Below are 72089 nucleotides of genomic sequence, written 5' to 3'. Positions count from 1 at the left end.
CAGCCTCCGCGTTTAAAACATCTCAATCTCAAGGCCAAGGAGCAACATGAAACCTATGATAGAGCCAATCGGATGGTTGAGAACACTACAATTCGTAGCTACAGATGCGTGTGTGAGAGAGGACGAGTGCGTGCGTGCACCTCTTCTCAGAGTACAACTGTATGTGGGTGGCATCGGCCTAGGGAGCAGTGATGGTGCATGCGAGAAGTCCCGAGAGATAGGTGTAATGCGTCTGGAAAAAAGACTAGTCTATAGCTCGCCACGAGGCTATTCCTGTCGAACGCCAAGCGTAAGATATGTATCCGACGGTGCCAGTTTTTGCACGTACACAGCAGTAGAAAAAGAACTAGTAGTACCATGGCATATGCTACACCACGGCCGAGAAAACGTGCCGACGTTACGCCATCCGGGAATAGTGCCGCACTTCGAAACTAGAACCGTCAATAAATCTTGAGCGCGTCTCGTCACATTCCAAATTACTACTACTACCACGCTATATTTAATTGCAAACCTGTTCACACCGATCACAACCTAAATGGTTTCCCACTTAGGAGTGTATTAGTAGTACTCGGTTATAAATACTACTATGCTAAGATGACTGCACATTCCTCCTCAACTCCTCATCCACAAGAAACAATCAAGCCAGAACCAGCATGAGTTCTGGGTCGAGAGATTTCCACTAGGGAGAGGTGAGCATGGAAGAGGAAGCACGAGAGATGTCCCGCCTCGCCGCGAAAGCAGCCGACATGTCCAGCCGTGCAGCAGTAGCAGCACAGAGGTCCCGCCGTGCCGCCGAAGCAGCACAGATGTCCCGCCGTGCCGCCGAAGCAGCACAGAGGTCCCGCCGCACCGTCGATGTAGCAGACTGGTCCGGCCACGCCGCGGAAGCAGCAGAGATGTCCCGCCGCGCCGCCGAAGCAGCAGGGAGGTCCCGCCACGCCGTGGCGGCCTGGGAAAATTTCTCGCGGGCAGGCGAGGACTCTTACAGGCGCATGCATGCGATAGTCCATAGCCAGATGGATCAGATCTCTGGCTGGGCGAGGATGCAGGACGAGGCTACCGGCGTCATGCGGCAACTCGGGGAGGGCAATGCGAAGCTCCGGGGCGAGCGCGGCCTGCTAAGGGCGAAGATCGCCGGAAGGGCGAAGCAGGAGGAGGAGACCGCTGCCGTGTTGCAGAGGACGGGCGTCATCATCAAGAAACTTATGGACGAGAATGCCATGCTCCGCATCGAGCGCAACAGGCTGGTGGAGGAATCCATGGATGCTGCCAAGCAGCGTATTAAGGACATGAAACTGATGAAAGAGATCATCGCCCGCCGCGAGAACTAGTCTCCGCGACCTGCAGCGCATAATGAAAGTAGAGATCAGCGAGCCAGATCGTTGTATGCGTCTTCCTTCTTCTTTTGCCCTTGTGTATTTCGGGCGTAGCCGCATGTGGCTTTTTTAATTATCTTCCTAATTATGTAAGACAATTATTATCCACTCTCGTCGTCCTTATATATATTCATCAGTCTTGCTATAAGTCGCAGTAGATGCTATATAGGTCCGTCGGATCTTACATCAAGATCCGTGCAAAATTTTCTTTTCAGATTTTCTTTTTCTCTCTTAAATCTCAGTCGAGTGAGACATTGCCACGCCATTAAACAGAGGCTCGGGCGCCATTAATGGTACCTTGGGACAGAGGTGGACGGCAGATGGAGGTCAAAGGGCTCTCCTCCCGATAAGCACGCGCAGGGGTCTGATCGCACGCCTCCCGTACTCAAATAGCTACCCTGCACGGCGCCTCCTAGCTAATAAAAAAGGGGACGCGTGGCGGCACGTAAATGGTAAATAGAACGCCCACGGTTTCAATAATACTTGTGTTTCCGATTGTAACGTGACAGCACTTGTTCCAAAATGACTTTGTTGATTGTTAATGTGTGCGCCTTCGCAAATCGGACAGCAAAATTACCACAGCATGTTGGTGCCATGTCATGGCACCAAGCCAAGTTTCATGATTTTCATGCGTGTTTCGGATTTACAGGAATTAAAAAACCAAGTTTCTCAATGTTTCCAGCCGAGCCATGACGCCCAGATGTTTGAATTTCATTCCCATTTCTGGCATGGGACCTAGAAATTTACCCGAGGACACACATGTGATTTTTCAACCAGCTTTGGTGCACTGGAGCATGTGCTTGTATTTAAAATTTGAATTATGCACACAAAGGTGACACGTTCCCTCTCAGAACCACGAGCCTTCTTGAGAGAAGCTCCGGTTTGCAAGAAACTTATACCAAAACTTGTTCCTATTCTGCATTTTTTTACCACAGCATGGTAGTACCATGACATGACACCATGCCAAGTTTCATGATTTTCAGGCGTGTTTTGGATTTACAAGAATTTTAAAACCAAGCTTCTCAATGTTCTCGGCCGAACCACGATGCCCAGATGTTTGAATTTCATTCCCATTTCTTGCATGGGACCTAGAAATTCACCCGAGGACACACATGTGATTTTTCAGTCAACTTTGGTGCACGGGAGCATGTGCTTGTAGTTCAAATTTGAATTATGCACATTAAATGACCAGAAACTCAATTAATGTATAAAAAAGGCCAAACGAACCCAGAATAATTCCAAAATTTAACAGGGCACTCATATAGTTCTATGTTGCCTCTGTAAAGAAAATCTGGCGGTAGGCAGCGTATATTGTTTCGCACACAAAGGTATAAAGAAATAAAGAAATTAGCCCTATTTAATTCTTGGGTTCTTATTATTTATGCCACTAGTTGTGTATCACTACTCAGTTTTGCCATTAGAAGTTACAACTACTCAAAAAATGCCATCGATCCGTGAGATGCCTGCTCAAAAATGCAATTAGATATCTAAAAAATGCCATCGTTAAGTTAGATGTTTGCTCAGAAATGCCATTAAACATTGTTATTTTCACGTCAAACCCCGTTGACCATGTTACATGACAAAAATAAGCCGATTCTCACAATGATAAGTTAATGGTGTCCAGCACAACACACCCCTCAAATAAAACTAAGCACCCTGGAATTCTTTGACAAAACTAAGCACCCTGAAATTCTTTGACAACTAAACTGCTGGCTATATGATGTTGGCCATATATATTGTACGTATATAATGTCAAGAAACGAGTGGTAGTACTATACCAACTAAAAGATGAAATGTACGAAATATAACGAGAAGAAACATAACATAGTTCTGCTGGGGGCTCAGCACAACACACCCCTCAAATAAAACTAAGCACACCAGAAATTAAACTAAGCAACTAATCCGGTAGACACTGCATTAGAACCACCATGAGCAACGACACTGCCACCTTACTCGGAGTCCTCGTCCACGTCCTCGACTTCGTCCTTGTCCCTCCTCCTCTTGGGCGATACTTCTTTGCTTGAACCGCACACTTGGCTCTTGCTCTTCATCCAACCCTTGTAGATATTGAAACAAAGGTAGCCATCCATTGCAGCGTAGTGGATGTGGTCCATATCTAGTACATTCCACTGCCATGCATGACGATGAAACGTGTACGGAGGTTTCTCTAGTTTACCGTACGAAGGATGAACCATGGCTCCTGCCAGGGTCAGCATTGAAGGCTGATCAAGGGAGGGCACCAGCCCTTCCTTCTGGAGGTCGAAGGGGTCGCCTACAACGAGGCCTATCCGACCCAGGATTTCCTTGTCGTTCCTAAAGTCTACAGTAACGAATTTGACTCGGCCGCCCTTGAGGAACTTCTTAAATTCCTCGCACTCAACGTCGGCATGGCATATGTGGTAGACCAAGCATAAGTCATGCACGCAAACCTGGATCACGGCGGGCTTCTTCTTCTCTGCCTCCTTTAGTTTCTTCTCGCTTCCCAGGACTGTGGTGTACTCAACATCTAGCCCAGCGACCCACTCATCATTTGAGTTTTCGAACATGCGTTTGAAGCGAGCAAGGCATTCTTTCACCGTTGCGGAAGAACGGGTGTAGATGACGTCGAACTCATCGCCGGTGATGGTTCTAACCTTGTACTCACCGCCGATCATGGAGATTTGGGACGCCATGGATTTGGGAGGAGGGTTAGTATTAGTGGAACTGCCGTAATGTGAAAGGACGGGACGACTAGGAGCGGTTTATCGATTGTAAAAATGTCGAGTGGGGGGCGCGTGCGAATGGCAGGGTAGTGGCTTGCCTGGTGGATAAATGGATTCATGCACAGTACTATGGGGGCCCAATTAGATGTCATGTCTACTCGACGCCCAATTAAATGGCTTTCGATGTCATGTCAAGCGTCGGGAAAATTACAGGTGATACGAAGCTTTCCATTCTCCCATGATACGGGCTTCTGAGAGCCCTTGGATCTGAGATCGAACGGTTGCATGGCGTGATTCTAGACCTATGGGTGAATATCCTATCCTGGAGGGTTATTCTGCAAATTTTCAGCAACTTAGCATGCGACCGTTCGATCTCAGATCCAAGGGCTGCCAGCAGCCCGTATCATGGTCGCGCCTACCACCAAACTAGTCTATCATCTAGGTACACGCGCTTAGCACCGTTTCTTCCTGGGGTCACCAAACTAGTCTCTCTCTTCTTAATTAACTTGCCACATCAGACTTTATGCCTATGTGGCAGGCTTAGCACCTGTAGGATCAAGTACAATAGTGGGCTATAAGCCCGCTTTACATGGCATTTTTGCATATGTGGGGGAAAGAGGCAAGGAAAAAGTGGAGGAGTGGGCTCTCAAGCAAGAGCCAGCCTCTACATGGTGGAGCATCGGGAGAGGCACCTGTATGGAGGTGGTCAGGAATCGGGAGACTCAAGCCGGTCGTAGCGCCGCAGTTAAAATGATAATGGCAAGTCAAATCACCGGGCCCCACCTGTCCAGCAGTAACTCACTGTCAAATCACACAGCCCTACGTTTGCAGCAGCCTACTCCCTCATCTTCTCGCGTCTCTGTCGAACCGACTAGGCGGAACTGCCCCGCCTACCGCGCGGGAAAAGCCCCGCCCTCGACTTTTAAATAGTACAGTATACTAATTTTGTATCCATGGATTGCGCCATGGAGCAAAGCCTCAAGAAAACGGCGGTACACATGTACGGAGTATACAGCACGCCCGTCGCGTTCGCGTCGCACCACAGACGGTCGGTCGGTCTGGCACGCCGCTCTCCGAATGGAACGCGCGTCATATTGCGTTTGCACACACATGTGGGACCGCAATTGAGAACCGACCATAGGCACACTCCCCGGCCCCGCAAGTCGGCTGAGTTAATAGAAGCACATACTCCACCTTGGTACCTGGACGATCCCTGCAAGACACGGAAGATCAGTTCGTCCATGCATGTGACCAGACTCCAGCAGACACGCCTGGATTGGCTATCGTCTACATATCGTGCAGGCTGTGTTGTACAGGGCTGTAGTTCTGGTGAGAAATCTAAAAAAAGGTTTCTTGTCATCTCGCAAAATTAGGTGTCATGTGCTTCGGATCACTGCGAGGGTTAAACAGCGACAACTGAGTTGGGCTAGTCATTGGGGGCACATGCACGAAGACTACTATCGACGGACCCCTTTTCTACGAGTTTATCTTTAATTTGAGCTTTGATCCTCGTCTAGTTTGTCCGTCGGGATTCATCTTGTCTCCTTTGGGCAGTGAGGTTATGATTTCTTGTCATGTGGCATTTTTTCGTGTTATATGTTATAATCCGGTGCTTCAGATCAAAATGACGACAACTGCGCCTCCGGGGCACGTGCATGAAGACTTCTCGACAGTCATTGCCGAGGTCAAGCCGGCTCCGGCCGGTAGACAAAAGAAAACTAGTACTCCACTATATAGGCAGGAGCCTCCGCGCTTGCTTGCTAGTGTTGCTCTCTTCACACTGTCTCGTCCTCTCCAGATCTAAACACGACAGCGGTGGCCACACTCTCTCTCTCTACTCACCGCTGGTCACAGATCCAGCCGGATCCTCTCCGCCGGGGAAGGTGAGAAGGTGCAACGTTCACGCGGTCGTCCTCGGCGACGGCTCTTACCCACTGCCGGCGCGTCCCGATCAGCGTGCCTTGCCGTTCTCTCCCAAGCATCGCTGGCGAGGGAGGGCCTCCCACCCCTTCTTCCTCGCTGCCGTAGTGTGGGCAGATCCGGCCTCCCGCCGCCCACCTAGCGACATCCCGGCGACCCTCAGGTATAACTTCCTTCGAAACCGGCCTTGCTCTACTTCCCGAGCTCCTGACGTCGCTGCATTTGTATCTTTTACTATTTCTCAGGCCCCCTCGTGTAGATAGGATCGATCGGCTGTTCGAAAACCACCTAATTTTTTACTGTTAAGAGGTAAAACTAGTTCATGCACTCGAATCTAGTAGTACTTGGTTCAAACAAGGAAGAAAGGGGGTGGGGGTGGGGGAAGATTTGTTACCTGAATCTAGGACTTGGTCGAAAGAGGAAATAATGGGGGCGAAAAGTAGCAGAGACTGGCTATCCAACTGGTCTCTAGGTCTAATAGGGAAATAAAGGGAACGCAGTACAAACTCAATATAAACCCGATCTATTGGTTGAAAAAGGAAAGAAAGTGGGGACTGGGGGACAAGTCAACAGAGTAAGTCCAGCACTAGATTTGCTAGCCTCACACAGTATAAGGTGGCTATATACCGAACAAAAATGGGACCAACCCAGATATCCTCTTCTGATGTTTGTTGCCCCGAGCCGCTCTTATGTAATGCCACTGGTAAAATGTAGCAGTCGCACTGTTAAAAGTAAGGACACGTTAAACCAATGTTGTTTTCAATGTAATGCCTCCAGTAATATGAATCAATGGCACTTTTTTCATGTCCTGCTAAATTTCCCATTAAGATAAGTTGCTTCTTTTCGTTAGAGATGCAACTGTCCTGGTCCGCCTACTCTCCAGGAGCTTCACGACCAACCTTGATGTTGCTCAATTTTATTGCAACTAATGAAGAAGCTCTGTGGGTTTCGTTTTCTGATGGAAATGGAACCGGGGCTGGAGCCCTTTTCTTAAAAAAAGAAGAAGAAGCTGCTAGCTCATGGGACATTGCTTCATTTTAGGTGAACTGCACCAAAAGGTCCCATGAATTGAATCATCCATGTTGGTGACTGGTGTCATCCCTTCTACGATGGCGTTGACTGCAGATATGGTTCCCATCACGAGGTATGTTCCTTTTTGGTCTGACCGTTTGCCAAAGATCCTGCATGTTGATCCTGCTCTTGTGCTACTGTTTTGGCACTGCCATGATAAAGCAGTAATGTTATTATTTTGCACCTTAATCTAGTGGCACTATTAATTTGAGGCAATGTTTTGGCACCGCTAGTGCCACTGTTTTTTTATATATCGAAAGAGGGGGTTCCCTCCGATTTCATTAAAGAAACCCAACCATAGAGAACCATTATCCGACAACATCTCAGTGTAAACGGGCAGTTATGCAACTACTACTAGAACGGACTGAGTACTAGCAGGAGACAAGTTCGCCACATAAGCTAGGCAGGTAGGGGGACGCAGCACCAGCTCGACCAAGTTTGGATTACAACCCAAATGCTACCACAGAAACATCAGGGGGAAGATAGGGACTGAAAGAGCCAGCTTCAGCATCCCAGTCTAAGCACCCCCGGCCTTCATCCTTGCGACGCACGGTACACCTCGTTTGCCACCTGCTCGACCCTAGTGTCACTGATAAAATGAAGTAATAATACAGTTAAAATAGAGCGAGTGTCCTCTCTATCATTTCATTTCCAATGTAGATAAAGAAAGTGCTTCTCTTTGTTAATGTATGTTTCATCAACTAGTCCCATTGTTAATGTTTAAGCGTTTCTGCAAACTGGGGTGCTTAATTTTAGTTGATCTGCACAAAAATAGAGATTTGAATGTCTCAAGGCCCCTCCTTGTACTACCGCTGTACACTGATGTTCATCACTGGCAGAAGGTGTATCGGGGAGACTTGGGTCGATTTCCAGTATGATGTAATATTTTCTTCTGTTTATTAGTGTATGTTTCATCAACTAGTGCCACTATAATGTAATCACGCCTTTTCATTATCTGTGCAAACAGGGTTATTCAGCTGCATTTTGGTGGAACTGCACAAATGTACGGATGGAACCGGCATATATGCAGAGTGCTAGGTGCCAAGTAAAAATTACCGACACCAACCCTGCTCCATCTAAGCATTGGCATCCACCACCATCAGTGGGATGTGTGGCGCTCACTGTGGACGGATCTTTCTCGGCAGCAAATCCTCTAACCAAATACTAGTAGCTTAGACTTAAAAAAATACTAGTAGCTTATATTGGCAGTTTTCTAGGGGTGTACTCTTTTCTGAAAGAAGCACCAATCTATTTTTCTTTATTTGTACACAGTGTCACAACTTTGACCCAAAGGTCCAGAGCTATTTTAGGGTGATTGGCGTAGTACTCGGAGACTGATTGTAAGCATGATTTTTATTAGTTGTCACACTGATTGTAAGCATGAGCAGATGGAAGATTAGGTTAGTGCGAAGCTTACCTTAAACCCTACCGACGCCGTTGAAACGAGGCGAGCGTCGAGGGAACCGTGGAGAACGGCGGGGAAGCGACGTCGCGCCATCCGGCCTCCTCTTGCGGTGGGAGAACGAATACTCCTGTGGCTCCGGCTGGCTCTGCACCCTCACGAACGGCACACCGTACTCGATCGATTCGTTATCCTCTGGGTGCTCGACCTTCGACCTGTACGCCCACCACCTCCGCCTGACTTTCGCCTCGGGCGAATCTGTCTGCTCCATCGCCCAGAGGAGATACTCGATGAACTCGAAGGACTGCGGCGTGACTGCCGCCGAGGAGTACATCGCCGCCCTCATCGCCGTCGTCTCGCTCTTTCGCATACATTGCCACATGGCCCTCACCGTCCTCGAAATCTCCCACTCATTGTCAAACCAAGTAAGGATCTCCTTCAACCTGGCTAACTTTGCCTGGTCGCCGCCGGCGATCTGCCAGATTCGCTGCTGCATCCCCTCCATAGATGTCCTTCTGAGTGGTCCGGTGCTAGCTTTGGAAGATGGGAGGAGAGACGGTGGTCTTGCAATAGAGAAGAGGGAGAGGCGAGACGGTGGTTTTGGAATGGAGATGATGGAGAGGAGAGGTTCCCCTGCCTTTCGGTCGCTGACAGGTGGGCCCCGCGCTTGGTGGGACCCATGTGTCAGTGTCTCAATGGCAGGATGGGCTACGTCAGGGGATCCTCGTCCGAGGAGAGAGGAGGTGGTTTTGCAATGGAGAAGAGGGAGAGGCGAGACGGTGGTTTTGGAATGGAGATGATGGAGAGGAGAGGAGGTGGTTTTGCAATGGAGAAGAGGGAGAGGAGCGTGCGGCAGCGATTTAGGATTGGACGAGAGGGCCGGCGCGCTGTGACTGGATCAAAATCAAAATCAATTTACCCTTCAATTAAGAAAGCGACCCCACATTAACTAGTCTCCCTTTTATTCTGGGTCATAATTGACCATGATTTTCGCAAATAAAATATATGTTATACGTTGCAAAAATAATATAATTTGAAAGTACATTCAGATACGAACCAAACGATACAATTTTTGGTGACATGCATTCACATTTTGCTTGTCAAATACAGTACGTGGTCAAACTTTGACCCAAAATACGCAAAACAAAAAAATACTTCCAAGACCAGCGCCGCTCTTCCGCTCTTCTCCTCTTAAACCACCGCCGCTCCTCTCCTGTTCCAATCTAAATCCAGCGCCGCTCCTCTCCTCTTCCATTTCAAAACCACCGCCCCTCCTCTCCTGTTCCAATCCAAAACCAGCGTCGCTCCTCTCCCGTTCTAAACCAAAACCAGCGCTGCTCCTCTCCTCTTCCATTCAAAAACCACCGCCGGCGAGTGAAGGTGCTGTGGAGAAGTAGATCGATGGAGGAGTACAACCGATACGTGAGGATCGCAGACGGCGACCCTGTGAAGCTAGCTAGGATGTTGGAGATACAGTCTTGGTTTGACAACAAGGACCAACTAGCGGCGACGGCGACATCCATGGCCAAATATCTGCAACAGAGCGAAAAGGCGGCGATACTCCCGGAGGGAGTCGCGCGGGAGTACATAGAGCTGCTCCTCTGGGCCATGGAGCAAACAGATTCACCGAATCCGATCGTGAGGGAGCGGTGGTGGGAGTATCGATCCCAGATGGAGCATCCACCAGAGATTGAAGGATCGAGCATCTACAGGGTGCCGTTTGTGAGGGTGACGTGCCAGAGCGAGCCGGTGGAGTCTTCGTCGACCGAACCCAACTGCAAGAGGAGAAAAACAGTTGGCCCGACGACGCTTCCCCGCCATCCTCTCCCTCGCCGTTCACATCGTCTCACGGGGCGGCTGTCTGCCGCCGAGGAATAGGAGGGATTTGCCCCCCCCAGACCAATAGTCGGGCAGGTTGTGAATTGTCAGGAGGAGCTTAGGGTTGTTAGTATTTGCAGGTTGTGAATTGTGTTTTGTGTTGTGTATTTTGAGAGTACTTTCAGATATGAATGTCTTTTGAATTTCAGATTTGCAGTATTGAGCATATGAAGTATTTTATGAATTCTAGAGATCTATTTTTAGCACTTAAAAAATGTAGTTTCATAGGAGTATAAAAGTGCAGACAATGTGATTCTCAGAGAAGAAACTGCAAGTTTCAGTTTCAGATAAGAAACTCCAAGTTCAGTTTCAGATAAGAAACTGCAACTTTCAGAGGCAGAGCATTTATATTAACACGGCCTTTTCAAACAGTGTTAACATCATGCTGGAAGTTTTATTCATGGTCGAAACTGGAACTACCAGCCAGTTAACATCATGCTGATCAACATTCATGCATAGCACATCTTCATATGATGCACAGTCAAAAAGATATGCTATTTTCAAAATGCCCACACAATGTCGAGTGTGCGAAAAACAGAGAAAACGAGGGACGAAGTTTTGACAAGTGTAGGACGTGGTGTGCGTAGATGACAATTGGGACCCACATGTCAATAAAGGCAGAGGCAAAAAATTTGGAGATATTTTCTCTGCACAGGTGGAATCGAACCCGGGCGGAACAGCTGCCCCGTCTAGGCTTTCTTTTTTAACATGCGCAGCCCACGACCTCGGATGGGAGGTCCATAAGGCTGTTTGTATTTTCTTGAGGGCCGTCATGTATCGACCGGCCTATGGACCTCCCATCCGAGGTTTTATTTTTCCTGAAACATCGGCAGCCCAATTTATGTATTTTTTTGAAGAAAACGCAGAGGTCTGTTCTATTTTTCTATATAAGAATAGGAACGCCTGGTCCAACTTATGTTTCCCTTCTAACTATATTCTATATATTTAATTTATTTTATATGTTATTATATATTATTGTTATTGTCATCATATATTTAACAGATACTTACATATGTAAGAAAACAATATCCCACATCTTGTTAACTTATAAAAATAATTTCTTAACAATAAAATCCTGGAATTTTTTTGGCAACGAAAATCCTGGTGATTGTGTACAAAAGCTTGGTAAGATTTAAGGACCAATGTAATAATAAATCACTTATTATTTAAATATATATATATAACAAAATGCTCAGCCCCTGTTTATTTTTTGATAACATTGCTGCGCCCACCCCAACATTATAATTAGAATCAGCCCAGCAAAATCGTGTATTTCGAGAAAGTGCAAATGGCCTGTAATTTTTTAGGAAAAACATAAATGGGCCGCATGGACGCTACATTATTTGTTCACCCAGCCCAGCTAATGGACTGTAATTCAAAAAAAAGAGATCAAATGGACTGTAAATTCTACCCCGCAAAAAAAGACTGTAAATTCTGAAAAAATGGGTTGAATACGTGCCACATTTTTGGAGGCTGAAATGTGGGCCAATAGGCCGAAGCCAATGCAAGTCGTTGTCAACTTAGTCAACAAATGATTCTGACATCGTTAGCCGTTGGATTTACATCCAACGACCGGCATCCATCTTCAATCTCTCGTCTTCTTCCTCCAGCGCCGCCGGGACCACCTGCTCCCGCCTCCTGCTGCTAGCAGCTCTGCTTAGCACGCTTCGCTGTGAAGCGCTACTCCACCGTTGGCCAGGCCATCCCTCCACCCCTCCACACCTCCTGTTCTTCTCCACCGACTGCCGAACCACACCGCACCAGAACCAGTTAACCCTCGTACACCTCTCCGTCTGCGACTCTACTCCCGCGTCTTCCCATCTCCGGCTCGTTGCTGTCCGGGGCCTCGCCGTCGTCCACCACCTTGGATGCGCTCGGCGCGGAGTGCTCAATGTGGTCAACGAACGACACCATCGGAAGTAGACTGTGCGTGGAGAGGCTGACAGCTGGGTCCACGGCCGCACGCAAGGAAATGCCTCCTTATTACGCGCAAAATAATGATTCCTCCACCTGACAGCTGGGACCTACCGGAAGGGCCTCTGTATTTCGCGAAAAAAACGTTCCCACCGCTGACAGGTCGGACCACCAGCTATATCTTCGCACGCAAGGAAGTGCCTCCTTATTACGCACAAAAAAATGAATACTCCCCCTGCTAGTTGGGACCCACCTTGGTGGGAGGCTGACTTGTGGGCCTACTAAGTTGACGGGGACGGAGTGCTTTGTCAACTTAGTCAATATGAACGATTCTAGCTCCAGTGACCGTACGATGTCCATCCAACGGCCGTAGTGTTTCTTCAACCTCTGGTCTTGTTGCTCCAGCCGCCCAAAGCAGCGCCGGTCGTGCCGCATGCTCCTACCTCCCGTGCCCGGCTGTGCTGCCGCGGAGGCCTCACCGCCCCCTACTATTCCCACCGCTGGCCAGGCCATCCCTCTACTCACCCACACCCCCTGTTATTCTGCGGCGACGGCAGCCTCATACTGCAGCGAACCAGTGAACCATCGTACTCCTCTATGCGTGGGCATCCACTGCCGCGTCTTCCCCGGCTCTGCGTCGTCCCCTTCCTAGGCCTCACCGTCGTCCACCGCCCTGGTGCTCTCGACGCGGCGTTGTCAACGTGGTCAAGGAACGGCTTCCATCGGACGTGGACTGTACGTGGAGAGGCTGACAGCTGGGTCCACGGCCGCAGCAAGGAAGTGCCTCCTTATTACGGGCAAAATAATTATTCCTCCACCTGACAGCGGGGCCCCATCGTACGGGCCACCGTATTTCATGAAAAAAATGTTTCCCCTTGATTGCTGGGACTCACCAGCTACATGTTCGCACGCAAGGAAGTGCGTCCGGGCAAAAAAAACGATTCGCCCCCTGACTGCTGGGACCCACAAGCTACATCTTCGCAGGCAAGGAAGTGCCTGACAGTCGGGACCCATCTGATCGAAGTGTACGTAGCGTTGTCATTCTGGTCGCGAACATGTATGTACATACTGGTCGATGTAGACGCGTGCACATGTCGTAGTAGAGGCGCGCACGTAGCATGTACACGTACATACAACGGCCAGGGTGCAAGAAAGTAAATACGGCCATGTACGTACATACGGGTGGGGTCTCGAACGCCTACTCGCGCGTACGTACAGCCAGGGCTCGTGTACATGGCTGGGTCGGAACGGAGAAACAACATCGTCGTCGTGTTCATGGGGAGCCAACCGGCTGGGTCGGAACGGAATGCGTCTTTGTGTTCATCGGGAGGGCTTGGACGGAACCACCGATGGAAATGAGGCCTGGCGTACCGCAGAACAGAGGAAACGGCCTTGTGTTCGACCGGCCACGTTTGAAACGGGTTCCTGTTCATCGGGAGGGGTCCGGCGTACCGCAAAACGGAGAAAACGGACCTCCTACGGTCGAAACGGGGGTCCTGTTGATCGGGAGTGGTGTGGCGTACCGCAAAACGGAGGAAACAAACTTGTGTTGGAGCGCTACGGTCGAAACAGGGGTCCTGTTCATCGGGAGGGGTGTGGCGTACCGCAAAACGGGACTCCACGGGATACTGTTCATCTCCACCGTCGACCCCCTCCAGCCTCCATGGGCTACTGTTCATCCACCGTCGACCTCCTCCAGCCTCCACCTGCGATTGTTCATCCACGGGCTCCTGTTCATCCAGCCTCCACCGCGCGCTACTCCACCGGCTACTGTTCAACCAGCCCTCTCCACCGGGTCCTATTCAACCACCCCTCCACGGGCTACTGTTCATTCAGCCCTCCACCATCTACTATTCATCCTGCCCTCCACGGGGTGGTCCTGTTCATCCTGCCCTCCACGGGGTCCTGTTCATCCAGCCCCAACCGGCTCGAATGATCGGGGTCCTGTTCATCCACCCCCACCGGGAACTGTTCATCCAAACCCCCCAGCAACGCTCACTGTTCATCCAGAGGCAACTCCACGGGGTCCTGTTCATCCACCCCCACCGGGAATTGTTCATCCAAACCCCCCAGCAATGCTCACTGTTCATCCAGAGGCAGCATCGATCGGCTTCAGTTAGCAGCAGTAGCGAAGGAATCGCTCAATCGGGTTCAGTTAACAGCCATCGATCGATCGCTCGGGTTCAGTAATGCGTAGCCTGTAGTGCAATCGCTCGGATTCAGTTAGAGCCCAACGCCTCGATCGGGTTCAGTTAGAGCCCAACGCCTCACACACACACACGTACGTACGAGAGAAACGCGCATCGCTCGGCCCCCGACCACCCACCGTAACCGGGGACTCCCCGATATTTTCCGCGCCCTCGCTTCTACCACGGTTTTTTCCGTCATGGACGGCCCAAAGAATGTCATGCAGCTGCGTCTCCGGCCCGCCCAAGACGAAAAGCCCATTTTCTGTCATGATTTTTTGTCATAGAAGTAGGACCCCACCACATCTATGATGATACCGGGTTTTGCCACAATTATCATCATAGAAGTGTCATAAGTATGACAGAAAAGATTTTCGTTCGGCCCAAAATGTCACGGATGTGTCTTTTTTTGTAGTGATGCCTCCTATCTATGATGAGAACAAAGTTGCTACTTATGATGATTATTGCGATGATACTTATGTTATAAAAAGTAGTGATAATTATTGTCATAATTTTGATATCCTTTCACTGAACATTACTCTTTTAATATGGGAACAATTTATAGTATTCGCGTTTCCTATGATACTCCCACTATTATGAATGAGAATAAAATTGCTTATGAGGAGAGTAATAAATTTTCTATGCTTGTGGATCATGAAAAGAATGCTTTATGTAATGGTTATATTGATGAATCTATTCATGATGCTACTGAAAATTATTATGAGAGAGGAACTTATGACTCATGATGCTCTCTTTATGATTCAATTCTTATCTTTTATGTGAGCATCATTGAAATCATCATGCCTAGCTTAAAAGGCATGAAAGAAAAGCGCTAGTTGGGAGACAACCCAACACTTTTACCTACTGTTTTTATGTGTTAACATGATTAAGCTACTGTAGTAATCATGTTTTATTGCTTTTGTTTCAATAAAGTGCGAAGTAAAGCCTTTGGGATCATGCTGGGTGATAGTTGATTTGAGCCTGCTGAAAAACAGAAACTTTTGCGCTCACAAAAATAAGTCTCATTTTTAAAATAAGAGTGATTTTGAATTTATTATTTTTTCAGAAGTTTAATATACAAATTTCTCACGTGGTCCTATTTTTTTCATAATTTTTGGAGTAGCAGAAGTATGGTTTGGGTACAGATTACTACAGACTATTCTGTTTTTGACAGATTCTGTTTTCAATGCATAGTTTGCTTGTTTTCTAGTTTCTATGGCTTATATTGCTCAATATAAATTGTGGAAATGATATGCTACAGTAGGCATTGTGTGAGAAAAATTATGAATCTTGTCTTTGACAGTACCAAAAGTGAAATTGTTTGCTCTTTATCATACTAACCTATCTCACAAAGTTCCGTTAAGTTTTGTGTGATTGAAGTTTTCAAGTTTTGGGTGAGATGTCGATATGAGGAGAATAAGGAGTGACAAGACCCTAAGCTTGGGGATTCCCAAGGCACTCCAAGGTGATATTCAAGGAAGATCCAAGCAACTAAGCTTGGGGATGCCCCGGAAGGCATCCCCTCTTTCGTCTCCAACATCATCGGTAACCTCACTTGGAGTTATGTTTTCATTCATCACATGATATGTGTTTTTCTTGGAGCATAATTTTATTTTATTTCTATTTGACTACTGTTATTTAGAATAATGTTTTGCATCTTTTATTTCAATAAAAGTGGCATTGATAGCCTTTGCCATGCTTATCTTGCAAGTATACATGTTGCTGTTTGAAAACGGAAAGTTTATCGATGTTGCAAAAATTCCCGAGGAAAGTCAGAATGTGATAAAATGTTGAAACTTTTTGCAAAATAAGATCTGATAAATTTTCTACAGTGTGGTAAAATTTTCATAAATTTTGGAGTTTAAGAAGTATTGATACTCTTGCATTCTTTACAGACTGTACTGTTTTGGCAGATTGCTGTTATGTTTGCTTGTTTAATGATCCTATTTGAGGATAGGATTATTAAATATGCAGAGGCATTTAGTATGCAATGTGGAATAATAATTTTAGTGATTTTCTATAGTAGAGAATGATAAGGTTTTTGCATTGGTCTATACTAACTTATCTCACGAGTTCTTGTTGAGTTTTGTGTGGATGAAGCTTTTGAGATTTAGGAAAACCGTGATATGAGAGGAATTAAGAAGACAAAAAAGCTCAAGCTTGGGGATTCCCAAGGCACCCCAAGATAATATTCAAGAAGTCTCAAGCATCTAAGCTTGGGGATGCCCCGGTAGGCATCCCACCTTTCTTCTTCAACAATTATCGGTTAGTATCGGTTGAGCCTAAGTTTTTGCTTCTTCACATGATGTGTGATACCCTTGGAATGTCATTTTATTTTGTTTTGCTTGCTGTTTTAATAAAGTACTTAGATATGAAAGTTCTTAAATAAAATAGAATCCTCAAATAGTTGCCAGGGAGGCTAGGTAAGCGGCACGCACACCCCGTCAACGAAGCTATTTTCTATGGAATTGCTCTAGTGCTTCACTTATATCTTTTTGAGCACGGTGTGCTTTATTATTTTTGAAGAAATTCTCTCTTGCTTCACTTAAATTAATTTGAGAGAAATAAATATTATGCTCATGATCTTCACTTATATTTGTTTGAGCTTATCAAAAGCAACACATGAAAATTAGTTCCAAAGTGATAGATATCCAAGAAGGATATAATAAAAACTTTCATGAAGATCATTGGACAAAATAAACTTGATTCCTTGTAATAGTTTTGAGATATGATGATGTGATATGTGAGTCATGTTGATGAGTAATTATGCTTTAGTAAGAATATTGGTGTTAAGGTTTGTGATTCCCTATGCAAGCACGAAAGTCAATAGTTATGCAATGAAATTACATCCTACTTGTGGTGCATTATTCTATGTTAATTATGCTCAATGCTCGCTTATGAGCTAGCCTTCATTTTGCACTAAGTATGATCAGTACTTGTGCATCCAAAATCCTTTAAACCAGTTTTGCCACATGAGTCCACTATACCTACCTATATGCGGTATTCTTTTGCCGTTCTAAGCAAATTTGTATGTGTCACCTCTAATTTTCAAAATAAATTTCTCTTTTGTGTGCTCGTACCGCTCGCGAGGCGGTGAGGGGTGGCAAATATTTTCCATGCTAGATGTGTTATTCTCACGATGAGTGTTTATTCACTTGTCATTGCACGAGAGTAAGGCAAAGGTATTAGGGATGCCCAGTCCCAAAATGAAAAATGAATTTTACTTTATGTTGTCAAGTAATAAATTCCTTGGAAAGTGTTGGTATGGAGGGCACCCGTGGATACGGTTAGCCATGGAAAGTGAAAGTATGGTTGAAAAAGGAATAAACTTTATTTTCTGTTTGGGAACCGCCTATGATATATCTAGCATGGAAAGTGTTGGGATCTCTAAGTCGTTTTCGTTGGTGGGAAAAGTATGCCTCTCAAAATGTTTTTTTCTCTCAATTTTTGCTTTGAGCACTGGCACCTCTACAAATCCCTACTTCCCTCCGCGAAGGGCCTTTCTTTTACTTTATGCAATTTTTATTTTTAATTTGAGTCTCTATCTTCTCTTATAAAGCACCAACTAGGAGGCATTATGATCGTACTTGAGCATTGGGTGTAGCTAATAGGCGAGTGTGTTTCATGAATGGATCAATGATTGAGCATGATGGGCCAGGGATAACTTATTTTAGCGTTGATATTTTGAAATACATGGTTGCTTGTTGGTTTGCTTGAGTATTAAAGTCCTCATGTCAAAACTAGACTATTGCTTTGAACCATATAAAAGTCCAAATGCCCATGCTACAAAAGAATAGAGTTTATGATGAATATGATAGGTAGCATTCCACGACAAAAATTCCATTTTTAATTGCTACTTTATCATGATAAGTTTTATGAGAAAGAGTTGCTGTTATGATGCTAGGAAAAGTGATTGAAATCATCATCGATCAAACTTATGCACTTTACTAGCATTCACACTTCATAAATTATTTATTTTATCATTTACCTACTCGAGGACAAGTAAGAATTAAGCTTGGGGATGCTGATACGTCTCCAACGTATCTATAATTTATGAAGTATTCATGCTGTTATTTTATCATTCTTGGATGTTTTACAATCATTTTATAGCAACTTTATATCCTTTTTTGGGACTAACCTATTGACCTAGTGCCCAGTGGCAGTTGCTGTTTTTTGCTTGTTTTTTACATCGCAGGAAATCAATACCAAACGGAGTCCAAATGCAACGAAACTTCACGAAGATTTTTTATGGACCAGAAGACCAACAGTGGGCCAAAGAAGCACCTGGGGGGGTGCCCCGAGGGGGGCACAACCCACCAGGGTGCGCTGGGGCCCCCTGGCGTGCCCAGGTGGGTTGTGCCCACCTAGGTGGCCTCCCGCACCCCCTCTTTGCACTATAAATTCCCAAAAATTCCGAAACCCTTCCGAGTTAACCTAGATCAGAATTTCCACCGCCGCAAGGCTCTGTAGCCACCGAAAACCAATCTAGACCCTTTCCGGCACCCTGCCGGAGGGGGGAATCATCACCGGTGGCCATCTTCATCATCCCGGCGACCACCACGATGAGGAAGGAGTAGTCCACCCTTGGGGCTGCGGGTTTGTACCAGTTACTATGTGTTTAATCTCTCTCTCTCTCTCTTGTGATCTATATCGTGGGCTTTGTTAATATAGATGGATCATATGATGTTTCTCCCCTCTATACTCTTGTTGTGATGAATTGAATCTTTACCCTTTGAAGTTTTGTCTTGTCGGATTGAATATTCAGATATGAGAACACATGATGTATGTCTTGTGGTATGAATACCTGAGGTGACAATGGGGTATCGTATTGATTCACTTGATATATGTTTTGGAACTCAACTCGCGGATTCCTGAGGTGACATTGGGGTAATCTATGCATAGGGGTTGATGCACGTTTTTATTATCTTTTCTCCGATAGAAACTTTGGTGTCTCTCTGTAGTTCTTTGTGTGGAATGAGTATTATGAATATGAATTTGCTTTCGTGTTATTTTAGTACGAAATCTTGATTAGATCGATCGGAAAGAATAGCTTGCGTTATTTTAGTACGAACTCTAGGATAGATCGATTGGAGAGAATAGCTTTGAGGTGGTTTCGTACCCTACAAACAATTCCTATCTTTTGTTCTCCGCTAATAGGAACTCGGGAGTGATTATTTATTGCACTTTGAGGGATAATCATATGATCCAACTATGTTAGCATTGTTGAGAGATTGCAGTAGCGAAAGTACAGACCCTAGGCCTTGTGTTCAAGCATTGCAATACCATTTTTGTGCCCGTTTACTATTTGCTACCTTGCTGTTTTTATTTATGCAGATTACAAAAATATATTTCTACCATCAATATTACACTTTTATCACCATCTCTTCGCTGAACTAGTGCACCTATACAATTTGCCATTGTATTGGGTGTGTTGGGGACACAAGAGATTTCTTGTATTTGGTTGCAGGGTCGTTTGAGAGAGACTATCTTCATCCTACGCCTCCCACGGATTGATAAACCTTAGGTCATCCACTTGAGGGAAAATTGCTACTATCCTACAAAACTCTGCGCTTGGAGGCCCAACACGTGTCTACAAGAATAAAGTTGCATAGTAGACATCAGTTCTACCTAGGTTCCGCCTCGAGACGGCGGCGCTTCGTCCCGAAAGCTTCCTTCTGATTTTTTCCGGGTCAAAAACACCATATAGCCAAAGATGGGCACTGGAGGCCTGCTAAGGGCCCACAAGGTCGGGGGGCACACCCAGGGGGGTAGGGCGCACCCTCCACCCTTGTGGCTGTCTGGTGGCCCCCCTCTAGTTCTTTTTTCGCCCAATAATTTTTATATATTCCAAAAACATGCTCCGTGAAGTTTCAGGACTTTTCGAGTTGTGCAGAATAGGTCTCTAATATTTGCTCCTTTTTCAGTCCAGAATCCCAGCTGCCGGCCTTCTCCCTTTTCATGTAAACCTTATAAAATAAGAGAGAATAGGCACAAGTATTGTGATATAATGTGTAATAACAGCCCATAATGCAATAAATATCAATATAAAAGCATGATGCAAAATGGACGTATCACTTAGCTTCTTCATAGTTCATAGGTTCGTAATGGTCTAGTAACATGACTCCAGGACAGGATTACCGTACCACTCTGGTGTGGAACGTGCTCTGTTCGACCTACGAGGTCTAGTAGTACACTAGTACAACGATGTTCTATACAAACGGTTTTTAACCCCTTTCCGCGATGGCATTTGGAACCGTCGGCAAGTGAGTGTGGGCGATAGGGGGATCCTTCCCACACGACCCAGAAACCATCGGGGATAGGGAGCCTTGATGCATACAGTTGTCCCTATATAACCATTTCCGATATCTAAAATATCCCAAACGCTTCATCCTTGCTACTCATTTGTGCTCGCATTGTCATCGCAGTCGGAGTTTTGTGGTTTTACCTAAAACCCGGCAGATTTCAGGTACGGGAGTTTTCCAGGCACGTGCCAAATTGGCTCTACGTTTACGATGCCTGGCACATCACAAACAGTTCATGATTATAAACCGTGTACGATAGGTAGATAATCACACACATTTAGTTTTCCCACACCGTATGCGATAGTGTCTGACATTACACACGCTTTGCAAACGGCAACTGTGTGCATTGTTACACACGTTTCCTCTCCATGAACAGTGTCGGATTATGATGTATATCGCACACGCTGTGCTTTATTGACCGTGTGCACCGTAATGACTTGCACACCGTAATTTCGCCCTAATTTAATTGCTGCTATTTAAAATTGTACCTAATTTGAACTTGAAAGTAGGCTATAGCTTTATTCATATCCATTAGGTTCAAACAACCAATGCATTATTCGATTCACAGGTACATATGTTTAAGAATTACATAATAACCATATAAAGAATGATGAACCAGGGTTCTATACTTGTACTATTATAGATGGTAAAGAAAGAGGCGACAGACATTCTGGTTGCTGAACAAGGTGAAGCGGAATGGCCCTATTGTGCTCTCCTAGATGCAGAAGGCACGCACGACTCTAGTCCAACCCCTTGTGATGGCCGGCCACCAATAATGTAGTTTGGGAGGTAATCTTGAGTAAACTGCTTCAGGATCCACTGCAAAGGAAAAAAGATTTAGACATTGTCATCTAACACAACTCATTACGGGCAGTAAAAAGAAGGCTACATGGTTCTTACTTACCATCCTGCAGCTCACTGTTGTCTTCCATAAAGTGTAAACAAATAGTTTGATTGACATCTTTTTGACACATTTTAATAACAATCTTTATCAGTTTCCTCACTTGATGCTGGTTCATGAATATCTCATTGCCCCATACGCAGAAAGGGTCGAAGTGTGGATCTTTGACAATGACATATGTACCTAAAAGCACCAAGTTAATATTAGAAGCTAAACAACAATTGCAAAATGATGTAGTACAACACTCCCTCCATCCCATTATATAAGATTTTATTACATGTATATCTAGACATCATCAGAACATTAAGGTAACACTCTTCCTTGTTTCTATGTAGCCTGGGATTGCATATTTAGTCATTCAGTAGAATGCATGTTGCTATGTAGCCTCAGATATATTAAATATGGCCCTAGTTAACCTACTGATAAATGGGTTACAGATATATTCAGTGAAATGTCCGATTCGACGATTAATCCCTTATCAGCCCCCAGGCTATATGGTACCAGCTACCGATATCCTGAACAGTGAGTACATATAGGCAATGCGATGAAACTAATCTCGATGGAAAACAACATTGTTCTCAATATTGTCCTGTATGAGTACATATAAAGGCATGTTAAGCACAACAAGCTAAACATCAACCAAATATATCCATGGTAGACAACATAATCTAAAAATGATAGCTTCAGTGTGCAGGCTTAAGCACGCTAGTTAAGCAAAACAAGAAGTGGAAAGGTGTGTTAACTGCATCAGGCATAACATTTAAAAACAAGCAAATAGTCATTTCAAACTGGTATTGTGCAGGTCTAAAGTACACTAGTTATTGTTAAAAAAATGAAAAGGCATGTTAACTGCAATATCCTTAAAAGCAACCAAATATCGTAATTCATAGTGGTATTGTTGAAACTGTTATTGATGAAATTGAATTGCACGGCAAATAGTTACACATATAGTGCATCACATTGTGAAGAACTGAAATAAACAAGGCATATGTCCATCTCTAGCCGATCCTTTAAAAGTTAAAGGACTAAAACCCTTAGTGGATATATATATACTCCAGCAATTTTTGGCCGTTTCTAGTCGATCCCCTAAACTTACCGTTGTAAACTTCAATTTGATCAAGTTCAAAGAAGGTTCAATCAAAAGTAGCATGCATTCAAACATAAACATAGATAGTTTGCATAACCGAACATAAAACATAAATTTAAACTACGCTAAACTACTTTCGGTCAAAGTGGAGGTCGAGGCAATCCTTCCTCGTGAGGTACAGTGTGCCGCGAGCCGGGTCCGGGCTCGTGCCATCATCGGGTTCGTTGGCGAAGACACTCCTCCACTCGTCGACGTCGATCACCTCGTCCTCGCCGCCCACCTCGACGCCCTCCGTGGCGTCGTCCTCACCGCCTTCGACCTCGTCATTGGAGGAGAACGCGATAACCTCGCCGCCCTCCGTGCCGGCAAAGATCGCCCGCTCCGCATCCACGAGCTCTGGAGCTGCCGGCGGAGCTCTTGCATGTAGGCCTCATCGGCGGCCTCGACCTCGAGGCGCTCCCACGCCTCGTGATCCTCCCGCACCATAGCCGAGCTCACCACCCCTGGCTCCGCGGAATGAGGTCGATCGGACGTGTGCCGAAGGGGAAATTGAGCCTAGCCACCGCGTCATGGTAGCGGAGCTGCCAGCGGTCGCACTCCATGGACGCGTGCTCGGCCGTGTGGAAGCTACCAAGCCACCGGCGGGTGTGGGTCCCCCGATCTATAATCTCAATGACCCACGTCCCCCACCGCCGTTGCCGGACCCCGAGGTAGGACCTCGTCGGCTGCTGGGTCCGAGGGAGGACGGGGAAGTCCTCGAACCGGCGTAGGGGCGCGGCGGCGGGTGGATCGGGCGACCGGCGACGGCGAAGCGATAAAGAGCTCGCGGAGGATGACGGGGAAACCTCGGCGGCCACCTCGCCGGCGTCGGGCGAAGAGGCCGCGATAAACCTCTTTTTGGCCATTGGCTCCTCGAGCTCCCCGGCACACAGGCAGAGGTTGAGGATGGAGGCGGTGGCGATGGCGGCGACCTACCAATGGTTTCGAGCAAGGGAGGGGTGGTGTGTGTCTGTGTGAGCGGAGGTTTTGGGGAGCGTGTGGTGTGTGTGGTGGGGGGCGGCAAGGTGGTGTTTGAGGAAATACCGCGGCAACTGAAAATTTTACTAGGTGGGAGTAACAAGGCGGGGCTACTGAAAATTTGGATCAAGGGTGAGCAGATATTTTTGAGATTGCGAGGGATGCAGTGGCGGGAGTAAAATGTCGGGGCTACTGAAAATTTGAATCTAGGGACTGAAGCAGAGTGGGAGTAACAGACATCGCAAACGGTCCGCACATACTAATCATGTGCTATCAAACATTAAAACCTTCCAGGCGGTAGATATTTTCGAGACCGTGAGGCAAGCCTCATGGAGCCCAATCTGCTGTGCTGATGTGAGAGACTGTAGGGCACGGGCGTGGCACACGGGTAGCCTGACCAAACCATGTCTGTTGCGTACCCAATCGCAGACGGTTTCAACATCCAACTTGGTGTGCTGTTTATAAATTCGGCAAAAAGAATAACACAGGAGAGGGTCAGAACACGAACACACTTGCATGTGGACCAAATATATGTATGAAAAGGGTGGTTTGATGTTCGAATACCCAATGCACAACTTTGATGTGGCACCTGTCGCACAAAAGCACAGTATTGCTAGTCAGCCACCCCCTACGAACCCCACTTTGTGTCGGCGGTACGGGAATCCTAGCTACAAATGCATGCCCCCAAATAGCTAGGTCTGAAATATCACCCTACCATAACACAAAACCTATAGCAGTCCATCATATATATATGGTCAAAGTTCCCCTTTCGCTTCCCGACAAAGGTGGACTGTGTGCCGACCCACAAATGTATGCTTGTGGCGCGAGATGGGTGAGACCATGTACGAACCACATGCGGGTGGCCCTACTATATGTATGAAAAGGGTGTGGTGTGTGATATTTAACTACCATTCACAACTTTGATGTGGCACGTGTGCCTCGCAAATTAACCAGACTTCCCTGACCCCACGGAGGTTGCAGGTAGCACGAAGTAGCCCCCCCCCCGCACACACCCACACATCGGGGGGAGGGCATCTCACCAAGACATAATGTAACACGGACCAAGCAGAATCCAACTTGGTCGTACAACCTCTCCCCGCTCGTTGTTGGCCAAAGTGATGGACGTCCACACGGCCCCGCAAAATGGGCTAGCTTGTCGCCGATAACCTCACGAGGGAGTACTGTATGAAGACAAACCCACTCTGTGCATGTGGCCCAAGTATGTATATGGAAGTGGTGTGTGTGGTGTTTGAATACCCAATGCGCAAATTTGATGTGGCGCCATGCTTTGGAACCATAAAATCCCCACACCGAGCGAGGGTTCACGACGCGTAGCATGCGCTCAAACTTAATTAGGCTTGGAATGGGTCGACCTACTATACGGTAACTCGAAGCAAAGAAGAAGAATATATCCACCCTGGTAACCTTTCTCGTCGTTGGTCGAAAAGATGGATGTCCACGCGGGCCCACGAATATATATAGCTTGCGACCCATAACCAAGTGAGTGAGAGTGTGTCCAAAGACAACCATTATTGCATGTGTGTGTCCCGAACATATTTATGGAGGTGTGTGATGCATGCATATGTGTTGAATACCCGACCCAATGTAGAACAATGATGTGGTGCATGCGTTGAAAATCGCAGAGGTCCCCACACAGAGCAAGAGGCCGTTCATGATGTGTCGTGTGCTCGCCCCCCCTTCAATCCAGCGGGATGGATTCATGTGTACAGATGTGCTATTATATATATGTAATCTCACATCATGATCTATATCAAGACAAAACAAAAAATTAATCCCCTCCTAAGTCAAATTAGTTAACCTCTCTTGCGTTGTCGGTGAAACTGATGGACCAAGCTGGTCATCCCCTCGACACGTACTATATATACACCTAGTAACACAGCCCTAAAAGAATTAATCCTCCTTGTTTGTCAAACGCGTACCTCTCTCTTGCTGGGTCAAAGTGATGGACGACGAACTAGCGGGCCCAACATAGAAGCGAGGCATACATCGCACGCGAGTGATCATCCTATATAGGACTACATACCACCGTCTGCATTTGGCCCAACGAGCTGTTTGTGTGATGTTTGAATACGCAATGCACAACTTTGATGTGGCACCACGTATATAGGAAACAAAAAAGTCCCCATAGAGAGCGAGAGGTTCATGACGCGTGGTATGTGCTATATGCACGCCCCCATTCGACGCGTGGTATATATGTACTTCTACTGTATAGCACAAACCAAAAAAGAATCATTCCTTGATGATCAAATTAACCTCTCTCTCATTGGGTCAAAGTGATGGAGGACAACCTCACATGCCCACGGATGGAAGCGCCACACGCGAGTGAGTTCCTATATATAGGGCAACCACCGCCTGCATGGTATTGCGTGATGTATGAAAACCAATCAACTTTGATGTGGCACCTGCCTTGGGAACCGAAAAGTCCCCACATGGAGCGAGGTTATGACACACATATATATAGAGTATTCATGTTGCCCCCTCTTTGACATGTACATACTCCTTACCGTGCATATACATAACACAAACCAAAAAATAATCATCCTTGTTGGTCAAATTAATCTCTCTCTCGTTGTATGTTCAACTGGTCGACGACGACCTCGTGGGCCCACAGAGAGAGGCACACGCGAGTGATGTCATAGGAAAAAACCATCACGTGCATTCGCCCGTGTATTATGTGATGTTTGAATACCCAATGCACAACTTTGACATGGCTCATGCTTCGCAAACCAGAAACGCACTACACCACGATGCGTGTAGCCCCCTCACTTCAAGCCGGTGGGAGTGTGTACACACGTGCTTGAACTTTGATATGGAATCCCACCATGATCCACACCACACACATGCCAAGACGAATCCACCTTTTGGTCAAATGCCTCTCGTTGTCAGTGGAAACTAAAAACCTTTGCGGGCTAATGAATTGGCACGTCGCTGATAACCGCACGAGGGAGAGTGTCCGAGAGGACCACTAATGCATGCATGTGGCCCGAACATTATGTATAAAAGGGATGTGTAATGCTTTAATAACCAATTCACCACTTTGATGTGGCATATATGACTCACAAAATGATCAATAATCCCACACGAAGGTTCACGACTCGTAGTGTACTACCAGACCCCCCCACCCCCCCACACATAGACACACACATTCCGCACCACCACAGCCACTCTAAGGCATGTCAAACTTTTTCTGCAGTGAACATGTGACCAAAGGCGGAGTGTCGTGTTAAAATAAAAAAAACAGACATCATTCGACCGTTTTTATACATTGATTGATTTCCTAGGGATTTAATGTGCAAAAATCAAATTTGAGCTACATGTGCACCAAAATGGGTTGCAAAATCATATGTGTCCCTGGGTGCATGTTTCCCTGTGCAAGAGATTTCAAAATATTGAGAATATATATTGTTAAAATTCAGTAAATCCAAAACTTAGTTGAAATTCATGAAACTTATCGTGGTGTCATATATGGACACCAGTAGACTGTGATATTGTATTTTTTCATCAATGAGACCCGTTTTGATATAATCTTCTTACAAACGAGGGATTATTAAAAACCGACAACCAATATCTCATACAGATTATTTATTCGGACCATGTGCGTTAGACCATGCCATGCTTCAGTTAAGCAGTAAAGCGGCAGAATGAATCATCAATAAACCAAAAAAATATACGTGTTGCCACACGCTCCGTGTGCCGTGCGAGCAAGCGTGATTTAATGGGACGCATGCGAGCAGTCCGCCGTGCAGGCATACCGGGAGGCGTGCGTGCAGGTGTGCATATTGACGGGAGGTGTGCGAGTAGCTGTGTGAAATGATGGTAGGAAAGGCAGAAGTCCGCCACGCAGGCTCACCGGGAGGCGAGATAACTTTTGACCGCAGCCTGCCTTGCTCCCACTGGTCTGTATTAATTGTGCGCCCGAGCCGCCGGCCGTAATAGGGGGCTGCACCCCCGTTCCACAGTGGTCACCGACGTCTGGACTCTAGAGTGTATGAGGATGCCGCCGAAGTGCACCATCGGAGGGAGTGGTGACGCCGGGGCTGGTGAAGCACCCACACAACGAGTGAAGCTGGGCACGGAGGTTGCCGTCGCCGCCGACGAGGTCTCGCGCGGGCAGCAGCACGACCTTGACTTCGTCGGCACCATCGTGGCCCCCCACCCGGAGCCGGAGGTCAACAGCAACTCCGGCAACGACTGCGACTCCGACGGAAAACCGGTTAGTCATCTATATACCCATTTGTGTGGCAAACATATCATGTGTTTTCTCTGGTTACTCCCCCCTCTATAATTTTTCTGGAATACAAATCCTATGGTTATGTTCTCTCAGTCCATGAAATTAGAGTAATTAAGATCCGTTAGATGCACGTAGTGTATTGATTGTTTGAGTGTTATCCGTATAGAGTTAGTGATTAATTGTTTGTTCTATACAAATGATTTTTGCTAATAATCCGACTAGGTTTAGTTTGCGTGCTAATAATTCATGGTCAGATCTTGAGAATTGATTTTGAATGTCCTACATATATGTTTGTCCCTTTTTTCTTCCAGATCTTGAGAATTTATTTTGAATGTCCTCCATGTATGTTTGTACCATTTTTTTTCTTTCAGATTGGTATGTACATAGATGAGGCTCCGGCCAGCGCCGCCGCCGAATGTAGATCTTGGACCTGGCTGCGCAGCCAGAAGCGGCCACGCCCCCTGGACCTGAGGAACCAGTAGAATCTCCGGCGGACCGCATCAACGATCTCCCGGACGACATCCTTGGGGAGATTATATCCCTTCTCCCCACCAAGGATGGCTGTCGCACACAAGTCCTCGCATCTCGGTGGCGCACTCTATGGCGCGCCGCGCCTCTTAATCTCGACTGTCGTCAGCTATCTGTCGATGATAATTCTGAACTCCCCGGAGCAATCATCTCCTCCCACCAGGGCTCTGTTCAACGCATCTGCATCCCGGCATGCTACCTGCTGGACATACCCTGCATGGTGGCTGCCTGGCTGACATCCCGTCAATTTGATAAACTCCAGTAGCTTGAGTTCTACCATTACTATGTATGTAACATACCACGAACCGATGTATCTGTGCCCTCACCACCAATGTCCATCTCATGGTTTTTCTCCTCTCTCCACACCGCCACCTTCGCCCGGTGCCATCTAGCAGGCAATCTGGTAAAAATGCTTCGATTCCCACTGCTAAAAAAAATTGCGCTTGTGTTGGTTGATCTGTCGGAGGCCACACCGCACAACATCATCCACCACAGCTGCCCTGCCGTGGAGCGCTTGCTGCTTGTTTTTGGAATGGAAATTCGTATCCGTTGTCTCAAAATAAAGTCGCCTCACCTTGTAAGCATGGGAATTTGTTTTTTTGGACATGATCTCATCATCGAAGATGCCCCTTCATTTCAAAGGTTGCTCCTTGATTCTGGTATAGTACCTTCGCAAATAACTGTGGTCTCTGCGCCTAAACTGGACACCTTGGGTGCAATTCGTGATCCTTTTAGATGGTTCAAGATGGTGTTTGGCTCCACACCTATTGAGGTACTGTATATTATTCACGTAAACTTTTGTAATCTGCTTTTTTCATTTGTGCGCATACGTTAAGTATCATCTTGGAGTACACTTTTGGTACTAATATTATGTTCTATGCTCAATGAAGAACTTGTCCATCCTATCAGTGGTGGTGGATTCTATCAAGACCTTACATATCAGTATGTGGTGCTTTGACCTAAACACGATTATTGGCTTGGTGCAATGATTTCCATGTCTGGAGAATTTGTATATAAAGGTGATGATTTCACGCACATTGAAAGCCCATATATAATGTACTATAATTAATCATTCAGCTATCACTCTTTCAACATAATCTTTTTTAGACATTAACTGTTTCAATCTTCATCTCTATTTAGGCACTAACACATGGAGAAAAAGGTATAACCAATTGATGGTTCAAGAAGCACCGGGATTTTTTCAGATCTCATGACATTCGTTTGAAGACAGTAACGCTGGAAGGATATGCATACAACAATGCAAACACTAGCTTTGTCACATTCTTCATGTTAAATGCGAGGGCACTATTGTCCGTGAGGATTAAGTTTTTCGACAATAAATTTCTTACGGCTACATCTAATTATGATTGCCGAAAACTTTGGTTGAGTTAGATGTCATTGTCCTGTTCAATCTGGATTTTTTCTAAACCTGATGAGCAATTAATCCTCGTGCTTTTGTACTGTCTATAAGATGGAGTTAGATACTGTTGCCCTTTTCAACTCGGCTTTGACCCATATTTTCTTTCATACCGGGCCAATGACTTGCCATTTCTTTAATTAAGACATAAATATTATAAGCATTCACAACATAGGGAAAGAACATCACTCTCGCGGGATCCTTGAGACCTTTGTTCATTACAGAACCCGCAAGTTCTTAGCGCCCACCAGCACCCACAAACTTATTTTCAGCTAGCACACCAAACGGGTTGTAATTCTTAATAAGAAAAGCTGCATGGTAGTGACAGATTTGGATTTGTCATTTGGGACCCACGAGGAAAAAGCCTATGCAGGGCGGTGCCGACTCCACAGTAAACATTGAGAAACCTGGTTTTAAAATTATTATAAATCCAAAACTCGCCTCAAAATCATGAAACTTGGCATGGTGTTATGACATAGCACCAACATGCTGTGGTAAAAAATTATTCCAATTTGGGACAAAATTTGGTACAAAGTTCTTGCAAATCGAAGCTTCTCTCAAAAAGGCTCATGGTTCTGAGAGGGACCTTGTGACCTATGTGTGCGGAACGACATATGCTGTCTCTTCCCGCCTTGATTTATTTTACAGAGGCAATATGCAACTATAGTAGCGTCGTCCTAAAAATATGAAATTATCCATGGTTTGTTTTGCCTTTTTATACATTATTTGAGTTTTCTAGGCATTTTGGAACATACTTTGGTGTGTGCAAAGGTCATGTGTGTACTAGCCACATATGTAATGGGATGTTCATTCTGTTTATGGAATCATGTCCTTATAAGTTATAAGTACATATGCTGTTGTTTTGTGTGCAATGACATCGCACACGGACCATACTGGGGAACCCGTCGTTTCTTTAGGGTATCCTATGAAGATGCACTTCTCCAATTTGGCTTCGAGCTTATCTGGCTGAAGCCTTTTGACATAAGCATCTGATACGTCTCCAACGTATCTATAATTTTTTATTGCTCCATGCTGTTACATTATCATTTTTGGATGTTTTACAATCATTTTATAGCAACTTTATATCATTTTTTGGGACTAACATATTGACATAGTGCCCAGTGCCAGTTGCAATTTTTTTTCTTGTTTTTTACTTCGCAGAAAATCAATACCAAACGGAGTCCAAAAGCAGCAAAACTTTTTGGAGATTTTTTCTGGACCAGAAGACACCTGTTGGGCCAAAGAAGTATAGAGGGGGGCTCCGAGGGGAGCACAACCCACCAGAGCACGCCTGGGGGCCCAAGCGCGCCCAGGTGGGTTGTGCCCACCTCGGTGGCCTCCCGCACCGCCTCTTTGCTCTATAAATACCCCAATATTCCAGAAACCCTAGGGGAGTCGACAAAAATCAATTCCAGCTGCCGCAAGTTCCAGAACCACCAGATCCAATCTAGACACCATCACGGAGGGGTTCATCATCCTCATTGGTGCCTCTCCGATGATGCGTGAGTAGTTCATTGTAGACCTACGGGTCCGTAGTTAGTAGCTAGATGGCTTCCTCTCTCTCTGTTGATTCTCAATACAATGGTCTCTTGGAGATATATTTGATGTAACTCTTTTTGTGGTGTGTTTGTTGGGATCCGATGATGTCGGCGTTCTGGGAACGGGGGTCCCCAAACTTGCCCGCCTGCGGCCCGCAGCGTGGCTAAGTTAGCGGGCCGTACGGCCCATCTTCATCAACAAAGCATTCAAGACCCTCACGAGGGGCCAAGCCTCGTGAGGGGGACGACGCAAGACCTCCTCAGGAGTGGCCTAGCCAGGCGGGCTCACGAGGAGCGGAGATATCAAGGCGGGGCAAACCTTATGAGGCTCTCATGGCGTGAGCCATGACGATCGAGACTAGGCGGGCGCCAGGCGGGCGCCAGCGCGCGCAGCATCCTTGTTTCCTCTTTGGTGCTAAGGAGGCAAATGCAGGCGAGGAGTACCGAGGCATCAGGCAAAGGTTGCCATATCGGTGCAACGAGACCAAGACCAGAAGGACGGCAGGACGAAGGTCATCGTGGAGCCCAAGACGGTGTCACCACCAGAGCCTTTCGCAGGCGAATACCACTTTTGTCAGGATAGCTTGTACTAGCTGCCCCCCTTCAAATTTTCCCGCCGTTGTTGGCTCCCTTCCCGCGCAATATTTGGGTTAGAACTAGCCACCACAGTAGGGGCATCTCAACCCAGCCTGAGGCATCTCAGCTTGATGTGATCTGATCTGATCGAGAGCCTACCCTAGCCACATGAACACCTCAACCTCAGGAGTCTGTTCTTCCCTTTGTACTATTCATCATCAGCCCAAGAGGCAATCCACCACCACACACTGGAGTAGGGTATTACACCACAACGGTGGCCCGAACCAGTATAAATCTCATGTCTTTCTGTGTTGCAAGTTCGTCGAGTTCGTTCGCGAGATCTTAGTGAGCTAGGGCGTGGATCGGTAGGAGGGAAAGACTTCGCGCACACCCCAGAGTTCAAACCTTAAGGGTTTGCCGGAACCCCACATCCGACATTTGGCGCGCCAGGTAGGGGTGCGCCGTAGCTCCTCTCCACCAGCCTGCGCCCCGCGCCGCCGCACTTCGCCCCCATGGCAGGCGCCCCGCCATCCACCTCTGCGGCCGACATCGACAGCGGGGCATCTGGGTACCGAGCCCTGCCCCCCGCCCTGCGATGGGTGCGGTGGCCGACCAAGTTCAAGCCAGAGATGCCGTCGCGTTACGACGGCGCGGCAGACCCGTCGCCGTTCCTGCTGGCGTACGAGGAGGCTGTCCTCGAGGCCGGAGGCAACGACAAGATCATGGCCAACTGGTTCCCCATGGCCCTCGCCGGTGAGCCACGCACCTGGCTGCTCAACCTCCCTGGATCCACAGTGGCATCCTGGGGGAGCTCCACGACCTCTTCGCTGCCCGCTACATGATGCAGGCGCACCACGCAGTCGCGGCCCTGCTGGGCGGCTCTCAAGCGCCGCCTTCAGATCGCCACGTCAAACCGTTCCTCCGTCAGATTGGAGCCACCTCCAAGCACCTGGGGGCTCCGCCGGGTTGGGCTGCGCCAGAGGCCGACCTCACTTTCGGCTAAGAAGACCACCCGACTCCACCGCCGGCTCGGGCATGCTCCCAATGCTCTACATGCCCACCATCTGCAACGTGGCTGTTACCAAGACCCTCATCGGCGGCGGTGCCAGCCTCAACTTGCTCTCCGTAGAAGCCTTCAGCCTTCTTCATGTATCGCTTGAGCGGCTCAGCCTCAGCAAGCCCTTCTCAGGAGTTGGTGGTGGAGCTGCCCACTCTCTGGGGCAGATCCGCCTCCCCGTCACCTTCGGCACATGCGACAACTATCGCACCGAGCTGGTAGACTTCGACATCGCCCGCATCGCCCTCCCGTACAACGCCATCCACGGGTACCCAGCTCTCGCTCAGTTCATGGCGGCGACTCACCCGGCCTACAACCTCATGAAGATGCCTGGGAGCAAAGGCGTCCTCACCATCAAGGCGGACACTAAGAAGGCTATGACGGCACTCAAGCTTGCCTTCAAGACCGCGGCGGCAGCATAGCCCGCCGTCGCCAGTACCCCTGAGGCCAAGGAGGCCGCGCCTACCAAGAAGAAGCAGTTGTTCACCCAAGACAAGGCGGAAACCAAGCAGGTGCCGGTCAACGAGGACGGGTCTTCGGGAGCCACCTTTACCATAGGCGCCGGCCTTGACCCGGGGGAAGAGGAGGCCTTGGTGTGGTTCTTGCGCGCAAACAAGGAGATATTCGCGTGGGAGCCCAATCAGCTGGTAGGGGTCCCGAGGGAGGTGATTCAGCATCATCTAAGGGTATGCCCCAACATACGCCCCGTGAAGCAGCGAGCGAGACGGTAGTCCACTGAGAAGTAGGCCTTCATCATCCAGGAGACCCGCAAGCTGGAGGCGGCGGGTGCCATTCGCGAAGTTCGATATCCCGAATGGCTAGCGAACCCCGTCGTAGTGCCGAGGAAAGGCGGGAAGGAACGGATGTGCGTCGACTTCACCAACCTTAATAAAGCCTGCCCCCAAGATCCGTTACCGCTCCCGCGCATTGACCAGATCGTCGACTCCACCGCCGAGTGCGACCTGTTGTGCTTCCTGGATGCAGGGTATCATCAGATCAAGATGGCGGTGGAAGATGTGGAGAAGACAGCCTTCCTGACACCATGTGGGGTGTACTGCTATACCTGCATGCCCTTCTGGCTATGCAACGCAAGCGCGACTTTTCAGCGGCTGATGCACATCACCCTGGGGCGGCAGCTCGGGAGAAACACAGAGGCCTACATCGACGACATAGTGGTAAAATCTCGCGAGGCGAGGACATTGATTCAAGACTTGGAGGAGATTTTTGAGAGCCTGCGCCAAGTGAACTTGAGGCTTAACCCGGAGAAGTGCGTGTTCGGCGTCCCCTTCGGCAAGCTTCTAGGATTCCTCGTATCCTACAGAGGGATCGAGGCGAACCCGGAGAAGATCAAGGCCATCGAAGACATGAGCCCACCATAGACCCTCAAAGAGATGCAGAAGCTAGCAGGACGGGTGACCGCATTGGGGCGTTTCATCTCCAAGCTGGGAGAGCGCGCCTTACCCTTCTTCAAGCTCATGAAGAAGAAGGGCCCGTTCGAATGGACCCCGGAGGCCGACCAAGCCTTCCAAGACCTCAAGAAATATCTTACCAACCCTCTGGTGATGGTGGCGCCACGGCCTCTCGAGCCACTAGTACTTTACCTTGCCGCCACCCCGTACTCCGCCAGCGCGGCACTGGTGGTGGTTTGTGAGGAGCGCCAAGCCAAGGACGCACTGCGCCAAGCCAGAGCTGAAGTGGTGCAGGGTCAGGAAGGCACAGCAAGGGCATCGGCGGCAGAAGACCAAGCTCGGCAGGACAACATCGCAGAAACTCCCGAAGACAGTCAGGTCTCAGGAACCCCTCCATCTCAGGAGATGCCCCAATATCCGCAGGACCCAGGCCTCGACAGTGTGCTAGCCCTCATCAAACACCCGATGTACTTCGTCAGCACCGTGCTGCGGGACGCGAGGGCACGCTACCCCATGCCTCAGAAACTCCTGCTCGCACTCTTGGTGGCCTCACGCAAGCTGCGACACTACTTCCAGGGCCACCCCATCAAGGTCGTCTCAGCCTACCCATTGGAGAGGGTGCTCAGAAGCCCCAACTAAGCTAGAAGGGTCGCTGAGTGGAACATCGAGCTGCAAGCATTCCAGTTGGAGTTCAGCACTACCAGGGTCATCAAGGGGGCCGCGCTCGCTGATTTTGTGGCAGAATGGACGGATGCCCCGACACTTGAGGAAGGCGAAGACCGGTCTACCTCACCCGGGAGCGAGGCTCCAGACGGCTGGGTCATGTATTTCGATGGCGCCTTCGCGCACCAAGGCGCGGGGGCTGGAGCAGTGCTCATCTCGCCCACTCAGGACAAGCTCTACTACGCCGTGCAACTCTGCTTTCAGCACGGCGAGAAGGTCTCCAACAATATCGCAGAATACGAAGGCCTCATAGATGGCCTGAAGGCTGCGGCAGCTCTAGGGGTGAAGCGCCTTACCGTCAGAGGCGACTCGCAACTCCTCGTCAACTTCTCCAACAAGGTATACGAGCCAAAGGACGAGCATATGGAGGCATACCTCGCGGAGGTGCGCAAGATGGAAAAGCAGTTCTCGGGCCTGGAGCTGCAACACGTGCCCTGAGGTACCAACAAGGAAGCCGACGACATCGCCAGGAGAGCATCCAAGCGGCAGCCGCAAGAGCCCGGTGTCTTTGAGGAGCGGCTCTTCAAGCCATCAGCTACACCACCACTTTCAAGCACGACTCAGCCCCGGGAGGAGCTCCCACAGCCTCCAGCCACGGGAGCCCCAGCCTGTGGCCCAACCTCAGGAGCTCGGCTGCTCTTGGCACTCGAGCCCCAGGAGGAATGCTTGATCAAGGAATTCAAGGAGTACCTGATGCAAGGGACGCTGCCGGAGAAGGAAGAGGACGCAGAGTGCGTGGCCCGGCAGGCCACGACATACTGTATCCAAGACGGCGAGTTGTACAAGAAATGACCGAACGATGTCACGCTGTGCTGCATCTCCAGCGATCAAGGAAGGGAGTTGCTGGTTGACATACACGGAGGGGACTGCGGGCACCATTCGTCGTCATGTACCGTCGTTGGCAAGGTGTTCCGCAGTGGATTCTACTGGCCTACGGCACTCAACGACGCAGCCGAGCTGGTGAAGTCCTGCGAGGCTTGCCAATTCCACGCCAAGCAAATTCACCAGCCCGCTCAGGGCCTCCAGACCATTCCGCTCACGTGGCCGTTCGCGGTCTGGGGGCTGGACATCTTAGGCCCGTTCCCTCGAGCGCCAGGGGGCTATCGCTATCTCTACGTCACTGTCGACAAGTTCACCAAGTGGGCGGAAGTGGAAGCCGTCCGTACCATCCCGGCCGGCTCTGCTGTCAAGTTCATCAAGGGCCTCGTGAGCCGCTTCAGGGTCCCCAACCACACCATCACAGATAACGGCTCGTAGTTTACTAGTAACCTCTTCAAAACCTACTGTGCTAACCTTGGAACACAGACATGCTACGCTTCGGTAGCGCACCCCAGGAGCAATGGTCAGGCCAAACGCGCCAACGTGGAGGTCCTGAGGGGCCTCAAGACCAGGACCTTCAAGAAGAAGCTGGAGGCCTGCGGCGGGGGCTGGCACGACGAGCTCCAGTCCGTGCTGTGGTCCATCCGCACCACCGCCACCAAGCCAACGGGCGAGACTCCATTCTTCCTCGTCTACGGAGCTGAAGCAGTCCTTCCTCACAAGGTCAAGCATCGCTCGGCACGGGTCCTGGCGTTCGACGAAACGCAGCAGGACACCATGCGGGGTATGGATCTCGTGCTGGGGGAGGAACGCCGTCGCGAAGCTGCATTGAGGGTGGCAAGGTACCAACAAGCGCTGCGGCGATACCACTGCTGCAATGTCCGCTCCAGGACGCTCGAGGTGGGTGACCTCGTCCTGAGGTGGGTCCTCTCCAGGGAAGGGTTGCACAAACTCTCGTCCATGTGGGAGGGCCCGTTCAGGGTCGTCCATGTCTCCAGGCCTGGTGCAGCGCGCCTGGAGACGCGGGATGGGATGCCCATCCAGAACGCCTGGAACATCCAGCACCTCCGTAAGTTCTACCCATGAAGCAAGGCCTAGAGCCTATGAAGAAAGGCCCAGAGCCTGTAAAGAAGGCCCGGTGCCTGTGAAGAATCGCCGCCCATGACACTCTGACGTAATAATGAGTTGGGGCTGTACACGCCCCGGAGTCTCAGGAGTGCCGGCCTCAGGCCCTGGGGCTCCCGCCCACGCCTAGTGGCAGCACTTAGCTCCGCGCTGGTGAGAAGACTTGAAGACTAGACTAGGTGCCGGGCGCGGCTTTTCATTTGCTTTCCGTGGTTGGCTCGCTTTTTCTTAAATCGAAGTTTGCCTTTGGTGTTCCTTGCTGATTCGGTTTCCTCACCTCTTACTGCATTTTCCGGCTCTGGTTTGCTTGTGTTCCCTTCCTCGCATACAACGCGAGGGGGCTAGGCAGGTGCCCTCGCGAGCATTTCTCTCTCCTCTGCCTTCTCGCAAGCCACCCTCATGCAAACCCAAAAACTGGCGCATCTCTCCTAGTCCGTGCCCCTCGGGTACCGCGATGCAAAGCGCCAGGTCAAGGCTCGGGTGAACGACGAACCTCTTAGTGCACCTTCTAACGAATTTTCGCAGTTCCTGAGCAAACAGGTCAAGATGGACACGAGGAAATAAACGCCTCGTAAGAAGGAGGGCGCCCGAATGCACCAGGTTAAGTTATCTTTGCGCAAGATGGCCATACAGCACTGAAACAACAAGCGTAGCGTAATTGTTGATATGTTATGGTTCGATACATGCCCCTCTGGGCCCATGCCGGTTTCATTTCGATGCAGGAAGGGAAAAGGAAACATAACAAAAGCGGCGCTCGCCCCTGCAGCAGCCGACGGGGGCAGGGTCACGGCGACGTCTCGGGTCTAGTCGGACCCTTCTTCGCGCTTCACCGATGCGCAGCGACGAGACGACCTGCTACCACCTTTGAAGCGGGCGCGGCGGCATTGCGGCTGATCAAGGCCGCCGCTGCTGGAACTGTCGCCAAGGGAGGAGTCACCATAGCCAGATGAGACGCAGCTGGCGGGTTCGTCCCCCTTCTCGTCCCGACAATCGCCGAGGCCGAGCACCTCCTCGCTGTCGTTCACCTCGGGGCAGCATCTGGCACGATGACCGTCTTCCCTGAACACCCTCACAAAGAGGGTCGCGTCGCCGTCGAACTTGAAGTGGAGGGTGCACCGCCTGCCCAGGCCGCGCGCGCGGGCGAACGTCTGCCAACCGCGGGCCAGAGCTATGTTGCCCGCGACGGAGACCTCGACCGCGACCCAAGAAGCCCGGCTGCAGCAACCGTCCGCCTACAACCAAAGCCCGCCGGGACCGGAGGCCGGCAGCTCGTCGGCGAAGAAGCGAGGGAGCTGGAGCCAGTTGCCGGCCGGATTCTCCGACCAGACAACAAACTCCGGCAACACCTCTGATGCATGGAACCGTGGTCGGGGGGGGGGTCGCGCAACAACGACGCGCCTGCTTTCGTCGACAGGACTGCCGCGACCAGAGTGACTCCTGCCACACATCGCGCCGCCGCCCTGGGAGCTGGGGGCCACGGCGGGGGTCACAGCATGCTTGCGGGGACGACCACGTCCTCGCTTGGGCGTCGGGGAGCCGGGCCCCTCCCGAGGGGCCTTGCCCTTCTCCGGAGCAGAGAACCTCTTCGACGGCGCCATTGCAACTGGCGGTGGAGCAAGGAGGAAGAAGCAGACAAGCAAGGAAGAGATGGGTGACGGGGGCTCCGCCCCCTCCCCATTAATAACAAAAGAAGGCCAACCGGCGCCTCCCACGATCGCAGGTAATGATGGTTTTCCTTGCATGTCGCAGGGACTTGTCCAATCGAGCAGTTGCCGAGGCAGCATGGGGAAGCGGAGACGCCCATGTCCAATCAACCGCCACGCGTCGACCGAGGCCGCAGGTTTTTGGGGCCCGCGGCGCTCCGTACTTGACCCTTGGCTTTGCCGCGAAGCCAAGCCCGAGCACACCTTGGGCCCAGGGGCTACTGTCGGTGTTCTGGGAACGGGGGTCCCCAGACTTGCCTGCCTGCGGCCCACAGCGTGGCTAAGTTAGCGGGCCGTACGGCCCATCTTCATCAACAAAGCATTCAAGACCCTCGTGAGGGGCCAAGCCTCGCGAGGGGGACGACGCAAGACCTCCTCAGGAGTGGCCTAGCCAGGCGGGCTCACGAGGAGCGGAGATATCAAGGTGGGGCAAACCTCACGAGGCTCTCGTGGCGTGAGCCATGACGATCGAGACCAGGCGGGCGCCAGGCGGGCACCAGCGCGCGCAGCGTCCTTGTTTCCTCTTTGGTGCTATGGAGGCAAGCGCAGGCGAGGAGTACCGAGGCATCAGGCAAAGGTTGCCATATCGGTGCAACGAGACCAAGACCAGAAGGACGGCAGGACGGAGGTCATCATGGAGCCCAAGACGGCATCACCACCAGAGCCTTTCGCAGGCGAAGACCACTTTTGTCAGGATAGCTTGTACAAGCTGTCCCCCTTCAAATTTGCCCGCCGTTGTTGGCTCCCTTCCCACGCAATATTTGGGGAGAGAACCAGGGCCTATATAAGTAGAACTAGCCACCACAGTAGGGGCATCTCAACCCAACCTGAGGCATCTCAGCTTGATCTGATCTGATCGAGAGCCTACCCTAGCCACAAGAACACCTCAACCTCAGGAGGCTGTTCTTCCCTTTGTACTGTTCATCATCAGCCCAAGAGGCAATCCACCACCACACACTGGAGTAGGGTATTACACCACAACGGTGGCCCGAACCAGTATAAATCTCGTGTCTTTCTGTGTTGCAAGTTCGTCGAGTTCGTCCGCGAGATCTTAGTGAGTTAGGGCGTGGATCGGTAGGAGGGAAAGACTTCGCGCGCACCCTAGAGTTCGAACCTTAAGGGTTTGCCGGAACCCCACATCTGACAGATGAACTTTGAGTTTATGATCAGATCTATGTTTTTATCCTTGAAAGTTATTTGAGTTTCTTTTATCTCTTATATGCATGATTACTTATAGCCTCGTATTTCTTCTTCGAATCTTTGGTTTACTTAGGCCAACTAGATCGATTTTTCTTGCCATGGGAAGAGGTGCTTTGTGATGGTTCGATCTTACGGTGCTTGATCCCAGTGACAGAAGGGGAACCAACATGTATGTATCATTGCTATTGAGGATAACAAGATGGGGTCTATTTCTACATATATAGATCTTGTCTACATCATGTCATCATTCTTATTGCATTACACCGTTTCTCCATGAACTTAATACACTAGATGCATGCTGGATAGCGGTCGATGTGTGGAGTAATAGTAGTAGATGCAGGCAGGAATCGGTCTACTAATCTTGGATGTGATGCCTATATAATGATCATTCCCTGGATATCGACATGATTATTTGAAGTTCTATCAATTGCCCAACAGTAATTTGTTTACCTGCCGTATGCTACTTTTCTCGAGAGAAGCCACTAGTGAAATCTACGGCCCTGGGTCTCTTCTTTATTAGATTTGCCTTCGTGATTTATTTTTATTTTCTTTTATTTTCAGATCTATTAATCTAAAAATACAAAAATACCTTGCTACAATTTATTATTATTTATTTTTTCTCGCGTTCCCGCGAGATCTATTTATCCAATCTACTACAATTTTACCTATCGTTTTACCCATGAGGGATTGACAACCCCTCTCTTACGTCGGGTTGCAAGCATTTGTTCTTTGTGTGCAGGAGCTGTTTACATGGTGTTGCGTGGTTCTCCTACTGGTTTGATAACCTTGGTATCATCACTGAGGGAAATACCTACCGTACCTATGCTACATCATCCCTTCCTCTTTGGGGAAATGCCGACGTAGTTCAAGCCGCACCAAAAGTAAATTTCTGGCGCCGTTGCCGGGGAGACATCATCAACATCTACCAGGTTCCTAATCACAAATCTCATCTCCTTGCAATTTACATTATTTGCCATTTGCCTCTAATTTTCATCTCCCCCACTACACAAAAAATTGGCTTTTTATTTGCCTTCTTGTCTGTTTGCCTTTATCTCATCAGATCTCTTGTTTGTTATCTCTACTTGTGTTACCATGTGCCTTCTATTGGCTTGCATCTTTGCTTGCTAAAAATCTATTAATACGGATCCTCACCCACTTGCTAATCTTTTCAAGAGATCCAATTATGATGAACCTACTGTTAGTGAATTGAGTTCACTAGATTATCTTTATGAAGTTTTGCTTGAGATTTGTGAATCTGAAAATTGTGATAAAGTGTTAAAAGAAGAAAATTATAAAGTGATTCATGATAGCTCCTTAGATGAAAAGCATGATTGCAATGATGTTATTATAAATTCTATTTATGTCAATTGTGCTAATAATATGCAAAACCCCAAGCTTGGGGATGCTAATATTGCTATGTCCACTACTTATTGCAATGATCATGATTGGGGTGATAATGATTCTTATGATCTTGATAATTTATTTAAACCTCATGATGAATTTGCTTGCTATAATAAAAGTGGGTCTGGAAGAGTGTCAACTTTAGCTAAAAATAATCCCACTTATTTGGAGAGTGTTCAATCTTATGATTTTTTTGATAAAAGTGGGCTTGGAGAGGTCATGACTTTATTTGATGATAATGCCACTATTTTGGAAGAGTGTCAACTTTGCATGCATGTGGATCATGAAGAAAATATTTTATGTGATAGTTATAATGTTGAATTTTATTATGATCCTACATGTAATTATTATGAGAGAGGCAAATATGGTTGTAGAAATCTTTATGTTACTAAATTACCTCTCGTTATGTTGAGATTGCTATTGTTTCTCTCTTCTTCCTTGCATATGCTAGTTTTTGCTTGTCTTGATAATTTGTTTGCTTATAAAATGCCTATGCATAGGAAGTATGTTAGACTTAAATTTGCTTTTCACTTGTTTTGATGATGCTCCTTCGTGTTTCAACTACTATCTTTCATGTGAGCATCATTATTGAATTCTTAAGCCTATCTTAATGGCTATAAAGAAAGAGCTTGTTGGGAGCCAACCCAATGAATAAAATTTATTTTTGTCTTTTTCTTTCTGTTCTTGAGTGTTTGCACAATTATTCTATTGTTATTATTGTGGTTTTAATGTTTTAATTAGTGTTTGGGCCAAGCAAAGCCTTTGGGATCATGTTGGGTGATAGTTGATTTGATCTTGTTGGAAAGTAGAAACTTTATGCGCCAGTTGTAGAATTTTTAAAAATAACAGGAGCGTGGTAAAATTCTGAATTTTCTAAAAAATATTTATATACAAATTTCCCACGTTGTCCTAAATTTTCAGAATTTTTGTAGGTACAGAAGTATTCGAAGTTTTCAGATTGCTACAGACTATTCTGTTTTTGAGAGATTCTATTTTCTTTGCGTTGTGTGCTTATTTCGATGAATCTATGGTTTGTATTGGAGGGTATAAGCTATAGTCAAGTTGGAATACAGTAGATATAATGCAAAAATAAAATATGAATGGGTTTTCAATAGTACTTATAGTAGTGATTTGCTTTGTTATACTAACGGATCTCACGAAGGTTTTGTTGAGTCTTGTGTGATTGAAGTTTCAAATTTTGGGTGAGATCACGATGGATGAAGGAATAAGGAGTAAGAAGAGCCTATGCTTGCGGATGCCCATGGTATCCCAAGCTATTATCTAAAAGAGAAGCAAGTAACAAAGCTTGGGGATGCCCGAGTGGCATCCCCTCTTTCTTCTAACGACCATCGGTATTTTACTTGGAGCTATATTTTTATTCGTCACATATCATGAGTTTTTCTTGGAGCGTCTTGTATGATATGAGTCTTTGCTTGTTTTGATTTCTATTCTTAATCAAGTATCCGTGCTGTACACACCTATTTGAGATAGCCAAAATTATGCTATGATTTGTTAGAATTGCTCTCTATGCTTCACTTAAATCTTTATGAGCTATGGAATTGCTTTAGTGCTTCACTTATATCTTTTTGAGAACCGTGTGCTTTATTATTTTTTAAGAAATGCTCTCATGCTTCCCTTAGATTTATTTGAGAGTTAGTAAATTTTTTAAGAAATTATCTCTTGCTTCACTTAAATTATTTTGAGAGAAGAAAGTTTTTATGCTCATGTTCTTCACTTAGATTTGTTTGAGCTATCAAAAGTAACATATGAATTTAGTCCCAAAGTGATAGATATTCAAGAGGGATATAATAAAAACTTTCATGAAGATCATTGGACAGAATAAACTTGATTCCTTGTAATATTTTTGCGATATGATGATATAATATGTGAGTCATGTTGATGAGTAATTATGCTTAGTAAGAATATTGGTGTTAAGGTTTGTGATTCCATATGCAAGCACGAAAGTCAATAGTTATGCAATGAAATAACATCCTACTTGTGGTGCATTATTCGGTGTTAGTTATGCTTAATGCTCGCTTATGTGAGTTTTCGTTTCTTGGTTGGATGCTTCCCAATCTTTTTGCTAGCCTTCACTTGTACTAAGTAGGAATACTACTTGTGCATCCAAAATCCTTAAACCCAGTTTTGCCATATGAGTCCACCATATGTACCTATATGCGGTATTCCTGTGCCATTCTAAGCAAATTTGTATGTGCCATCTCTAATTTTAAAAATAAACTTCTCTTTTGTGTGCTCGTACCGCTCATGAAACGGTAGGGGGTGGCTAATATATTTCCATGCTAGGATGTGGTATTCTCGAGATGAGTGTTTATTCACTTGTCATTGCACGAGAGTACGGCAAAGGTATTAGGGATGCCCAGTCTAGAAATGAAAAATGAATTTACTTTATGTTGTCAAAAAATAAATTCCTTGGAAAGTGTTGGTATGGAAGGCACTCGTGGATACGGCTAGCCATGTAAAGTGAAAGTATGGTGGAAAAAGGAATAAACTTTATTTTGTGTTTGGGAACCGCCTATGATATATCTAGCATGGAAAGTATTGGGAACTACTCGGTCGTTTTCAAATAAAATTCCTTTTTGTGTGCTCGTACCGCTCATGAAACGGCAGTGGGTGGCTGATAATTTTCCAGGCTAGATGTGTTATTCTCAAGATGAGTGTTTGTTCACTTGTCATTGCACGAGAGTACGACAAAGGTATTAGGGATGCCCAGTCCCGAAATGAAAAATGAATTTACTGTATGTTGTCAAATAATAAATTCCTTGGAAAGTGTTGGTATGGAAGGCACCCGTGGATACGGCTAGCCATGGAAAGTGAAAGTATGGTGGAAAAGGAATAAACTTTATTTTCTGTTTGGGAACCGCCTATGATATATCTACCATGGAAAGTATTGGGAAGTACTCGATCATTTTCGTTGACAAGAAAAGCATGCCACCCAAAATGTTTTTATCTCTATCTTTTTCGCTTTGAGCTCTGGCACCTCTACAAATCCCTACTTCCCTCCACGAAGGGCCTTTCTATTTACTTTATGCAATTGTTATTTTTATTTGAGTCTCCATCTTCTCTTATAAAGCACCAACTAAGGGGCACTATGATCGTACTTGAGCATTGGGTGTAGCTAATATGTGAGTGTGTTTCATGAATGGATCAATGATTAAGCATAATGGGCTAGGGATAACTTGCTTTAGTGTTGATATTTTGAAAGGCATGGTTGTTTTGTTGATATGCTTGAGTATTGAAGTCTTCATGTCAAAACTAGACTATTGCTTTGAATCATATAAAAGTCCACATGTCCATGCTACAAAGAAAATAATATGTGATGAACATGTTAGGCAGCATTCCACATCAAAAATTCTATTTTTATCATTTACCTACTCGAGGACGAGTAGTAATTAATCTTGGGGATGCTGATACGTCTCCAGCGTATCTATAATTTTTGATTGTTCCATGCTGTTATATTATCATTCTTGGATGTTTTACAATCATTTTATAGCAACTTTATATCATTTTTTGGGACTAACCTATTGACATAGTGCCCGGTGCCAGTTGCTATTTTTGCTTGTTTTTTACTTCACAGAATATCAATACCAAACGGAGTCCAAACGCAGCGAAACTTTTTAGAGATTTTTCTGGACTAGAAGACACCTGTTGGGCCAAAGAAGTACCAGAGGGGGGCTCCGAGGGGAGCACAACCCACCAGGGCGCGTCTAGGGGCCCAGTCGCGCCCAGGTGAGTTGTGCCCACCTCGGTGGCCTCCCACACCGCCTCTTTGCTCTATAAATACCACAATATTCTAGAAACTCTAGGGGAGTCGACAAAAATCAATTCCAGCCGCCGCAAGTTCCAGAACCACCAGATGCAATCTAGATACCATCACGGAGGGGTTCATTATCCTCATTGGTGCCTCTCTGATGATACGTGAGTAGTTCATTGTAGACATACGGGTCCGTAGTTAGTAGCTATATGGCTTCCTCTCTCTCTGTTGATTCTGAATACAATGGTCTCTTGGAGATCTATTTGATGTAACTCTTTTTGTGGTGTGTTTGTTGGGATCCGATGAACTTTGAGTTTATGATCAGATCTATGTTTTTATCCATGAAAGTTATTTGAGTTTCTTTGATCTCTTATATGCATGATTACTTATAGCCTCGTATTTCTTCTTCGAATCTTTGGTTTAGTTAGGCCAACTAGATCGGTTTTTCTTGCCATTGGAAGAGGTGCTTTGTGATGGTTCGATCTTACGGTGCTTGATCCCAGTGACAGAAGGAGAACCGACACGTATGTATCGTTGCTGTTAAGGATAACAAGATGGGGTCTATTTCTACATAAATAGATCTTGTCTACATCATGTCATCGTTCTTATTGCATTATTCCGTTTCTCCATGAACTTAATACACTAGATGCATGCTGGATAGCGGTCGATGTGTGGAGTAATAGTAGTAGATGCAGGCAGGAGTCGGTCTACTAATCTTGGACGTGATGCCTATACAATGATCATTGCCTGGATATCGTCATGATTATTTGAAGTTCTATCAATTGCCCAACAGTAATTTGTTTACCTGCCATATGCTACTTTTCTTGAGAGAAGGCACTAGTGAAATCTACGGCCCCCAGGTCTCTTCTTTATTATATTTGCCTTCGCGGTCTATTTTTATTTGCTTTTATCTTCAGATCTATTAATCTAAAAATACAAAAATACCTTGCTCCAATTTATTATTATTCATTTTATCTCGCGTTCTCGCGAGATCTATTTATCCAATCTACTACAATTTTACTTATCTTTTTACCCGTGAGGGATTGACAACCCCTCTTACGTCGGGTTGCAAGTATTTGTTCTTTGTGTGCTGGAGCTGTTTATGTGGTGTTGCATGGTTCTCCTACTGGTTCGATAACCTTGGTCTCATCACTGAGGGAAATACCTACCGTAGCTATACTGCATCATCCGTTCCTCTTTGGGGAAATACCGACGTAGTTCAAGCCGCATTAGCATCGCATCCCCAAAGTTTAAGAAACGACATCTTAGGTTTCTTGCCAAACCACAGTTTATGGTGTCGTCCCAACGGATTTAGACGGTGCCCTATTTAACGTGAATGCGGCTGTCTCTAATACATAATCCCAAAATGATAGTGGTAAACCGGTAAGAGACATTGTAGAATGCACCATATCCAATAAAGTACGGTTACGATGTTCAGACACACCATTATGCTGTGGTGTTCCAGGTGGCGTGAGTTGGGAAACAATTCCACACTGTTTTAAATGAAGGCCAAACTCGTAATTCAAATATTCGCCTCCGCGATCAGATCGTAGAAACTTTATTTTCTTGTTATGATAATTCTCCACTTCACTCTGAAATTCTTTGAACTTTTCAAATGTTTCAGACTTGTGTTTCATCAAATAGATATACCCATACCTACTCAAATCATCTGTGAAGTCAGAAAATAACGATACCCTCCGCGTGCTTCAACACTCATCGGACCGCATACATCGGTATGTATTATTTCCAATAAGTCATTACCTCGCTCCATTGTTCCAGAGAACGGAGTTCTAGTCATATTGCCCATGTGGCATGGCTCGCAAGTATCAAATGATTCATAATCAAGTGATTCCAAAAGTCCATCTGCATGGAGTTTCTTCATGCGCTTTACACCAATATGACCTAAACGACAGTGCCACAAGTATGTTGCACTATCATTATCAACTTTGCATCTTTTCGCATCAATATTATGAATATGTGTATTACTATGATCGAGATTCAATAAACCATTCTCATTGGGTGTATGACCATAGAAGGTTTTATTCATGTAAACATAATAACAATTATTCTCTAACTTAAATGAATAACCGTATTGCAATAAACATGATCTAATCATATTCATGCTCAACGCAAACACCAAATAATATTTATTTAGGTTCAACACTAATCCCGAAGGTAGAGGGAGTGTGCCGTGGTGATCATATCAACCTTCGAATCATTTCCAACACACATCGTCACCTCGCTTTTAACTAGTCTCTGCAACTCCTGTTTCAAGTTACTAATCTTAGCAACTGAACCGGTATCAAATACCCAGGGATTACTTCGAATACTAGTAAAATACACATCAATAACATGTATATCGAATATAACTTTGTTCACTTTTCCATCCTTCTTATCCGCCAAGTTTTTGGGGGCAGTTCCACTTCCAGTGACCATTTCCTTCGCAGTAGAAGCACTTAGTTTCAGGCTTGGGTCTAGCTTTGGGCTTGTTCACGGAAGCGGTAACTTGTTTGCCATTCTTCTTGAAGTTCACTTTCTTCCCCTTTTGCACTTTTTCTTGAAACAAGTGGTTTTGTTAACCATCAACATTTGATGCTCTTTCTTGATTTCTACCTTCACCGATTTCAGCATCGTGAAGAGCTCATGAATCGTTTTTGTCACCCCTTGCATATTGTAGTTCATCACGAAGTTCTAGTAGCTTGGTGATAGTAACTAGAGAACTCTGTCAATCACTATCTTATTTGGAAGATTAACTCCCACTTGATTCAAGTGATTGTAGTACCCAGACATTCCGAGCACATGCTCACTGGCTGAGCTATTCTCCTCCATCTTGTAGGCAAAGTACTTGTCAGAGGTCTCATACCTCTTAACATGGGCATGAGTCTGAAATACCAATTTCAGCTCTTAGAACATCCCATATGCTCCGTGGCATTCAAAATGTTTTTGAATTCCCGATTCTAAGCCGTAAAGCATGGTGCACTAAACTATTAAGTAGTCATCATATCGAGCTTGCCAAACGTTCATAACGTCTGCATCTGCTCCTGCAATAGGTCTGTCACCTAGAGGTGCATCAAGGACATAATTGTTCTGTGCAACAATGAGGATAATCCTCAGATCACGGACCAAGTCCACATCATTGCTATTACCATCTTTCAACTTATTTTCCTCTAGGAACATATCAAAAAAGGGAGCTATATCGCGAGCTATTGATCTACAACATAGATTTGCAAATACTATCAGGACTAAGTTCATGATAAATTAAGTTCAATTAATCAAAACTTAAATCAACATCCCTCAAGTTGTCTAAGTGATACATGATCCATATCAACTAACCCATGTCCGATCATCACGTGAGATGGGGTAGTCATCAATGGTGAACATCTCTATGTTGATCATATCTACTATATGACTCATGTTCGACCTTTCGGTCTCCACTGTACCAAGGCCATGTCTGTACATGCTAGGCTTGTCAAGTTTAACCCAAGTATTCCGCGTGTGTAAATCTGGCTTACACTTGTTGTATGTGAACGTAGAGTCTATCACACTCGATCATCACGTGGTGTCTCAAAACGACGAACTGTAGCAACGGTGCATACTCAGGGAGAACACTTTTACCTTGAAATTTAGTGAAGGGGTCATCTTATAATGCTACCACCGTACTAAGCAAAATAAGATGCATAAAAGATAAACATCACATGCAAGCAAAATATGTGACATGATATGGCCATCATCATCTCGTGCTTTTGATCTCCATCTCCAAAGCATCATCAGATCTCCATCGTCACCGGCTCGAAACCTTGATCTCCATCGTTGCGTCGTGGTCGTCTTGCCAACTATTGCTAATGCATAGCGATAAAGTAAAGCAATTACATGGCGCTTGCATGTCATACAATAAAGAGACAACCATAAGGCTCCTGTCGGTTGCCAATAACTTACAAAACATGATCATCTGATACAATAACGTTTATCACATCATGTCTTGACCATATCACATCACAACATGCCCTGCAAAAACAAGTTAGACGTCCTCTACTTTGTTTTTGCAAGTTTTACGTGGCTGCTACGGGCTTCTAGCAAGAACCGTTCTTACCTACGCAAAAAAAAACCACAACGGTGTTTCGTCAAGTTTGCTGTTTTAACCTTCTTCAAGGATCGGCCGCAGTCAAATTTGATTCAAGTAAATTAGGAGAAACAGACACCCGCCAGCCACCTTTATGCAAAACTAGTTGCATGTCAGTCGGTGGAACCGGTCTCATGTGCGTGGACATGTAAGGTTGGTCTGGGCCGCTTCATCCCACAATACCGCTGAATCAAAATAAGACGTTGGTGGTAAGCAGTATGACTATCACCGCCCACAACTCTTTGTGTTCTACTCGTGCATATCATCTACGCATAGACCTGGCTCTGATACCACTGTTGGGAACCGTTGCATGGAAAGAAAATTCTACGCACATGCAATGATCTATCCATGGAGAGGCATAGCAATGAGGGGGGAGTGTGTCTATGTACCCTCGTAGACCGTATGTGGAAGTGTTTCACAACGCGTTGATGTAGTCGAACTTCTTCATGCTTCAACCGATCAAGTACCGAACGCATGGCACTTCCGCGTTCTGCACACGTTCAGCTCGGTGACGTCCCTCCCCTTCTTGATCCAGTAAGACGTCGAGGTAGTAGATGAGTTCCGTTAGCACGACTGCATGGTGATGGCGATGATGAAGTGATCTCCGCAGGCCTTCGCCTAAGCACTACAAAAATATGACCGGGGGTGTAACGGTGGAGGGGCGCCGCACACGGCTAACAATTGATTGGGTGTGTGCTAGGCGCTCCCTCCCACATATATATAGGTGGGAGGGGGAGGGGAGAGGCCAGGGAGCGCCCTAGGGCTGGTCGCCGGCCCCCTAGGAGCCCTGCCTTGCCCTGCGCCCCTGCCATGTTTCCCCAAGGGGGAAGGAAAGAGGGGGGAGAGGGAAGGAAGTGGGAATCCTAATCCACAATTTCCTTTCCCTTCTCCCCTTTCCTTGTCCTCCTTAGGCTGGCCCATATGGGGGGCGCACCAGCCCCTTGTGGCTGGTGCGTTTCCCCTCTTGGCCCATAAGGCCCATATCTTTTGCCGAGGGAGTCCGAAACCCCCTTCCGGTGACCCGATAAGTACCCGGTACACCCCGAAACACTTTAGGTGTCTAAATACCATCGTCCTATATATCAATCTTTACCTCTCAACCATTTTGAGACTGCTCATCATGTCCGTGATCTCATCCGGGACTCCGAACAACATTCAGTCGCCAAATCACATAACTCATATAATACTATATCGTTATCGAACGTTAAGCGTGTGGACCCTACGGGTTCGAGAACTATGTAGACATGACCGATACACCTCTCCGGTCGATAACCAATAGTGGAACCTGGATGCCCATATTGGCTCCTACATATTCTATGAAGATCTTTATCGGTCGAACCGTTATGACAACATACGTAATTCCCTTTGTCCATCGGTATTTTACTTGCCCGAGATTTGATCGTCGGTATCTTCATACCTAGTTCAATCTCATTACCGGCAAGTCTCTTTACTCATTCCATAACACATCACCTTGTGACTAACTCCTTAGTCATTTGCTTGCAAGCTTATGATGTGTATTACCGAGAGGGACCAGAGATACCTCTCTGATACTTAGAGTGACAAATTCTAATCTCGATCTATGACTACTCAACAAACACCTTCGAAGATACCTGTAGAGCATCTTTATAATCACCTAGTTACGTTGTGATGTTTTATAGCACACAAGGCATTCCTCCGGTATCCGAGAGTTGCATAATCTCATAGTCGAAGGAATATGTATTTGTCATGAAGAAAGCAATAGCAATAAAACTGAACGATCATTATGCTAAGCTAACTGATCGGTCTTGTCCATCACATCATTCTCCTAATGATGTGATCCCATTATCAAATGACAACTCATGTCCATGGTTAGGAAATCTTAACCATCTTTGATCAACGAGCTAGTCTAGTAGAGGCTCACTAGGGACACGATATTTGTTTATGTATTCACACACATATTTAGGTTTCCGATCAATACAATTATAGCATGAATAATAAACCTTTACCATGAATAAGGAAATATAAAATAACAACTTTATTATTGCCTCTAGGGCATATTTCCTTCAATTATTTTCATATCATTCAGTCGTGCAAGTGAAAGGCAATAATGACGATGTTTAATGAACTGGCTGTGGCCGAGGGAAACGTGTATGAACTCAACTTGTCCTGTTTTTGTAAATATGTTTAACCTAGTATCCATGATTCAGCCTATTATGATCAAACATGTTTTCAATGACAATTAGAGATTATAGTTTGTCATGCCATGCTTAAGTAGCTAGAGTGGATAACGATTTATCTTGGATGTCAACATTGCGTTAAAATGATTGTGATGTAGTATGATGATATGGTATCCTCCTCTGAATGTTTCGAGTGGCTTGACTTGGCACATGTTCATGCATGTAGTTGAATCAAATCAACATAGCCTCTATGATATTTATGTTCATGGTGCTCATATCCTACTCTGATGGAAATATGCCCTAGAGGCAATAATAAAATCGTTATTATTATATTTCCTAAATCATGATAAAGGTTTATTATTCATGCTAGAATTGTATTAAACAAAAACTTAAATACATGTGTGAATACATAAAGAAACACCGTGTCCCTAGTAAGCCTCTACTAGACTAGCTCATTGATCAAAGATGGTTAAGGTTTCCTAACCATGGACATGTGTTGTCATTCGATGACGGGATCACATCATTAGGAGAATGATGTGATGGACAAGACCCATCCGTTAGCTTAGCATAATGATCGTTTAGTTTATTGCTATTGCTTCCTTCATGTCAAATACATATTCCTTCGACTATGAGATTACGCAACTCCCGAATACCGGAGGAATGCCTTGTGTGCTATCAAACGCCACAATGTAACTGGGTGATCATAAACATGCTCTACAAGTATCTCCGAAGGTGTTTGTTGAGTTGGCATAGATCGAGATTAGGATTTGTCACTCCGAATATCGGAGAGGTATCTCTGGGCCCTCTCGGTAATACACACACTGGTACAGCGAGGCGCTATACAAATGGTTTTTAACCCCTTTCCAGGACGGCATTTGGAACCGTCGCCAAGTGAGTGTGGGCGATAGGGGTGTCCTTCACACACGACCCAGAAACCATCGGAGATAGGGAGCCTTGATGCATACAGTTGTCCCTATATAACTGTTTCCGATATCTCGAATATCCCAAACGCTTCATCCTTGCTACTCGTTTGTGCTCGCATTGCCATTTGATAACCCACAAGTATAGGGGATCACAACAGTTTTCGAGGGTAGAGTATTCAACCCAAATTTATTGATTCGACACAAGGGGAGCCAAAGAATATTCTCAAGTATTAGCAACTGAGTTGTCAATTCAGCCACACCTGGATAACTTAGTATCTGCAGCAAAGTATTTAGTAGCAAAGTAATATGATAGTAGTGGTAACGGTAATAAAAGTAATGGTAGCAAAAGAAATATTTTTGGTGTTTTGTAGTGATTGTAACAGTAGCAATGGAAAAGTAAATAAGCGAAGAACAATATGTGAAAATCTCGTAGGCATTGGATCGGTGATGGAGAATTATGCCGGATGCGGTTCATCATGTAACAGTCATAACATAGGGTGACACAAAACTAGCCCCAATTCATCAATGTAATGTAGGCATGTATTCCGAATAAAGTCATACGTGCTTATGAAAAAGAACTTGCATGGCATCTTTTGTCCTACCCTCTCGTGGCAGCGGGGTCCTAATGGAAACTAAGGGATATTAAGGCCTCCTTTTAATAGAGTACCGGAACAAAGCATTAGCACATAGTGAATACATGAACTCCTCAAACTATGGTCATCACCGGGAGTGGTCCCGATTATTGTCACTTCGGGGTTGCCGGATCATAACACATAGTAGGTGACTATAGACTTGCAAGATAGGATCAAGAACTCACATATATTCATGAAAACATAATAGGTTCAGATCTGAAATCATGGCACTCGGGCCCTAGTGACAAGCATTAAGCATAGCAAAGTCATAGCAACATCAATCTCAGAACATAGTGGATACTAGGGATCAAACCCTAACAAAACTAACTCGATTACATGATAGATCTCATCCAACCCATCACTATCCAGCAAGCCTACGATGGAATTACTCATGCACAACGGTGAGCATCATGAAATTGGTGATGGAGGATGGTTGATGATGACGATGGCGACGAATCCCCCTCTCTAGAGCCCCGAACGGACTCCAGATCAGCCCTCCCGAGAGGTTTTAGGGCTTGGCGGCGGCTCCGTATTGTAAAACGTGATGAATCCTTCTCTCTGATTTTTTTCTCCCTGAAAGTGAATATATGGAGTTGGAGTTGAGGTCGGTGGAGCGTCAGGGTGCCCACGAGGTAGGGGGGCGCGCCCCCACCCTCGTGGACAGGGTGTGGCCCCCTGAAGTGGATTTTTTTCCAGTATTTTTCTTATTTTCCAAATAGATGTCCGTGGAGTTTCAGGTCATTCCGAGAACTTTTGTTTCTGCACATAAATAACACCATGGAAAGTCTGCTGAAAACAGCGTCAGTCCGGGTTAGTTCCATTCAAATCATGCAAGTTAGAGTCCAAAACAAGGGCAAAAGTGTTTGGAAAAGTAGATACGACGGAGACATATCAACTCCCCCAAGCTTAAACCTTTGCTTGTCCTCAAGAAATTCAGTTGACAAACTGAAAGTGATAAAGAAAAACTTTTACAAACTCTGTTTGCTCTTGTTGTTGTAAATATGTAAAGCCAGCGTTCAAGTTTTCATCAAAGATTATGAACTAACCACATTCACAATAACTCTTTGGTCTCATGTTTACTCATATCAATGGCATAATCAACTAGCGAGCAATAATAATAAATCTCGGATGACAACACTTTCTCAAAACAATCATGATATGATATAATAAGATGGTATCTCACTAGCCCTTTCTGAGACCGCAAAACATAAATGCAGAGCACCTTTAAAGATCAAGGACTGGCTAGACATTGTAATTCATGGTAAAAGAGATCCAATCATAGTCATACCCAATATAAATTAATAGTAATGAATGCAAATGACAGCAGCGCTCTCTAGCTAGTGCTTTTTAATAAGAGGCTGATGACGCAACACAAAAGTAAATAGATAGGCCCTTCGCAGAGGGAAGCAGGGATTTGTAGAGGTGCCAGAGCTCGGTTTTGAAATAGAGATAAATAATATTTTGAGCGGCATACTTTCATTGTCAACACAACAACCAAGAGGTGGCGATATCTTCCATGCTACACACATTATAGGTGGTTCCCAAACAAAATGGTAAAGTTTATACTCCCCCTCCACCAACAAGCATCAATCCATGGCTTGCTCGAAACAACGAGTGCCTCCAACAAGCAACAGTCCCAGGGGGAGTTTTGTTTGCAATTATTTTGATTTAGTTTGCATAAAGCATGGGACTGGGCATCCCGGTGACCAGCCATTTTCTCGTGAGTGAGGAGCGGAGTCCACTCCTCTTGAGAATAACCCGCCTAGCATGGAAGATAAGGGCAGCCCTAGTTGATACATGAGCTATTCGAGCATACAAAACAGAATGTTTATTTGAAGGTTTAGAGTTCGGCACATACAAATTTACTTGGAACGGCAGGTAGATACCGCATATAGGAAGGTATAGTGGACTCATATGGAATAACTTTGGGGTTTAAGGGATTGGATGCGCAAGCAGTATTCCCGCTTAGTACAAGTGAAGGCTAGCAAAAGACTGGGAAGCGACCAACTAGAGAGCGACAACAGTCATGAACATGCATTAAAATTAATAAACATTGAGTGCAAGCATGAGTAGGATATAATCCACCATGAACATAAATATCGTGAAGGCTATGTTGATTTGTTTCAACTACATGTGTGAACATGTGCCAAGTCGAGTCACTTAAATCATTCAAAGGAGGATACCACCCCACTATACCACATCACAACCATTTTAATAGCATGTTGGCACGCAAGGTAAACCATTATAACTCATAGCTAATCAAGCATGGCACAAGCACCTATGATCTCTAATTGTCATTGCAAACATGTTTATTCATAATAGGCTGAATCAGGAATGATGAACTAATCATATTTACAAAAACAAGAGAGGTCGAGTTCATACCAGCTTTTCTCATCTCAGTCAGTCCATCATATATCGTCATAATTGCCTTTCAGTTGCACGACCGAACGATGTGAATAATAATAAGAGTGCATGTGCATTGGACTAAGCTGGAATCTGCGAGCATTCAATAAATAGGAGAAGACAAGGCAATATGGGCTCTTGGTTAAATCAACAATAATGCATATAAGAGCCACTTCAACAATTTAATCATGGTCTTCTCCTATCGACCCCCAAAGAAAAGAAATAAAACTATTTACACGGGAAAGCTCCCAACAAGCAAAAGAAGAACGGGAAAACTTTTTGGGTTTTCTTTTTAATTATTACTACTACAGCAAGAAAAGTAAACTAACTAAAAGCTACACTAATTTTTTTGTTTTGTTTTGTTTTTCTTAAAGTTTAACAAACACACAAGAAGAAAGCAAGAAAAAGAAAATAAACTAGCATGGATATTACAGTGAAAGGGTATGAGCACCGACATCTAGCAATGAGTGTGTGTGAACATGAATGTAATGTCGGTGGGAAATACGTACTCCCCCAAGCTTAGGCTTTTGGCCTAAGTTGGTTTATTTCCATGGATGGCCTGGCGGATATCCGTAGTTGTAGCTGGGGTCGTACTGAGATGAAGAAGACTCTGACTGCCACTGGCTGGCAGTCATCACCGGATCCCAAAAGTAATCAGATTGTCGTGGACGCTCAAATTGTGGTTCCGGCTCCGTGGCTGGTGTTGGGTTCCTGTAGGCGTAAATGGCCACCCACAGAACGAGATACAGGCCTGCAGATAAATTAAACAAGGAAGGAGCAGGCAAGGTAATAGTCTCAGGGTGATGTTTATCGAAGAACAATTTGTATTTAAGCTCCCCTTCCTTGTTCTTAACAATGAAATCATGCGCTACCATACTCTTATAATCCAAATAAGCATTGGGCAGCAATTTTTCTTCTTTTTCATAGCGCCTAATAGGTATATTATAATATGCAGCAAGGCGTGAAGCGTAAATGCCTCCAAAGATGGGACCCTTAGTACGGTTCAGACTTAACCGTTTAGCAATAATACCGCCCATACTAACAGTGTTATCGGAAAATAAACCATGGAACAAAATGATAATATCAGGAACACTAAGGTTTCCATAGTTTCCGCGACCAATCAAGCAACGACTAGCAAATATGGCAAAGTAGCGTAAAACAGGAAAGTGTATGCTAGTGATTCTTGCATCGGAAACCTTCCTAGTTTCCCCTACAGTGATAGTGTCAATAAACCCATCCACATCTTTACGACGTGGTTCATCTAAGGTATCCTCGAAGGGTATTTTGCAAACCTTGCAAAATTCATCTAGTGGCATCTTCTTGACAACATCATATAAATGAAACTCTACTGAAGGAGGTGTTTCCTTAGGAAAATAGTAGAAGTTTTGCATAAAAGTATTGGTGAGTAAGAGATACTGATGACGTTGGTCGCACAGGAAGTCGGCGAGGCCAGCATTCTCAGCCAATGAATAGAAATCATCATAAATCCCGACTTCTCTCAAGAAATCATCGGAAGGCCATTCACACGGCCGGACCTCCGCGGTGCGAGGCAAATTATATTTGGGCCTCTGTGTTTCTTCATTCTGCTTTTCCTTCGAGCTTCGGCTCGATGAGCCCCTCAAAAATCTCTTCATTATTTTCTGAAAAATTCTGAAATTTTTAGTAACTTCAAACAAAAGTGAACGAAGCTCAATAAAATTGATAGCAACTACTCCTACAAGTGCCTAGAGCGTATATCATGCATTAGAACTACTTGGAACCATATAAATTTGACATGCAAGCTCAAGAACATGGTCACCTAGGCAGCACAAATTTGCAATGAATAGAACACTAGAACAAAAACTAATTGGACCAATGGAGGAGTCACATACCAAGGAACAATCTCCCCAAGAAGCTTTGTGAGAGGTGCTTTGAGCAAGGAGATCGAAAATCGCAGCAAAATGAGCTAGAACTCGTGCTTGAGCTGGATATTGGTGTTTGTGGGAGGAAGAAGAAGTGTGTGGGTGCAGGAATAAGTGGAAGGGAGCCACCATGGGCCCACGAGGCAGGGGGCGTGCCCAGGGGGTAGGGCGCGCCCTCCACCCTCGTGGCCAGGTGCTTGCCCCTCCTGCTGTGTTCTCAGTGCCAGATATTCTCAAATATTCTAAAAAAATCATATTTCATTTTCAGGGCATTTGGAGAACTTTTATTTTCGGGGTATTTTTATATTGCACAGATAAATCAGAAAACAGACAGAAAAATACTATTTTTACTTTATTTCAACTAACTAACAGAAAGTAGAAAGAGGGTACAGAAGGTCGTGCCTTCTAGTTTCATCCATCTCATGCTCATCAAAAAGAATCCACTAACAAGGTTGATCAAGTCTTGTTAATAAACTCATTCCGAATAACATGGAACCGGAGAAATTTAGAATAACACTATGTTACCTCAACAGGGATATGCATATCCCCTATAATAAGAATATCATATTTCTTCTTGACAGTAGGAAGAGGAAATTCAAAACCTCCAAAAATAATCGATGGAATTTTTCCAATAGAATTGATACTGTGGACTTGAGGTTGTTTCCTCGAAAAGTGTACCGTATGCTCATTACCATTAACATGAAAAGTGACATTGCCTTTGTTGCAATCAATAACAGCCCCTGCAGTATTCAAACAAGGTCTTCCAAGAATAATAGACATACTATCGTCCTCGGGAATATCAAGAATAACAAAGTCCGTCAAAATAGTAACGTTTGCAACTACAACAGGCACATCCTCACAAATACCGACAGGTATAGCAGTTGATTTATCAGCCATTTGCAAAGATATTTCAGTAGGTGTCAACTTATTCAAGTCAAGTCTACGATATAAAGAGAGGGGCATAACACTAACACCGGCTCCAAGATCACATAAAGCAGTTTTAACATGGTTTCGTTTAATGGAGCATGGTATAGTGGGCGCTCCTGGATCTCCAAGTTTCTTTGGTATTCCACCTTTAAAAGTATAATTAGCAAGCATGGTGGAAATTTCAGCTTCCGGTATCTTTCTCTTATTAGTAACAATTTCTTTCGTGTACTTAGCATAAGGATTCATTTTGAGCATATCAGTTAATCAGATACGCAAAAAGATAGGTCTAATCATTTCAGCAAAGCGCTCAAAATCCTCATCATCCTTTTTCTTGGATGGTTTGGGAGGAAAAGGCATGGGTTTCTAAACCCATGGCTCCCTTTCTTTACCATGTTTCCTAGCAACAAAGTCTTTCTTATCATAACGTTGATTCTTTGATTGTGGGTTATCAAGATCAACAACAGGTTCAATTTCTACATCATTATCATTACTAGGTTGAGCATCATCATGAACATCATCGTTAACATTTTCACTAGATTCATGTTCATTACCAGATTGTGTTTCAGCATCAGAAATAGAAATATCATTTGGATTCTCAGGTGTTTCAGCAATAGGTTCACTAGAAGCATGCAAAGCCCTATCATTTTTCTTTTTCTTCTTTTTAGAAGGACTAGGTGCATCGATATTATTTCTCTGAGAATCTTGCTCAATTCTCTTAGGGTGGCCTTCAGGATACAAAGGTTCCTGAGTCATTCTACCAGTTCTAGTAGCCACTCTAACAACATAATCATTTTTCTTACTATTCAATTCATTGAGCAAATCATTTTAAGCTTTAAGTACTTGTTCTACTTGAGTGGTAACCATAGAAGCATGTTTAGTAATGAGTTTAAGTTCACCTTTAACTCTAGACATATAATCACCCAAGTGCTCAAGCGTATCGGAATTATATTTCAATTGTCTACCAAAATAAGCATTGAAGTTTTCTTGTTTGACAATAAAATTATCAAACTCTTCTAAGCATTGTCTAGCAGACTTATAGTGAGGAATATCACCTTCATCAAATCTATAGAGAGAATTTACCTTTACTACCTGTGTTGGGTTATCAAGACCATGAGTTTCTTCAATAGGTAATGGATTAAGATCATATGTTTCTTCAACAGGCGGTAGATTAACACCATGTATTTCTACAATAGGAGGTAAATTCTTAACATCTTCAACTTTAATACCCTTTTCTTTCATAGATTTCTTTGCCTCTTGCATATCTTCAGGACTGAGAAATAGAACACCTCTTTTCTTCGGAGTTGGTTTAGGAATAGGCTCAGGAATTGGCTCAGGAGCTGCCTCAGGAAGTGTCCAATTAAAATTTGTTCATCAAGAAATTCACTAAGTGGCACAGTAGTATCAAGCATAGAAGTAGTTTCATCATAAGTATCATGCATAGCAGAAGTGGCATCATGAATAACATGCGACATATCAGAACGAATAGCAGAAGCAGGTTTAGGTGTCGCAAGCACTACAAAAAAAATACACTTCCATGATGATACGTGTTCGTCACAGTAGGTCGCGTTTTTTGTCATGCATGTACATCCATGACAAATTTATGACAGAATCAAGATAGTCATACCTGTGTTGTCGTAGAAGTGTTCCATGAAATTACCAAAATTATCATCACGGAAGTGTCCACTTCCATGACGATAAATCGCGCGTCACAGAAGTGCTTTCGTCAAGGGTGACCGACGCGTGGCATCCACCGTAATGGAACGCCGTTAAGCTATCGGGTCGGGTTTTGGATCCGATAACCCGTTAACAGCCCCGACCAATGGGGATTTTTCACGTGTAAAATCATCATTGGCTGGAGGAGACACGTGTCAGGTCCGCGTTGGCACAGGTGTCACTCATCCAATGGGCGAGACGCGCCTATGATATGTTGACACGTGGACCAGCCCATCAAGTTTAAATGGGCCGGCCTAACTGAAGGCCCACAAGATTTTGCGGACAATAATGGGCCGGCCCAGCTAAAGGCCCATGAGATTTTGTGGACCATAATGGGCTGGCCCAGCTAAAGGCCCACAAGATTTTGCGGGCCATAATGGGCCGGCCCAGGTAAAGGCCCACAAGATTTTTGTGTGCCATAAAAGGCCGGCCCAGGTAAAGGCCCACCAGATTCTTGCGGATCATAATGGACCGGCCAAGCTAAAGGCCCATGAGATTTCGCCGACATTAATGGGCCGGCCCAGCTGTAGGCCCACAAGATTTTGAGGACCCTAGTAGGCCGGCCCATTAACTGGCTGCCATGTTTTGGGCCAAATGCCGGCCCATATTTGATCCAGTCCATTAATGGCCTGCCATGCTCCGGGCCTAATAGTGGCCCATATGAGATCCGGCCCGTTAAAAGCCTACCACGTTCTGGGCCAAATTACGGCCCAGATCAGGTCCGGCCCTTTAAGAGGCTTTGGGCTCAATTATGGCCCATATCAGATTCGGCCCGTCAACTGGACACTATGCTTTTGGGCCCACTTGCTAAAGGCCCACTTAGTAATTCGACCTGATATTAGTTTTGGCCTGTTAAGGGCCCATTTAGCATTTCAGCCCTATATTAATTTTGGCCTGTTAAAAGCCCGTCATATAGTTGGGCCTAACTACGGCCCGGTTTGCATCCGGCCTGCTCGCAGCCGATACCTGATTGGGCCAAACAAGGACCGAGACAATTTTGGCCTGTTAAAAGCCCATGATTTGATTCGCACAATCATGGGCCGGGGTTCATTTCGGGCTGCTGCCGGCCCGTGAGCTGTTCGGCACGTTTCAGGCCCAACCTACATCGTGATTGCATGACGGCCCGATTATGTACCGTAATTTTACGGTTTGGCCGGTTTACTGCGAAGACAGGATATATATACAGTAAAATAACTGCAGCATCATGAATAAGAAAAAACCTAGACTATATAATAAAGAAATTACGGCATATTACATCCACTAGGCATCAAAGTTCGCCACTATGATAATAAAGCACAAGCAGACATCAGATTACATACACTGGGCATCAAAGATCGCCACCAGTGCAAATAAACACGCCGACAAAATAATATACAAAAACCGACAGCACTTCAATAGAGTTCAAGAAAGGTTAGCCCTGCTGGGGAGCTGCAGCGCAAGCAGCTGAGCAAGATGATGAGACTGCGCTTGTTCAACACTTATATCTTCCTCACTCTGAAAGATAAACAAGCAGACAGATGACAGGTTTTGCACATAAAAGTATCAGTGCTGACAATTCATCACATTTCTTACTGACGAATAAAGTGACACAGTTTAAAATTGCATTAACACAATATGGTATTGTTCAGGTCAAGACATGGCATGAAATGACATTGTGAAGGAGTTGGCAGCTTCACGACACCACTGGATTACAGATCAAGAACTCATAAGTATCAATGGTTAGTGTGCTGTCAATTTATACCATTTCAGATTGGCAAATAAAGAGACGGTTTAAATAATAGTAGAATGATATGACATTGTTCATAGTTAAGACATTGCAGAATATGACATTGTGCTGTAGTGGGTAGGTTCACCACACCACTGGATTACGGATGAAGAACAGAAGCATACATGCAGTGCAAAAGAAGATCACTTGCTCTGTATAGTTTAATTTACATGGTATGAAGAAGGAACTTGGTTGTACAACTGAAAACTTAAATTGAGAAAGGACAAACTTTTGTTTATGAACTACATAATAAACTTTAAACAAGCAATTTGATGCAAACACCAAAAATAAACAGCTGTTGCAGTCATGCCTAACCAAATATATACAACAAAGTTTGAAGGCTTGAGATGGACAAACTTACATTATTGGTGAAGACAGGCTCTATAAAGGCCTTGTCCATGCTGATGGGGGGGGGGCAATTCAAGAAGTTTACCACAGAATCTTCTTCAAAAGCATTGCCTTTATTCTACATTTTGTTAAGAGTAAATATAGATGTGATAATATACGAAAAAATGGAGAATATTTAAGATAAGATGAAGAGTGATGCTACATAACCAAGTAGCTATAAATGTAAGTGCAGCGATACAGGAAAAAGGTACAACCAAGAGCAATGCACAGCTAAACTTCTTCAGTACCAACCTTATGGTAAGAGTAAATATAGATCTGATGTGTAGAAAATGGAGGGCAAAGGAAAATAAGCTGCAGAGTGATGGTACATGAACAACTACCTGTCATTATAAGTACACTGATAAAGGACAGCATGTACTTACAAGAACAATGCAGAGCTAAAAAAACATTGGCATTGGATATATTCTACACTAATGTAACCATTCATACAGATCAGATAATTTGGAGCGAACAATTGATAAGCAAGCTATCATGCATACTGCTATCACATAATGAACCAGGTATGTATGCAAGTACAGTGATACAGGACAACAGGTACTAACAAGAGCAAAGCAGCGGGCAGCATATTTGCGATATCCTGTCGTTCTTGTCAAACCGGAATTCTTCTTCGAGCAGATTTCCGGCAAAAAAGATCCGTAAGGCACATGCGGAAAAGTAGAAGTTCAAATTGTCATGTGATTTCATAGACAGTACCTCATCCTGGGAACGAGACCAGTGCATAACAAGGTTTTTCCATTCAATGTCTTCTAAATTTAGCACGGGAGACTTCACCGGAAATTCGTTTATAGACTTGCCATCAAAGTGTGATTTCCTCAGGTAACACCGATACTGTTGCAATGCTTCCTTGAAAAGCACAAGCAAGATTTGCTCGTCATGACTATCCAGATTGACCCTCGCCTAGTTACAACAATGTAATGTAAATCATTGATGTGTTCAATCAGCAGAAAACAGGAAAATAATAACCATGAATAATAGCACTTACACGTAAGTTGGACAGGAAGATGTGAAAATGGTGTTTGTCTTCACAATAATCTTCCCATGATGGGAATATATGCACGTAGTCCCTAACAACATTGAAAGCATTGTCTTTTAAACTGGGAATAAATGGAATGGGGTTCCAATCTGCAGGAATTGGCCGTCTCTGCAGTTGGGATAGGTCTTCGGCCGGTGGACTTGCTGTACTTTTTGCTGGAGTGGGATTTTTCTTTGGTACAGCTGGTGCTATGGCAAATGAAATCGGTATACCTTTTGCTGGAGTGCAGGTCCTGTGTCGGTGGGGCTAGTGGTGTGGCCAGTGAAGTATGGGTACAGTCTGCTGGAGTCGGTCCTACGTTTTGTGTCACTGGTTGTACAACCAATATAAGTGGGGTGCTGTCTGATTTCTCTGGCACCACCACGTTTTTCAAGGACTTTGCTGGTGCTCCTTCAGGTTCGGCAATCACCCTCTTCCTTTTTGATGTCTGATGCACAAGAACAACATTTGAGTGGAAAAACATGGTATGATGACAGATGGAATATGTATTGATAATGGATGGGCATGGCATCTCGACATATATGATGAGTAAACTAAGCAGATGGCGGTGCAACAAAGTAGAAGAAATGCAAGACAACATATGCAAGATACCCGCAATCAATAAAACATTGCCAAATTAGAACATGCACCTTGATGGGTGAACAGGATAGGCCATCTGCCTTTGACTCCTTGAGGTTAGAATAGTCATTAGGATCATATTCTGAACAAGAATCAACAGGTGGGGAGCGTATGAGTTTCATTGCATCCAGAATGGCACTCAATGCCTTGGTGCCAATTTTGTAAGTCATTGCAGTGTTTAGCTTCAAGAGTGGACTGCTGCTAGTGCGACACAAAGCAGCTACACAGATCATAGTGTAGATATAACGGGAAAACCTTAAGCATCAGAGTAAAATCAACAAAGTGGAACTTGCTGGAATATATGTGCTAGTATTGCCGGTATGGCTAGAAAGGCTTCGGATACCAGCTCTCTTCAAGTGAAGGTGCGGTACTGTTAATATCAGTGTAACTCTCAAAGGCGACATAGCTCCCCGCATTTCCTTGCTATTCTTATAGGATTCAAGTGGGCAGGCCACTACAAATCCTATTCCTATGTTTACAAGATCCTACGAATCAAAGAGGCTCAAAGTGTCCATCACAACCGACCGTATAGACCTCTACACTGCAAATGTCCCTGCTCATCTTCAGTACAAGGAACATACTGTACTACTATCATACTCCCTCCGTTCCAAAATATAAGTCTTGGTAGAGATTTGCACTATGGATCACATACAGATGTGTCCAGATACATTTTAGAGTGTAGATTCACTCATTTTGCTCCATATGTAGTCCATGGTGGAATCTATACAAAGACATGTATTTAGGAACGGAGAGAGTACATATTAAAGAAGAACGGAAGAGGAACATGGTAAAGAAGAGCAAGCAGATTTTGGATAATAAAATGTTGGTTGCGCAGTGCCCACACATGATGAACCAGAGCGCATTAAGAATGCAACTCCCAGCTGTCTCTCGACCATTTCAGGCGGTTGGATGAAGATCCTACGTCTCCTAACTCTTCTTCTTCCTCGTCTCTGATTCTTCCCATACAGAACACCGCACGGGCCGCCGGCCGGACCACCGGCCCCCACCGCCTGTGTTCCTCCGCCACCCCCACCCCCGCCCCAACCCCCACCCGCGTCGAGTTTTCTTCGTTCGGCGAGGCCCCACAACCACCCGAGCCCCTTCGATCGCACCGGCAAACTCCGGCGAGCTCTGAAAAATCGACTGACCCAATTTTGAAATTTAGTCTACTGTGATTTAACTAGTGTGGAATATAAAAGGGGAAAACCATAAGCATTGGGAGTATAGTGTTGAGCGTGCCATGGCGGATCTGAAGGTGCAAACCGGACAAAGGCAACTTCACAACCAAGACAAGAAATCAGAGTAAAGCAGTGGCGATCTATTTTCTTGCTGGGATAAATAAGTTGAGCAGATACGAAAGAGTACCGCCTCTGGTGCGGCGCCGTGTACGCATCTGCTGAGAATTTGACGGTGTTGTGGTAGCGATGGCTGTCGGCGGTGTGGAAGCAGATCTAGGAGGGTAGACGGTGGCGGCGGGGCGCGGTGGACGAGACGGTCGTAGGAGCGGCGCCGCCAAGGTGGACGACGGCGGGGATGAAGCGAGAGGACGGGATGCAAGGATCCCGGTCCGAAGCCGTGGATGAGAGAGGTCGATCTCTTGTAATGGACGGCGGCGTCGGGGTATCAGCTCCGGCATGGTGGATGAGGACGGCGGTGGATGGGGTGGCGGATGGCAGCGGATGGAGGAGGGTGGGGTGGAGAGGGTGTTTTGGCACCCACGGAGTACGAATGGGGAAAAGGGAGGTAGAGAGGAAGGGGGAACCATGTATTCAGGGCGCGCTTGTCTCAAATGCGAGGAAATTTACAAGCTTAGCCCCCGTTTCAAATTTCTACTACATCACAGCAACATTAGTCGGTTGGGGATAGGACGGTAATCTCGCATACACCGAATATTTGCCGACGAGAGTTTGTTTTTGGCGCCCACCGTGTATGAATATGAATTGGGGAGGGAGTCGATTTCGGCCGAGGACACACTGTGTTTTGGCGCCCACCGTGTATGAATCCGGGTGAGAGGCGGTTACGTCACGTTTGGGTGAAATTACAAACCTACTCCTATCGAAACCTATAGAAATCTAGCAGATAGGCTTTGCATGGCAGGGATAGGCAGTAGTGATTTCCATCTCGCAGATTTTGGTTTCGGGCAGTTACTGCGACTTTCCCCGCTTCGTTCAAATTTTGCAGAGTGCACGTTTACCGTGCCAACTCAATTCGAATCCCGTTTGTATTCTATTTTTTTCGGGCGGGATCCATTTTCAATTGGAATTACATTCTATATACATCATTTTTTTATATATACTTTCAAAAGCACAACAAAGAATTCTGCTCCTTTATATGTATAATATGATTTACAAATACAACGATCTCTAAATCTTATGGTTGAATTCGAAAAATTTAACCAAATTATGTTCTACTAAAATGTATGGATCAGTAATATCTACATATTAAATAACATAGATGTGCGTGAATTCATATGAGTATGCATGTTTGATAGATCAATTTTGGTTCGAGTATGGATTACATGTATCATCATCTCGAATTCAAATATTTGAATCCCTTTTTTGTTCACTCCTTTCACGCCCATCTCTCTCGCATGCATGCTCCTTCAGGTAGCTATCACTCTCTTTTCTCCAGCTCACCCGCACGCTCACTTCATGTTTCTCCTATCCTCGCAAACATGGTCTCTCGACGTTTCCCTTGAGAAGTGTCACACTCTCCCTATCATTATACATTACACGGTTTTCATTATCTCTCACGTCTCTACTGTTCTTTGGTATCACTCGGTACCTAAGCTTTCTTTTTCACCGCCACACACACAGTCTCCACTCGTCTTTCACTTTGTCTTTCTCTCTATGGGATTCTCTCACACACCCTATATGTCTCTACATATGACTCATACCACTAAAATTACTCTCTCTCTCTCTCTCTCTCTCTCTCTCTCTCCTGTAGACACAACATTTGTTGCGGTCTCCTTTTCGTCTCCATCCCAGACTGACATTATTCATTTGTTTACCGATCAGACAACCCCGACTACCGTCTCCTCTCTCTCTCTCTCTCACACACACACAACTCCTGCTTCCACTCCCCTTCCCGACTACTGTCTCTCTCTCTCACACAAAACTCTCGCTTTCGCACCCCGACTCGTATTTCTCTCACAAACATTTATCGACTAGCTAGCCTCTAGATAGGTTTATACACCCGCACACTCGTGCTTCCACCATCGCATACATGTCTATCTCCCGCTCCTTGTATCTATGTAGATTTTCCTTCCCTTCTTGAGACACGCCCTCTCGATCGTGCACACACACACTATCACCTCATTTTAAGCTGATACCTATCGCACACACACTCCTTGTGTCTTTGTCACACATGCACTCCATCCTCCTCCACTCTCCCTCTCTCTCACACACACATGGGCTTTTTGCAACAACTAGCAAGATGCCCATGCGTTGCACGGAACATCAAGATGCATTTGTATGAGTAGTTTATCTTGTGGGGGAAAAGGATGAACGAGGGAAGGCCTTATTTGCAAATGTGGAGAGGGGTGTGGGTATCTTTTTGCAAAATTGCCATAGTTTCCTTCCTATCCATCAGATATAGATCGGACGGCCTATATTGCAGGATGGCAGGCACACGATCATCACCGACAATGCTTTTTATAATAGTAGGGATAAAAAATAGAGTTGGTGATGATGGTGGGCCTGCCATCCTGCAATGTAGGTCATCCAATTTATATCTGACGGATAGGAAGGAAAATATGGCAATTTACCTGCACTCTTCACCACATTTGCAGATAAGGCCTTCCCTCGTTCATCCTTTTTCTCCCACAAGATCTTGATGTTCCGTGCAACGCATGGGCATCTTGCTAGTAAGAGTAGAAATTAGACATACCACTTCTCGAATCTTGAAACCAACAAGATTCCTCCCTTATCTCATCAAAACCGCCAAAGGAATATATTTTGAGTGAAACATAACATATTTTTAGTGATATACGTATTTCAAAACTAGACTTTTTTTTCTATCAAATCGGTGAATATGTATTAATCTACTTTGATCATGTGGCAACACATTGGCACATTGCTAGTAGTTATTATAATTTTTCGGACACCAGACAAACGGTGGAGTACATATACAAAGAGAAGAAGCGCACGCACGCAGTCGGCCTCTCGCTGTCTCGCACACATGAGTGTTACGTAAAGGCGACGTTAACAAATAAACCCTAAAACCCTAGGTGCACGATTGCTGCATTCGCGGGTACCGGGTACGTGGTGGAGCACCTTTGTAGGAATAGTCAGCTCGCGTGATAATTTGATCCGTAGGAGTTGATGGTCGGGACCACAGGTGAACGACTTGGAGCGCGGTGGCTCGCCAGTTGCCACAGATCGAGTAGCCACGTTTAAAATATCTTTTTTAGCGGGGTTAAGAGTTCCGATTTTCAATGGCGTGTTATAAGTAGTAAGTAGTTTTTAGAACGATTGGTATGGAGAAAAAATGGAATTCATAGTACTACGTACCTCCTTGGCGTATGGTTGTATGGTTTTTTTTTGCGATGGAGGTTGTATGGGTTTGTGTTGCGAGATGTTGAACCTGGTAGTTCTAGGGCAAATACTATGGTTTAGATTTAGATGCTGGTTTTCAGTAATGAAAATCGGAAGGGGAAACCCTTCTTTGATTAAAAAAAACTACTACCTCCATTCTGGTTTACTAGTCCCCATCGTACTTTGGGTCAAAGTTTGTCCACGAATTTTACTTGTAAAATGTTAATGGAAAACGAGATTTTGTTATACCCAAACAAAAAAGGACTGGAGGGAGTGATTGCTCTGACACGGACGCGACCTCTCATAGCGCAGGCATTGAACCGGCGCGCCGGCCAAGAGGGCCGCACTCGCTGCAGGCCCGGCTGAGCACGCCTCCTCGCCGCGTGCAACCAGCTTAAGACTGCCCCGCCTGCCTTCATTGAATCCGCGCGTGTGCCGGCAACACGTCCTTCCGCGAGCCGGCAAGCATTTTAGGACACAAAAAATGACTAAAATATAATTAATTTACGCATGGTATTGACTTGTTGTGCTCGCACTGGTAGCAGGAACTAGTAGAGGATTTTCTTTATTTATAACTCTCCTCACATTTTTTTTGGATTTGAAGTGAATCATGGTTGTGGACATTATGTATGAATGTGCAGATATCTGTGAACATGAGTTTGATGTGGAAGTTGAACTTGGAATGTCGGGCTTGCGCGTGAACTATACCATGCCCAATGCTTCGTCTGTTATTGTTTGGAAAGTAATTGCTGTTATTACATGACCCAAAAAAAACATTTTGTGCCACATCAGTAGATGCACGGACATCACAACAGGCATGCTGACTGGATAAACATTTGAACCTAGCTATTATGAAGGAAATTTTGTATTGACAACAGTTTTAGATAGCAGGAGACGCCTAGCCTGCTCTGCCTCTGCTAGCTTATTTCTGGCTTCTTCCATCTCTTCTTTGGCTTGGGTGAAGAGAGCATCTGATTGCTCTTTTCGCTTCTTCAGGAACTCAGCTACATTCTCAAGGGCTGCTGCACCCTTTATTTCAGCCTTTACTAATGCCACGAGGACACGAACAGCTGACGACTCCACCTGGCTTGTGTGTAATCCAGCATCATCTGGGAATTTGCACCTTGTGTCTAATCCAGCATCATTAGGGAACTGGCACCTTGTGTGTAATCCAGCCTCATTTTGGAAACATGATCTCGAGGTTGACCATACTTCCCTCCTCGCAGGAACTGCATCCTGACATGAAGTTACTTCTTTTTTAGATCAATAATCAGAGCAACCTAGATCCATTTAGTAGAATCCAGATAAATAGAACTCGGAGAAGTGAATTCAAAAGGAAAAAAATAAATAAAAACAGACTACAAGGTGAGAACACCCACTTCCTACATCAAGCTAAAAACAAAAGCATTAGGACGATTAAGACTCTTCTTATTACACATCGAAGAACACCACGCTTAAGAGAAATAGAAACTACAACATATACACATCTAAGAACACGAGGCTACACGAAAGTAATTGAAAGGGTGTTACTTACCAAAGCTCGTTTTACAGGTTCGGTGCAGCTCCTCTTTAACTTGCCACGCTCCTTGAAGATGTCCCGAATATCCCGTGTTTGGTCTTCATTGCTCCTCTGCATGTTCGCACTCGTGGTTTTAAAATCTCAACATGGCAAGAAAAATATACTACTAGTAATACTCGCGCATCTTGTGGGCAACATTAATGCACTCGGCCATGTTAGAGCATTTCCAACAGAATCGCAACGCGCGGCACTTTAAAAAAGCGTTTACAGTGCTGAGATCGAGAAGTAGATACTAGAGAGTAGAGGATAGTTCTCAGCATAGATAGATAAAAAAAGATAATTCAACTACTCCTCGTCGTCCGACTCCTCCTAGGTGATGTCCTCCTCCGACGTCTGACTGTAGGCGTGAAGATACCGATCATCGTCGGATTCCCAGGGCGACGCTGCTCCTAGCCTCATGTTGAATTGAGCGTCCGCTTTTCGCCTACGCTTGTCCTCGCGATAGGCGGCTCGCTCCGCCTTCCTCTTATCCCTCTCCGCCCTCCTTTGCGCGTAGAACTCGCGCTCTTTGATGATGTCCTGCGGGAAGTGTTGGTGCCATAGCACCATGGCTTCCTCGTCCATCTCGGCGATGCCGAGACGGTGCTCCCACCTCCGGTTGTCGCGACGATCCTCGTCGGTGCTAAGCCGCGGCAGAGGCGCGAGCTCCTGCGCCCGCTCTCGCGTCGGCACGTTGGGGAAGTTCAATGTTCTATGAGGCCACCGGAGGCGCCACACCGCCGCGTTGTACGCGCGGGAGGCCTCGTTGGCAGTGTAAAAATTGCTGAGGCCGAGGCGCATCCCGCGGAACCGGATCTCGGCGGAGAAGCCCCCGGAGGGGCGCGCGCGGACGCCATGTCCCCAAGTTTCCAGGCGACGCGGCGGCATGGTGGCGCGGCGGCGGCGAGGCGAAAAAGAGCGGGGACAGAGCGATGGCGAGGCACAGAGCGGGGAGAGAGTGGTGGCAAGGCACAGAGTGGTGGGAGGGCGTTGGATTTTATAAAGCGCGCCGGACGCCGCGCGCCAAAACTAGCGCACGCCCGGCCGCTTTTTCCCGCGCGCGCGCGATCCTTTCCCAACGTCTCTGCTATCTCTACTCTCTTCTCTACTATTATATTTATTTAATATTTAATATTTAATATTTATCTCTACTTCCTTTACTGTCTACTTTTTTTTCTCTATACTTTTTTTTCTTGCAATATAGGCCGTCCGATTTATATCTGACAGATAGGAAGGAAACAAATGGGAATTTTGCAAAAAGATACCCATACTGTCGTGGAATTGTCACGGCAGATGTCCTCGAGCTAGGACTTAGTCGTGGAGCCATCGCAGCTAGGAAGCTTGAAGGGGTTAATGCGGGAGAAGGAACATGAGGGTTTATACTGGTTCGGCCCCTTATGGTGAAGGTAAAAGCCTATGTCCAGTTTGAGGTGGTATTGATTAGGGTTACGATCACCAGGGAGCTAAACCGCTATGCCTGGCTCTCGATCAGATTGTTCCTGTCCCTAAACCGCTGCCGGGTCATCCCTTTATATAGGGAGGCTGACACCCAGCAGCTCTCAGAGTCCCGGCCGGCTCATAAGAGTGTCCGGCTCGGACTCTCAGCTATTCTTGTCTTACACTACAAGTTCAACCATAATAAGCATTGTAATTACGGGCCTTAGGCCATATCCGGGTCTTAAGCCCATCTCTGGCCCACCGTCTTTAAGCTTGGCGCCGGGCTTCTGGCAATGACCATATGAGTAACCCGGCCCATCCTGGCGGGTGACTCTAAGGTCTATATCCTCAACATTAGGCCCCAGATTGATTTGAGCCGGCTCATGTCAATCTTCAACTCCTTCGACAGAAAAAACCTCTGGCTTATAATTGTATGAAGGCCATAACCCAGCGTGACGTCACCCTCTGGACTCCGGGTAATCCGCCGTGACGTCATCTTCCATTAAGCCCGTTTTTTACTCCGCCAAATCCGCAACGGATCTTTACCTTTACTGTCATCCCGAAAATCGAGGCGTTGCGTGGGGAGATAACCACGCCACGGTCTCCTTGATTCTCGCGCCCGCTTTATGAGCTCGCCTTATAAATAGGTCGGCCCGACGGGCCTTTCTCACTCTCCTTCCTCTG

Source organism: Triticum aestivum, chromosome 7D (assembly GCF_018294505.1).
Source record: "Triticum aestivum cultivar Chinese Spring chromosome 7D, IWGSC CS RefSeq v2.1, whole genome shotgun sequence".
NCBI classification, from domain to species: Eukaryota; Viridiplantae; Streptophyta; class Magnoliopsida; order Poales; family Poaceae; genus Triticum; species Triticum aestivum.
This window is presented reverse-complemented; position numbering follows the sequence as displayed.